The 72,089-nt window shown below is 33.9% G+C and overlaps 5 protein-coding genes and 1 long non-coding RNA gene across 6 annotated transcripts; 5 read left to right on the forward strand and 1 right to left on the reverse strand.

Annotated features, from left to right (window-relative positions):
• Positions 1-4,375: 4,375 nt before the first annotated feature.
• On the forward strand, positions 4,376-5,751 carry LOC145162489 (uncharacterized). Its single transcript, XM_079081620.1, has one exon. The coding sequence runs from the start codon at positions 4,733-4,735 to the stop codon at positions 5,627-5,629; it is 897 nt and encodes a 298-aa protein (XP_078937746.1). The 5' UTR covers positions 4,376-4,732; the 3' UTR covers positions 5,630-5,751.
• A 3,566-nt stretch (positions 5,752-9,317) lies between these two features.
• Positions 9,318-12,479, forward strand: XK-1 (xylulose kinase-1). Its single transcript, XM_079085131.1, has 10 exons — positions 9,318-9,436; positions 9,520-9,615; positions 9,762-9,940; positions 10,041-10,180; positions 10,253-10,511; positions 10,602-10,734; positions 10,844-10,932; positions 11,152-11,429; positions 11,765-11,834; positions 12,061-12,479. Exons 1-10 carry the CDS (start codon positions 9,379-9,381, stop codon positions 12,250-12,252), a joined length of 1,494 nt encoding a protein of 497 aa, XP_078941257.1. The 5' UTR covers positions 9,318-9,378; the 3' UTR covers positions 12,253-12,479.
• Positions 12,480-27,413: 14,934 nt separating this feature from the next.
• LOC145166192 (MATE efflux family protein) lies at positions 27,414-31,252 on the forward strand. The gene is made up of 13 exons (XM_079085132.1): positions 27,414-28,084; positions 28,389-28,483; positions 28,625-28,733; positions 28,861-28,916; positions 29,033-29,088; positions 29,194-29,332; positions 29,439-29,645; positions 29,712-29,822; positions 29,905-30,033; positions 30,152-30,229; positions 30,346-30,417; positions 30,496-30,558; positions 30,685-31,252. The coding sequence occupies exons 1-13, from the start codon at positions 27,517-27,519 to the stop codon at positions 30,784-30,786; spliced, it is 1,785 nt and encodes a 594-aa protein (XP_078941258.1). The 5' UTR covers positions 27,414-27,516; the 3' UTR covers positions 30,787-31,252.
• Positions 31,253-33,749: 2,497 nt separating this feature from the next.
• On the forward strand, positions 33,750-36,210 carry LOC145166193 (small ribosomal subunit protein uS3z-like). Its single transcript, XM_079085133.1, has 6 exons — positions 33,750-33,885; positions 34,787-34,852; positions 34,950-35,097; positions 35,249-35,420; positions 35,505-35,691; positions 35,799-36,210. The coding sequence occupies exons 2-6, from the start codon at positions 34,823-34,825 to the stop codon at positions 36,000-36,002; spliced, it is 741 nt and encodes a 246-aa protein (XP_078941259.1). The 5' UTR covers positions 33,750-33,885; positions 34,787-34,822; the 3' UTR covers positions 36,003-36,210.
• A 1,847-nt stretch (positions 36,211-38,057) lies between these two features.
• Positions 38,058-40,431, forward strand: LOC145166195 (uncharacterized). The gene is made up of 3 exons (XR_013740423.1): positions 38,058-38,328; positions 38,597-38,885; positions 38,982-40,431. It is a non-coding gene; the product is annotated as an uncharacterized LOC145166195 (long non-coding RNA).
• Positions 40,432-50,687: 10,256 nt separating this feature from the next.
• On the reverse strand, positions 50,688-52,924 carry LOC145166196 (small ribosomal subunit protein uS3z-like). Its single transcript, XM_079085134.1, has 6 exons — positions 52,789-52,924; positions 52,046-52,111; positions 51,801-51,948; positions 51,478-51,649; positions 51,207-51,393; positions 50,688-51,099 (listed from the first exon to the last, which is right to left on the reverse strand). The coding sequence occupies exons 2-6, from the start codon at positions 52,073-52,075 to the stop codon at positions 50,896-50,898; spliced, it is 741 nt and encodes a 246-aa protein (XP_078941260.1). The 5' UTR covers positions 52,076-52,111; positions 52,789-52,924; the 3' UTR covers positions 50,688-50,895.
• Between the last annotated feature and the right edge of the window lie 19,165 nt (positions 52,925-72,089).

Here is a 72,089-nt window from a genome sequence, read left to right on the forward strand (position 1 = left end):
AAAGATGAGGGTTGTGGGGTGGGATGACGTTGGGTTTTGTTTATTTAATAATATAAATAAATAAAAAACAATAAATTTAATTAGCAAAAAATAACGAGGGCATAATAGTCTTTTTAGGTTAGATAGGGACCAACCGGGAAACAAAAACAAACAGTAGGGACGGTCCGAGTTAGAAAAATAAGTTAGGGACCAAGCACGCAAATCACCCCAAACCATAGGGACCATTCGTGTAATTTGTCCAAAACAAAATAAACTAAAAACAACTTAATCGACATTCTATTTGAATTTTTAAATGATTATTGTGTAATTTTGATTTTATATGATAATTTGTATGTTTTTATAATTATTCCGCAACTTCATCTATGATAGTATAGAGCAAGATAATATTATCATTTTTTTTATATAATTCAGCACACAGTCAATGAAAATGTATAATCGATTTTCTTTACCAATAAAACTTTCCCCCGCCCAACCAGAAATTAGTACAACGGATACGTTTTTCTAAAGCGAAGCGGTATGGGACCTTCATAGATTTTGGGAAAATGTTAGGGTGGCAAGTGTAGAAGAAAACGGACAACAGAAAAGCATGGAGTACCAAAATCCTCCGATGATCTGAGAACCATCCCTCCTCGCCCTCACATTCTTGATCCACCCCTTGGGGTTTCCACCAGATTTTCAATTGGTATGTTTGTTTATTCATAAGTAGTATACATCTTTTTATAATTCATGAAATTAAGAAGCTACATTTGAACGACTTACGTTCAATTCGTGAGTTTCAACTTAGGGTTTTTTATGCGTCTCTATTTCTGTTTTAAACTAATGGAATTTGGAATCGGCATGGAATTTAATCGTTTATTGCATATGATTGAGCATGTGATTTGTTGATTTCGTTTCTGTGGCTGATGAGTTTCGTTACGGAGCTGTTAGATCAACTTACTTAAGGCACCTATGTGAATAGGACTAGGGGTTATGTATGCATTGCAAAAGGATTTTACTTTTATAAACTATTGAATGGAACAGGTTTATGTTTCATGATCACATTAGTATACAGCTTTAATGGTTGCTTTAGGATATCAGAACTTGAGATCATTCACTTGCATTTCATTATCTGAATAGCTTGTAAGCTTACTTTTCAATTAGTGGTTTCTATAAATAGCAAAAAGATCAGCCAATGGAGAAAGAAACAACTTCTAAGCTATTCGTTAATGATGGTTCATTTATGGAAAGGTTCAAACAACTTCAGAAAGAAAAGGGAAAGGGTGATAAAGCTCTAGCAGAATCTGTGAACTTCTAAGCTATTTATTAATGATGGTTCATTTGCAGATTCCTGTTTGATGAAAGTTGTGCTGATTACAAATATTATGAATACCTACTTATTGAAGAGGAAAAAGCTCTAGCAGAATCTGTGGACTCCTAAATACAACATTCTGGTTTGTTTCATTGTTTGCATTGAATCTATGACAAAACAGATTGTACTGTGTATAGTTCTGTCATTGAAAATAACAGTGTATAGTTCTGTTATGCCATGTCATGTTATATGTCTTGTGTAACAAACACAGTTTGAAGAAAGTTTTATTGAGTAGATAGATGAATGTGATGTGATATTTTACTAATCTTGATGGTGATTTTTTTTTGGTAGGGTAATCCCCGGAAGGCGTATTATTGATTGATACCAAAGGATTTAAGTGCTTTTAAAAAAATGCATCCCGAAAGAAAAAAGAAATGGGGTTTGTTTATTATTTCTTTTGAATAAATTTGATGTGTGACAAAATAGGAACATGGTGTGTTTTGTTTTTCTTGATAATGTGTGTTTTGTTGGTATTCGACTTATGGTTCGGATGAAGCTTGAACACTGAACGCTTTCTTTCTTCATTGGTTTTTGAATCCTACTTGAGATTTGTCTCTGTTTGTTTATGTTTGTTGTTTTGGTTGATGTTTTAATTTTTATTACCATCGATACCGGAGTAATAACAAAATGAACAAGTTGAATTTAATTTGGACAAATAAGTATGAATTGTTGTCCAAAAATAAAGTCATACAAACAAATTTTAATAACTATATCGATTTCTTATCCCACAACAATGTTTGATGTTTAATTAGATTTGAGGGTGAATAGAATCATACTTAAGAGTTGAGATAAAGCATGTATGCACACATTTGGATTGTTTTTCCCTCAAAGTCAATGAAAAAGAATAACAAGGAAGAATTAGTTAGCCCCAAAAATTAAGAGTTAAGATAGCCAACAATCATGCAATGGGACAAAAGACAAAACTCTAAACAAGTCAAGCTACCTACCATTCTTCCATTGGCTTTTCATAGGTTATCTAACCTTCTCCCTAGTGAAACAAGATCTTGTCATCTTGTGGCCCTCAATTCCCTACCAAATCGTACAATTTAATCCATTTTCACACAAAACAGTTATATTGTTCTTCAATGGCTAACTTGAACATGAACATCCTATTGATAGCCATTTTTATATTTTCTTCAATTGCTAACTTGAGCATTCTAGTGATAGCAATTTTTTATTCTAGAGGTACATATACCTTATATGTATCTTTCTATCTAAAATAATAAAATTGGTGTTAGAAAACTTTGATCATGGTTGCTTTCGTTCTATATGCAAAATTGTCTCGGCTTTGACGATGGAAGATAAGAGGAAGACAATAAGAAGGAAGGAATGTTGCATGGTCTAGAGCTTGCAAATTAACTACTTGCTAAGTCTTCAGACCAGGCTTCATTCCTTTCAACTTTTGATTTCCTGTTATGAGAAAAGTGGAGATCCTATATGAGATTTCTTGAATGCTTCTATCTTTAACTTGTAAGTTCTTGTTAATTTACTAGCCTTATATTTAGCAAGAAAATCTTGATTTGATTTTTTTTTTTGTTAACAACAAACACAGACACACTCTTCATACCCTACTCTTTAACTACTCTTTTTGTCTCCAACAAGACTTAAACCTTCAACATATGGTTGAGGGACATACTTCCACCGACACCTGATATCATCGTTGGGCTACAAGCCCTTTTGTATATCTTGATTTAGTAATTCCGGTTACAACCAGGAAACAGATATGAAGGGGAAATTGTTGTTTTAATGAACTTAACGACGAGTCATTAAGTTTGATGATACCGAGACAAACAAGATGACAAATTCTAATTTTAAGGATATATAATTTTAAGGTAAGAAGTTTATATATATATATATATATATATATATATATATATATATATATATATATATATAAACTTCTTACCTTCCTAACAAAAATTTCCTTCTTATTTGATCTTGACTCTCTCTCTCTCTCTCTCTCTATATATATATATATATATATATATATATATATATATATATATATATATATATATATATATATATATATATATAGAGAGAGAGAGAGAGAGAGAGAGAGAGATTCAATAAAGAACTAAATTCCATGAGGGAAGTAGAGATTTTTTTTTCTTTTTGTATTTTTCAACAAAAACACTATTTCAGACATATACATGTAGCATTGCATCGTTCCAAAAAAAACGCCCAAAAAGAAACGAACAAAAACTATGTGAAGATACATCGTCCACACAATACATGTGCATCTACGTCGTTCAACCCTACACATGTATGTGCGTATGAATCATACTCATACGCACATAGCTTTTTTGTGCATTATTTTGAACGATGTATCTAATGGTTAGGTGCATATGTCATACATGGTGTTTTGATTAATTGTCCTTAAAATTAGAATTTATCATTTGTTTGTCTTGATATCATAAAACTTAATGACTCAACCGTTAAGTTCACTAAAATAACAATTTTACACTCATATTTATTTCCATCCCGCAACTGAGTTAGAAATGTGAAGTATGTACCAAATCAAAGAGTTTTCTCACCAAAGAAGCTGGAAGTTACAATTTTAATTTGTGTAGAATTGTTCGTCAAAAATAATTGTAAACTTTTGAAATGTATAAAATGATAAAATATAAAACCTCAAAGTTAAAAACTCTCAAAAGCTATTTCATGTAATTTTATTACGATTTTTTTGTTTAAATTGAAAGTTTTAAGTCGGTAATGGCAAAATAAAGTTTTTTCTTTATTTCAAATTTGTTTTTATAAACTAAAAGTCAAAAACTCATAACTTTACAAAGCCCATTACCGAACATACGTTTAAAATAAATAACGTTATTTTACATAGAAAATTGATTCCATGTTTTTTGCTCTAATTTTCTTGGTCCATTGAGAAATCCTGCCTCTTAACTACGTCTCCAAAATTATCTCCATTTTTTTGAATCATTAATTAACTAAATTTTAAATCAATTAATTATTTGATGTATTATTTTATCTTCTCTCTGAACACTCGTTTGTGCGGAGATTTATGTGCATGTTTCATGTCTCCCTCGTTTCTTGTACCTCAAGAAATATCACCCCTAAAACGTTTTCAATCATCTTCTTGCAAAATATAACTTCAATTATACATACGATATGTGTCTTCAAGCTCTATAACTCTTTTAAAGGCTTTGAAAAATTGGAACGCCTCGTCTTTTTATCAATTCGAATGATAAAGACAGAAGATCAACCGAAAATATTTTTTGATCAAGAGGAGCATTAATCTTTCCAAATATCTCAAGGGTTTCCTGATAAAGCTTTTGGTGCTTCATGTGTTTAAGCATCATAATTTGATTTGTGATATTCAGATCAAGAAAAATGAGATTTGAAGATAATTAACCCACATGATAAAAAATGCATCCTCATGTAACATCATCCATGTTTTTTTCGCAAGGCGAAGAAGCTACATCATCATCAAAAACCGCACAATGCACGGTGTCATGCATGTATCAAGCGCACATTGGCGGCTTTTGGCGGACGGTGACGGCCCATTGGACCAAAAACATCATGCACCACTCATTAAACATCTTGGTAGACAGCGTGGAATCTCCCGATCGCCGCCATCACTGCAAGGTAGACCTCAAGCCATGGCATTTTTGGGGCAAAAAGAGTTACAAGACCTTCGAGGTTGATAGTCTTCAAATTGATGTTTATTGGGACTTTCAGTCAGCCAGGTTTTCTGGCTCACCGGAGCCATCCTCAGATTTCTACGTCGCATTAATTTGCGATGAAGAAGTTGTGTTGTTGATTGGTGACTTGGAGAAGAAGGTATACAAGAGAACAAAATCACGGCCAGGGGTGGATACAATCTTGTTCTTCAAGAAAGAGCATGTTTTTGGAAAGAAAAGCTTTACAACAAAAGCAAGATTTTATAAAGAAAGAAAAGATTACGAAATTTTGGTGGAAAGTTCTACTTCTTCAGGGTCTAAAGACCCTGAAATGTGGATCAGTATCGATGGGGTCGTACTGATCCATATAAGAAACTTGCAGTGGAAGTTTCGTGGGAATGAAACCGTTTTGGTGAACAAGCAACCGATTGAGGTGTTGTGGGACGTGCATGCATGGCTGTTTTTGAACCCTGGTTCGAACCATGGGTCATTTATTTTCAAACCTGGTCAACCTAACTCAGAAAGTGATAAAGAGGATGATAGCCAAGATGGGACCGAAGAGGGTGATAACAATAGTGTAAACAAGGATTATTCTAATTCACCACAATGCTGCGTTTTTCTTTATGCATGGAAGATAGAGTAAGCAATGTACATATACATACACTAGTCGATACACATATACATATAGATACATATATATCTGTGCTTCTCTCTCTCCTGTTTTAAAAAGATATTGTTGTACAAAAGTTTTTAACACTTGCAAATAGCTCCTTATAAAGCAGCAAATCTAGTTAAATCTAGTTTAAAAAAATGGTATGTTGCATGCGTGGCAGAATGCATAATTGATTTTCATGGTTAAATGATATGTTCATTTATGGAAATAATTGAAACAAATAAGAATTACTGATTTTCCTAAACTATATACATTCACAAAATGTTAAACAATAACATGGTAGGAGAAGTTAAGATCTTGTGCCTATCAAAGAAAAGCTCACATTTTCTCCCCGGTATCAATAATCAATGTGGTCATCACTTGCAAGCTTTGTCATCAGGGACTGGATCGCCGATCAATCGACTGTCAATCGTCATCTTTTAAATCAACTATTTCCTTCTTCTCTAATTTTCGTCTAGAGAGTCCTCATCATCAACAACAACATTAGCAGTCTAGAGAGTCCTCATCATCAACAACAACATTAGCAAAGTGCTGTGACAAAGGAAGCAAAATCACCGATGTGTATATATGTTTGTGTAAGAAAGTGAAAAGAAACAAAAAAGAATAAAAGAATAAAATAGATTCTTAATGTGTTTATGCGAAGAGAAATAGAGGAAAAGGCAAAAAAGAACTACATAAAATTTTATGTATTGTACGTTTAAACTAAGGGCATCCACAATGCATTGAATTCATTAGAGTTTAATGGATTGATACATCATCGTTCTACTCTCCATACAACTCTACCAAAGTTTTCCTAGAATGCATTAAACTCTACAAAGTTCAACGAAACATATTTATAAAATCTAATTTAAGATATACTATTTAATAATTAAAAAGTTTTCTTTTTCTCGTTGACGAGTTCAATGACCATTGAACTTCATATTCATTGAATGCCAACATGACATCTCACAATAATAGAGTTTAATCCACTCAATGTCAATTAAACATGTCAGATGATTCAACTCTCCAATTTAACTATCCATTATGTGAAGCTCTAAATGGGTTAAAAATCATTTCCCCCATGTTTACAGTAATAGTCCCTACACCTTAGTCTTATTGACACTTTTAATCCTAAACTTATTTTAATGTCATATTTTATTACAATCTCCACCTTGGTATTCAAAGTAAGTTGCATTTATTATATCCTTCAAAGAATCCTTGTTTAAGGTTGTTTGCCAAACATGGCCTTAGTAGTCTTTTAGCATATGGGAACCGGCAAGTTAAGAGTTTCTTCATATAAGGGAAACTACAATCGAAAAAAAAAAAAACTCTCAATTCTCACCTTATTATTGTTAAGCCTCTAACACAAATCATTTGACATATCTAACATGTCAACTAATTTACGCCATGAAGGATAAATCTTTATAGTTCATAGTAGTATAAGGGTAGACTTTAACCTTGTATTTAATAGCCCCATGATGTATTCATCTTATGTCATCACATGAGAGGTATTTGTTGAACGCCAATAATCAAGTAATGTGTTCGGGGTTGATTCTTATACCACCATTATAGTATTTTACTCCATAATTGTTGGCATAGAGACAAGTAATAATAGTAGAGTGCATCAAATTCGAATCAGATTGAATTCGAAAACCATAAAATGATGGAATTAAACGTGTTCAATTTCAAATACACATTTAATGTCCAAATTAATATACTTAGATGCACTGTCCTCGCAAAAGGTTGTTTACGTTATATAGAAAATGTGGATATTTATATTGACAGTGTTTGGATATCCATATGTGTGAAACTATTTAATGGAAGGTTGCTGCATTTTTAGAATTTTTTTTATTAATAGATTATACTAAAGGCTCAACCATATATTATTATAATTTATAAGAGTGAAAACTATTTTGCATTTCAATGTCGAATTCAAATTATGTAGAATGTATAAAAAAAAAATAAAAAAAATAAAAAAAATAAAAAAACTATTATATTATAATTTATAAAGGCTCAACCATATTATATTATAATTTATAAGAGTGAAAACTATTTTGCATTTCAATGTCGAATTCAAATTATGTAGAATGTAAAAAAAAAAATTATCTTCAACTCTAATAAATAATTTTTTTATCACTTGTCATACTCTCATTCATTTTGTCACATGTCATTTTATGGTTTTTTTCTTCATTTTATTAAATTTCACGTAGTATTTAAATATAATGATTGTAATAAATGTAATACTAAATAAATATCAATTTAATTAATGCAACTTTCCTTTTAATTTTAAAATCCCTAAATTGAAGCCTAATTATTTTCTTTGTTTATTTATTTAAATTATTTGTTTAATTTTAAAAAAGAAATGAGGAATTCAATTTCAATAATTCAATATTTTTTTCATTTTCGTTATAAATTCAAACTTTCTAATTGTTAAGATCTTCATATTTTTTTTTAATAAATACGTATAGTACACGAGTCTCGTAAAATAATAAATGAAAATGAGATTATATAATACATTGAATTTAACATTCTAGATATTGCATCGGTTATGCCATAAAATAAAATAAATTAAAAAAATGTTTTCTTTTCGACAAAACTACAAAAACGGTCCATATGGTTAGTTGAAAATTGTTGCAAAAGGTTTGAAGTAACATCAATAGTCCAAACTTTTCTTTTTGTTGCGAATTTGGTCCAACTTGTTTTGAACTTTTTTATAATGACGATTTTTTCTTTATTTTTTTCTTTTTCGTTTTTTTATTAATTTTCTGATTAAAATAAATAAAAAAACAAAAGAGATGGTCTTTATCGGAAGGCACGACGGTGCTGAAAACCCTTCGTATCTGACTAGATCTAGCCCTAACTGTGGAGACTTTGATGTTGGAATAGAATCGATTTCTGGAATGTATGTGTGTATCGATTTATGGAGACCTTGTTAAATCTCGGTTTGTTACTTTGTGTGTTAGGTTTGATCTTCATATGTTCTAAAGAAACATGGATTGGTTGTAATATGATGTTTCTTTTATTGGATTTCTAGATTTTGTGTTAAATCTTCATGAGATAGATCAATGGTGGAAAATTAATTTGATGCTTATGAATGTATGTTGAATCTGGTCCAAATCTTCATCTGGTTTCGGATCTTCATAATGTTCATCTTAATATTTGTGTGTATGAATAAGGAAGCGAGAGATGGTGAGTGTTTACAAATATGACACTTCTTGAGTTTGAGTTGTATATCCGGATTTTTTTTAGTTAATCTGATGGTGGCGTTGGTGTTGGTGATGGCGGAGTTAACCAGTGGTGATGGCGGAGTTAACCGGTGGTGGTGTTGACCGGTGGAGGTGGTGTTTACCGGAGGGAAAGAAGGTGAAGAATTGGAAAATGTGGTCTAGTATGAGTGAATAGAAGGGGAAGGGGTTAGGGTGGGTTTATTTTTCTTTTTATTTTTTCTAATTGTTGTATTAAAAAAACAAAGAAAACAAAAACAAAAATAAAGATAAATTCGTCATTTAAAAAAATATCAAAACAAATTGGATCAAACTCGAAACAAAATTAAAATTTTTGACCGGTGAAGCTAATACAAACCTTTTTAAAACAAAATGACAATTTTGGAGATACCATATGGACTATTTTTAAAGATTTGTTTTTTTTTAATTAATTTTATTTTATGTTGATTCTCCTTCCCCTCCAACCGTCCAACGAACATATTTTATCCGTTTGTTTAAAACAATAGGAAGCAAAAGATGGCAGCTTCAATTCATCACTCAATTTGGTCTCTCCGGCCATCTTCAACTCAACGCAGTATATCTCTAACTTCAAACTTGTTAATTTTGTTTGAAACTTAAGATCTCTATTAGTTTCCACTGATATTTTCAACATTTCAGGTTGTTGTAGTTCGAAGAAATTAATTTCAACAACTGGGTGCTGGAACAACATCGTATTCAAATCAAATTCAAAAGGCGGAATGCAATCTAAGAGGAGTAAGTAATTGTGAACCCTTAGCTGATATCAAATTCATCTTGCTACATAACTGAAGCCCAGGGTTTCAACATTCGAATCTTTCTTGTATTTTATTCCCAATAATTTAGGTGTATATATTCCGAAAAAATCGATTTTAATGTTGCAGATAAATCCGAAATGAGACCTAAGAGGAGTAACGGTAAAGAAAATTCCAGCACTGATGTTGAAATTGGGGAAAGACTGTATTTGGGGATGGATTTTGGTACATCTGGAGCGAGGTATGCAATTATCGACAAGGAAGGGATCATACATTCGGAAGGAAAAAAGGATTATCCTCTATTTTTAGTAAGATTTCTATCATTTTCTTTCTTCTATGAAATAAATGGACCCATAACTCATATTTTTAGTAAGATTTACAAGATTATTATATATGTTGTCTAGGAAGAGTGATGGATCAGTCGATTGGGTGCAATCATGGAAAACAACGCTTTTTTCTCTGCTGGAAGCTATACCGATTACTATGCGTTCATTAATCACTTCCATCTCAATAGATGGGACTTCTGCAACTACACTCATTTTAAATAGGTATTCATTTATTAAATGTATGCCAATATTAATGGGTCTACATTTTTATACCAATTTTGTTGATATCTGCAGAGAAACAGGGGAAGCTTTAGCAAGACCTTTACTCTACAACGAGAGTTGTCCAGATGCTTTACCAATTGTAAAATCCATTGCCCCTTCAAACCATACAGTATGCTCAGGTTCTTCAACCTTATGCAAGCTCCTTTCATGGTGGACCTCAAACCCAAACCATTCCAATAAAGAGTCTGCAGTTCTAATGCATCAAGCCGATTGGCTTTTATGGCTTCTCCATGGTAAGATTGGAGTTTCCGACTACAATAACGCGTTAAAGGTATATATTTCTATTATTTACAATTTTGAATACTTGGTGTAAAAGTTAAATGTTTGACCTTGAAAGCATAAAGTCAATTTTGTTGTATAGGTCGGCTATGATCCTGAACTCGAGTCATATCCACCATGGCTCAAATCTCAGCCGTACTCATGTGTACTACCAACCGTCCAAGCACCAGGAACTGTAATCGATACCCTTAAAGAGGAAATAACAACAAAACTCGGTATTTTTTTTGTTAGTAAAAAATAAAACATATTATATTAAAAAATTGGCAATAACAATATTAGTTTTATTAATTAAATTATTTTATGTTGGCCTGAATTCTTCCACAGGTTTTCCTAAGGATTGTGTTGTGTGCACCGGAACCACCGATAGTATTGCTGCATTTCTTGCAGCCAGAGCTACTCAACCCGGGAAGGCGGTGAACTGCTTTTAAACTTTAGGCTCCATTTGTTTTCTTCTTTTTGTTCGTTGATATCAGTGTCGGTGTCATCATTTATGTCATGTCCTGTCCTGTCACAAAATCATAATAGGGTGTCATAAATTGGAATGGGGCCCGGCCTACTATTGAGAAGTGATTATATAAATATAATTTTTAATTTTATCTGGACTGATTTTGGAAGGTTTGTATATATAATAGGTGACATCACTGGGTTCAACACTTGCGATAAAACTAATGAGCACAACAAGGATTGATGATGCGCGCTTCGGGGTGTACAGTCATCGTCTTGATGACAAGTGGCTGGTCGGAGGTGCCTCAAACACTGGTGGAGCGGTTCTCCGGCAACTTTTCTCAGATGAGCAGCTGAAGGAGTTAAGTAAGCAGATAGACCCGATGGAAGCTTCATCTTTGGACTATTATCCATTACCCACACAAGGCGAGAGGTTTCCTATTGCGGATCCCAAGATGGAACCCAGGTAAACTAAAAAACACAATGTACTTTCACATTTTATCGATTTAACCACTGAAATGTATTTTTTAATTATATTCGATTATTGAGTTGTTATTATTGTTATCATTAAAAAGTAATAGTTCGGTGATCAAATCAATAAAATGGTGAAAGTGTGTTCTCTTTTTATGTATTTTGACCTTTTCCTAAAGTTGATAACCTGGAAAAGTGGCTTAAAAATCACTATTGCAAATAGTTAAGTGGTTAAATCGATGAAACTATATTGTGTTTTTTTTTCTGTATTTTCCCTTTTTGGAAATTGGAGAAAGAAAATTAAAAAAAGAATCTTTTCCCGCGTTACAGGTTAAGTCCTCGCCCAAAAAGTGATGTAGCTTACTTGCATGGCATTTTGGAATCAATAGCACGCATCGAGGTAAAAACCTTTTGTCAAATGTAAATATAATTGTTGATCAACTGTTTCTACAATGATGAGGAGGGCATTTACGTCTTTTCCTGTCCCACTTTTTGGTGAATTCAAAACTTGCAATTTTCCCATTGACATCATTATCGGTCGTATCCTAGTACACGTCAAACACAGACAAAACAGTCATGTTCTATCATGTCATGTCATGTCATGAGTTGTCTTGTGTTTTGCTTAGGCAAAAGGGTATGCATTGTTGAAGGATTTAGGAGCCACCGAAGTTGAACAAGTGTTTACGGCGGGTGGTGGATCCAAAAATGATAAGTGGACACGGATTCGAGAAAGGGTACTTGGTTTGCCCGTGAGTCAAGCACTTCATACAGAAGCAGCTTACGGGGCCGCTCTATTGGCATTGCGGGCAACCCTTTAGCAATAAAGCGATTTTTGCTACATTGGTCCGTCTTTGATTAAAAAAATCATTGTATCATTTTAACTAGAAATTATATGTGATTCAAGTGATATGCACCTCTTATATTAAAAGTAATTAAGTATGGCATGGTTAATGACTTGTAAGGGTAACGAACTTTGCTCCATGTACACATTTCGTCACTAATTTTTTTTGTCTTATAATTAAACTCTTTTACATTGTTCACAAAATACCATTATAATAGGTTATTATAGGTGAACACATTTAGTCACAATCTTTTTTTGTGTACTTTCACTCACTAATCTTATTTTTTGTATGTATTTAGTCACTATTTTTTTCATACGTTTTACCACCAGTCTTACATAATATAAATATGTATTATTACGCACTAATATGTATTTATACAAAACACATATTACATGTACATAAAATATTTTTACAAATAAATGTGTTTTCCACGTATAAATATATATTTTAATGTATACATCTGTATTATGGGTCTTTGTTAATGGGTTATTGTCACTATAGCCCAACAATGTTCAGTATATTGGTTTAAATGGTCCATCGTGACTATTTTTTGCATTTGAAGGGCACGAACTTGTGTTTTACCGGTTAACTTGGCACCTTTACCCATTTTTGAATGTTATAGTGCCTTGTCAACTGCCAGTTAGGCAGGTGAGTCAACAATGACTCAGTGGTGAGTTGACTCATCGTTGCCACGTAAGCCAAAACCTAATTGCCACGAAGATTGAACTAATCCATCAGTTTACATCGGGACGTGAGGGCTTACGAATAGTAACAATGGAGTTTATTATTCGTTATTAACGCCATGTACTTCTCCTATGTTCTAATTCCAAAACCAGAATCTTGGAAAGTGTAGGTGAGATTTTCGATGTGGTGGTGGGTGTAAACAGAGAGAAGGGGGTGGCGGAGAAGACAACGGTGGAGCCAACTTCAGGGGCACCACCCTCGATTTCGGTATTCATAGACTTTGTTCTTCTTCCCTTCAAGCATATTGTAACATCCATAAAATCCGAGCCAATTTAAAACTTTTTAAATCATTTAAAACCATTCAGTTATTACAATTTGTTTTCAAAATAGTTTAAACATCAGAGTTCTCAGAAATCATAATCATCAATCGAAGAAGTGTACGGTCACGTCTTCGCCTTCCCGCGACCATCCGTTGAACCTGAAACAATAAACTGAAACTGTAATTCCGAAAGCTTAGTGAGTTACCCCCAAAATACCAACCTCATATAACCATAATCATATCATATCAACAAATACAAAACAGCCATGCATCTCGAGTCTACAGTGTGACTGGTCCGCCCGCACCAGGCCTTCAGTCCACCTGGTCCACTCTCTGAGTCTACAGTATGACTGGACTGCCAGCACCGGGCCTTCAGTCTATCTGGCCCACTCTCCGAGCCTCGGCACGTCTAGACCGCCCTCTCGGGGCCTTCAGCCTATCCGGACCGCTTGTTGGGCCTTCGGCCTGACTATGTGCCCTCCTGGGCCTGCAGTCTATCCGGTCCGGCCGGGGTATGTTGGCCTACAGCACGAAGCAGGACCCGCCTCAACCCAACCCCCATACTAATCAAACAATCATGTACACATAAATATCATACGATAGCATGTATATAACATATATCATACCGATCGAACAGATCACTAACACAACAACCATCCTATAACCAGGATACCGACCTAACCGATCACTAGCATAACATCATCCTATATACCAGGATACCGACCTAAACCAGGCCACTAACATAATATCATCCTAACTACCAGGATGCAGATCTAGCAGATCAATAAACATATCCAGCAAATTCCCGGATACAAATCCGATAAGGGCCGGCCTTGGTGCCTTAGACCCTGTTGATATAGTGAGGATAACTCACCTCGTAACTGTCGACTCGAAAGATAAGCACAAACCCTCATATCACCGCCACAAACTCCACCACCTATATTCACCACAGAACCATATTCGTAAGTTTCCAATTTTCTCAAAATGCCCCCAGAAGTCAACTAGTCAACCCCTGGTCAAATTCAAAGTCAATGGTCAATGTCAACAGTCCATGTTGACCGGACTCGTCGAGTACAACCGGACACTCGTCGAGTTCCTTGCATAACTCGCCGAGTCACTTGAGTGACTCGTCGAGTTCCTAATGTTTGCGGCCGTAAACTCCTTGGCCAGCTCGTCGAGTTTCCCTTGCAACTCGCCAAGTTCATGCGTGCCAAAAGCCGGGAAAACCCTAACTGACTCGCCGAGTCACCCTGCTGACTCGCCGAGTCCACGACAATCTTCATCGGACTCGCCGAGTTAACCATCCAACTCGTCGAGTCCCTTCAGTCCATATCCAAACAGATGCTTATTAAGCCATCTTAAGGTTCCATATTGCAGATGCAGCTTCCCAAGGCATGTTTATCACGTAAAGTTGCAAACTTTACGTGCATGCAAGGCTCTAAAGTCTTATAATGACAAAACCAAGCTTGCAATGGAGTTTTACACATAAGGAGGGGTTCATACTTGCCAAAGCTGAGAGCTTTATGAACTTAGAGACCAAAGAGAGTTCAGATCTGAAGTTACAACTTCAGATCTGAGCTCATACCCAAGAGTAGCTTCATAATATGCTAGAAAAGCCCTAATATTTAACCAAATGAGATTTAGAACGAAATGATGTCAAGGTAACGACTTGATACCTTCCAAAAGATGCCAACTGAGGTAGATATCAGATCCCCCACACGTTCCTTGCTTCTAGCCACTTGCTCTCTAAGCTCATCTTACAAAGAATCCTCTTCCAAAGCTTAAAATACACAAATGGAGCACACTCACACGAATTAGGGTTTATGGACTATCAAGAGGTTGTAAGGGGAGGCTGAGGAGGCCAATGATCCTTTAAATAGAGTGCAAAACCCCGGAAATTAGGGTTTCATCCTCCAGCTCCTACTCGTCGAGTCCCTTCTTGGACTCGACGAGTAGGTCACTTAAACACGTGGACCAACCTGTTGCTACTCGACGAGTCAGGCAACCAACTCGTCGAGTAGACCTTGAAATCATGAGAATTTATAACCATAAATTGATACTCTAGAATCGGGGCGTTACACATATTACTTGCAGATTGATTAAGTAAAGGAAGTTTGTATAATGCGATTGATGGTTGAAGAAATGCCATGGCTCGATCTTCGAGCTCGATATCACCATGGATTTGAGCAGAATTCATCAATGATTCCCATATTTCAAATGTAGGTTCAAAAGGATTGTTTTCTATGAACTCAAAAGCTTCGTTTAGATGCCCATATTTCCACAAAACATCAATAACCCCTAAATAATGATCAATTTATGGATCTAGATTGTAGTCGTTATTCATTGATTTGAAGTGTTTGAAGCATTCTTTAATTGAATTAACACTGGCACATGCTGAAAAAAGTAATCGGAAAGTCTCATTGTTTGGAGTTAACCCCAACTCTTTCATCTGGTCGTATAACAACAAACCTGCATCCGGTTCCCCGTTATCTGTGTAGTCCTTTATCATCGAATGTCATAAGCTTAAGTCGTCTTGTTCACGTATTCTGTCGAACACCCTGCGTGCATCCCTCACTGGCACATGCTGAACCTTCTTCCCTAGTTCAAGATCGTCACACAAATCCAAAACAAGCTCGAAAACATCGGATCATGCCTGCAGGAACACCTGGAGACATTAACTCAATCGTTTCTTTAATCGCCCTTTTTTGCATAACACCATTAAATCCACATCCGGTGGCGGAGATGGGTTAGTGAGTTTTCTTGTTTTGGGAAGAGTTGGTGGTTTTGTGGATGTGTTGAGTCGGCGATTGGTGTTCGATTCTACCGGAGTCAACATCAGGGCCACCACCGGAGTCGAAGAAGACAACGGTGGAGTCGGAGAAGACAGCATCGGAGCGGGTGAAGATGAAAGACGGTAAGGGATTTGATCGGATTCGGGTTCTACAGAAAGCATTACATTAGGTGTTATACGTGGCAATTGAGTTGACATCTAAACCTGCTGATTAGGATGAGTGTCACCGGGTGACCCATTCAAATGTTCCAAAAGGACCTTTTAAAACCTAAAAATACAAGTCTGTGCCCTTCAAATGCAAATAATAGTCACGATGGATCATTTAAACCAATATACTAAAGTTTGTTGCTACAATGACAATAACCTTTTGTTAATTTTGCACAATCTTACCAAGTAACTCTATTGTCTTTTTCACGTTTTAGAATGTATTATGGAGTCTTAACGGTCATATTTCTAGTATAATGATTGAAAATTCAATGCCATAAAGGTTGAGTTAAAACAATATTAACTCTATGTAACTTCGAAATATATGACTAAGTACGATAATTATTTAATAGTGAGATACAATTTTTGTAGAACGACAACACATACTTCTTACCTTACTCTCAAAATAATCATTTAGTCTCAAACAAGACATGTAAAGTGTGTGAGTTAGTCATGCTAAAAAAAACTTGTGTCTGACAATAACCTTACTCGTTTTATTTTTGTGTTGTGGTATGTCAACCCATTTATTTTTGTGTCGAGCTTGTGTTGAGTTAACGTGTTTAGGGACTTATGGTTTAGACCTTGCAAATGTGTTGGTGGCGTGCCCGGTTGAAACACTAAACGGTTTAAAAAAGTAAGAGTTGGAAGTCGGAGGGGCGAAATTCACAGTAAAGAGGGCAAAGTGGAAGGAGCATGAGTTGGGGAGACGGAGGGGCAAGGTCGTTAGGAAAATGGAGTGGCTAAGGGAGACTATAGAATATTGAAGGGAAATGAAAAGGTAAAAATTGAAAATGATGTTTTGACCTATGCAACTAAATTACTTCCTCGTTTCAACATGGCCCAACCCAAAGTTCCTCTTTTACATGTGGTTTTGGTTTGATCTAATTTACCGGAAGAATAAAAAAGCGCATATAAATCAACGGGTGTTTTTCGAGTTGAATTTTTTGACAATAATTTTACCTGTTAAATTTTCAGGTCGTGTCATGTTAACTCGTTTAATTAAATAAATTGAAATCTCTTACTCAAACCCATTTATTTACTTCATTGCCAAACTCGTTTAGGATTAACATACAATGTCAGCTTTTGCCAGCATTAGAAGTGACATATACTTAACCCTGCAAAAGTTCAAAACTACTCTTTCAAAAAGGTCCGTCTTTATTTAAATGATTTCTAGTTCGTCCATTGATGGAGTGTCGTGTATATGCACGTGATGCCACTAACTGCATTTTGTTGTTATGCAAAAGTTTCAATTTGCTTTTTGGTCTACTTTTCTTTGATTGCAACTGCAATCAGTAGCGAGAGCAAAATCTAATGAATGAAGGAGAATAATAATATATACATAAATTATAAATTATTATGTTGTATAATTTATGTTTTATGTATAGCTTTATACTAACCTATTTATAGATTTTTATGAGAATTAAACCGATTACCATTAAAAAATAAATAAATAAATAAATATCTACACTCATGTTACTTTCAATGTATGATTTATAATCATCCATTGATATAGTGTTTTCTTTCCTTATGTCAATTTCATTTTGTTGTTATGCAAAAGTTCCAAGCTTTTTGGCCCACCTTTCGTAATTTGTTATGCAAAAGTTCCAAGTTTTTCTTTCCTTTATATTTTAAAAGATAAACATTTGCTTGCTTCATGTTTAGGGCTCTGTGGTTTTTGACTTTTTGTGCATGTCGGGTTTCCGCCAAAAAGAGACACCTGTAAATTTCTTGACTAATCCGACAGAAAGAAGGTCAACCCTTAGACCGGCTACGTTTTGGTTTTTGGATGGGTCGGAGGGAAACACACATGTGTGGACCTTACAGGGGTATCCCCTCTCGTGGGCTTGAGGGTTGGGGGTTTCACGGCAGAACAGACTGTTTTAAAAGCTGCTACATGAAAAGTCACAAAACATGAGAAATCGTGCCTGAAAATCAACACGTGTACATAACATTGGCGTTTGATAGTTTGGTTTTCTCACACCGGATGTGGTGGAGCTTCTCAATAAAATACAACGGATCATGCATAACATTGTTATATCCCTTAGATCTATGGATGTAGTATTCAAAAGAATTGGCTTTACCATACAAAAAGGTTTAGCGGTTGCACATTTGTCTTCTCACTCGTTCTATTGTGATCACTAAGTTGTTTCTTCTGATGTCATTTTATTTGAATCTAATGAAGAGTCAAATATTCATGGCAAAAAAAATTGATGATTTAGTGTAACATCCCAAAATTCAAGACCAAAAATTTCATTTTTAATTTAATAATTCATAAAACAGATTATTGAAAACATCATTAAGTTATCTCATATCATAAAAACCCATAACTCATATGTCTCGAAACATGTCATAAGTTAATAATGTCAGAGTACAAATCCCAAGAACATCATAGTGCGGAAAATCATGGTGTGACGCGCTGCTATCGTGTCGGCTCCTTTCCCTTCGAAGAAGAAGGACCTGAAACAAAAACTGAAAACCGTAAGCACAAAGCTTAGTGAGTTCCCCCATCATACCACATACCATACAATAAACATATTTTCTAACATGTCCGGGTACCGGCCTACCCCTTAGGTCTCTTTCAACCGGTAACTTGCCTAGCATATCAGGGTGCTGGCCTACCCCTTCGGTCTCTTTCAACCGGTAACTTGCCTAGCATATCAGGATGCTGGCCTACCCCTTCGGTCCTTTCGACCGGTATCGGGGACTATTTCACCCCCTACTTCTACCATATAATATCCTAGTACATAAACACATAAGTCACATACTGCCTAGCATATCAGGGTGCTGGCCTACCCCTTCGGTCCTTTCGACCGGTAATGGGGCCTATCCTGCCCCTCTTACCACTATCACATAATATCATAGCATACTAGCACATAAAGCATAACAGACAGTGGCATACCAGATAATTATCACAAAGACAATCATCTCTACTATAACACTTACTAGTGGGTCGGCATTGGTGCCTTCAACCCACTTCTACTAGAAGGTAACTCACCTCAAATGTCGTGAAGTAGTTGAACTGTCCTCGGCTCTGAAATCAACTCCACTTAATCTCCTACACACAAAAGATCTTCTTTAACTACCCTTTCATGCCCATAATCCCTTACGGGTCAACTTTGGTCAGATTCAAAGTCACAGTCAACACCCTGGTCAAAGTCAGTCTTCTGGTCAAAGTCAACATCCTGAGTTGACTCAACTCGCCGAGTTGGTCCATCAACTCGTCGAGTTCCATGAATCATAAACCCTGAAATCACGATCCAACTCGTCAAGTTCTTTCATGAACTCGTCGAGTTCCTCCCTATAATAGAGTCAGGACTTCACAACACTCGTCGAGTTCCTCCTTGAACTCGTCGAGTTCTTCAGTCTTCAAAACCCAAAACCATGGCCAACTCGCTGAGTCATATCCTAGACTCGCCGAGTTTGCTCAATAACATAAAGGGTTGGGGACTACGATCCAACTCGTCGAGTTGGATGAACAACTCGTCGAGTTCTCCTTGTCTAAATCCATTCAGTCACTTCCAATCGAGTTCAATGCTTCCAAACCATAGATCTAGTCCCCTAGGGCTGTTATATCACGTAAAGTTGCTAACTTTACGTCCATGCATGGTGTCATGAAGCTAGAAACACCAAAACTAAGCTATATGAGAGATCTAGGGCATGGAGAAGAGCCAAGGCTTGATAAAGTTGGCAACTTTAAGCATAATAAGCTCGTGAGTGCCTGGATCTGAAGTCACAACTTCATAATATACTCAAATCCCGAAAATGACTTCAATATGGCCTAAAAGTGACAACATACTACCCTAAATGAAGATCTAAGTAATAGAAAGCCAAGCTATCAACTTTATACCTCAAATGAGTCAGAAATGAAGCTCAAAATCTGGATCTACTAGCTTCCTCTTGAATTCCCAAGCTTCTCCTTCCTTCACAAGCTTCAAAATAACAAAAAATGCACAAAATGGCTCTAAACTCTCCAAAAGTGGATTAGGGTTTCTTGGCTAGGGTTTGGGACGATAGAGGTTGTAAGTGAGGCCAGCCTTTGGAGGTTAAGGTGATTAAATAGGGTGCAAAAACCTTAAAGCTACGGTTTCATTCTGTCAGGCCTACTCGTCGAGTTGAGGCTCTCAACTCGTCGAGTAGACTTCATAATCTGCATCCAAATCCATCTCTACTCGACGAGTTTGGGGCCTCCAACTCGTCGAGTTCTTGTACAAAAGTGAATAACTTCTAACTTTAAATACATACCGGGAGTTGGGTGTTACATTTAGGATATGGAATCATAGTTTGGGATTCTCATTCAAGTTAAGATTTCAATTTATGAAGCCTCCAATTTCATTAATTGGTGATTATGATTTTTGAGCTTATATTGAAGCTTTAATGGAGTTTTAGCTTGTGTTTTCTTTGAATTGGTTTCTAAACTATTTAACTTCAATTATTAATATTAATAAAGTTTATATCGTCAATTATGTTCATATGTTATGGTGTTGAATCATCAATAAAGTTTACATCATGTTTGGAAGCTAATTGGAACTCTTGTAGATGTTAATCAAGCTTTAAAACCTAAAACCATTAGATCTTCAATTATAGATTGTTAATCCATTATCTAATACTTTTAGGGTGTTTATTGGTGTTAAAACCATGTACTGCATGGAACAGACTTATAGTCTAGCGGTATTTAGTGTTGACATGGTTCCCCTCGGTCCAAGTAGTTAAAGATTCAAGTCTCGTCATAGACAATAGTGTAACTTAAGAGTAGATTAAGGAGCGTGTTTGTGTTTCATAGTTCTAAGAAATGTATTGGATGTTAAATAATTATCCTAGTTCAATAAAAGTGGAGTTGAAGTGATTAGAGGTGATTTGGACATGCTTTGAAGCATAATTGTAACACCCGTGTTCAAGATTGGTTAAGCTTACTTTTATCAAGGACTGATGATGGAGTTTTGGAGGAAACTATGTGCCACGACGTGGGGAAAGGATGCCCACGACGTGGAAATAATTAAAATGATCGTGTGATTTATTAGACCGCCACGGCGTAGCCAAGGAAGGCCACGACGTGACAGCTATTTTGGCCAGAGCCCATGATTCTTTTAGGGTTCCCTTCATATCTAAACCCATCTAAGTCATTTTTAGGGTTCCTTATCAGCCTCTATCACCCTCAAGTTTCAGAAACCTTAACCCTAGTTCCATATTGTGAGTTGTGAGCCCATTTTGGTGACTTTGGTGGCTTGTGAAGAAAGAAGAGGCATTGGAAAGGATTATGATGCTTTTTGGCTGAAGTAAAGATATATTTTGGGCATCTCTTGACCTTTGTAATTGTCCAAGTTCCTTGCTTTATGGTTTAAAGTGGTTAGATCTTGAATATTGTCCCATGTTCTTCATGTTTGGGCAAGTTTGGAAGGAAGGAGCTTATAAAGTTGGCAACTTTATGACTCTCCCGAGTCTTAAGAGCATAATATGTTGTAGATCTAGTTTTTGGTTGAAGTTCTTGTCATTGCATGAGTTTTTGGACATTTTTAGCTTATTATGACCTAAAATGGATTCTAGACATGTTTTGGATATGCATGTCTATAAATCTTCCACCTTTATGATAGATTTGGTATTAGAAATCCTTTTGGAGTGGTTAGGTTAAGGATTTTTTCAGATTAAGGGTTTAATGGTTAAGACATTGTGGTATTTGGCTTTATTTTGGACTTGGGTTGGAGATCTTTATATCCTTGGGTGTCTTAATGGATAAAGTTGGAAACTTTATCCATTTATACCATAGAATGGACCAGATTTGAGCTTTGGAGCTCTTGAAATCGAGGAAAGCAACTTAATCCATTAAGCTGCTGGAAACCAGTGCCCACGGGGTGGCCATAGGTCGCCACGACGTGGCGACTGGGAATTAAACACAACAAAAACCGAGTACCGTTTACACTATAATATGAAAGATTTTTGTTACGAGGTGGCGTGAAATATTTTAAAAAAATACCCTTCTTTTTTAGAATATAAGTACTTTTTTTAGTTTTTGTATGCCGTTTGTAGTATGGTTTTTTAGTTATTTCGTTTGTCGTTTTAAGATTTAACTTGTTAGAACAAATTACTAAAATAGTCCCTGTGGTTTGGCTAAAGTTGCGTGTTTGGTCCCTATCTTTTGTTTTGCACTCGGACCATCCTCATGTTTTGTTTTTATTACACGCCTGGTCCCTGGGTCCGTTGGTCGTCAATTCCAAACGTTAAGTCCCCCCACGTGCTTCGCACATGACGGGTATTTTCGTCATTTTATACATGGCGCCTAAATGCAATGCCAATCGTTTCTTCATTCCGATCATTTTACGATCACCTCCCTCTCACTCTCTCTCTCTCTCACTTAATCTGTAACTCATCAAAATCGAGTAGAAACCCTAACTCCTCAAAATTCTGCAAGAATCATCGAAGCAACAATTGTGGGTTGGAGGATTAGAGCAAACATGGAAGAAATAGACGTTGAAAAACATTACGGTAACCCCTTATTTTCAAAAGTTAAATTTATCACTTACAAATTTCAAGCTAATAAGTTGAAGCTTTCTCTTTTACAGCTGGTCATCCAACTATCTTCTCCATCAGATTATTCTATGGTGGAGAGTTTACGAAGTTTCCTGGAAGGAGGTACGTCAAGGGCAAAGAAAGATACGTTGATCTATTGGACATTGATGAGTTTTGTGTGCACGATATTGATGATATGATGGAGACCCTAGGTTGTGTTGAGGAGGGTAAGTTGCTTTATTACCACTTCAAAATACCCTTTTCAGATTTGGACTTTGGGTTGTTTGTATTGGCTAGTGACAGTGACATTAACCATTTGGGTACATACGTGGGTAAACATAAACTTATTGAAGTTTATGTTGAACAAGGTAAAACAATGTTGCATACATATACAATGTCATCTACCCCTAGTAAAGTTAGGATAGAAGAAATCATTGATCAACCTTCGTGTAGTAGAATGCTATTTTTGGAATGGAAGGAAACTGAAACAGGGGATTGTATTGGATCAAGTAAACCAGATGTTGTGCCAACAAAAGAAACTGAAAGTGACCAAATTGATGCCCAATGTGAAACACAAGGTATATTTGATGAATTTGATGAAATTCTAAATGAAGAACCTGGAGGGATTACTCATGAAAGTGACAATAGAGATGATGCCGATGATAGTGGTGATAGTAGTGATAGTGATGATAGTGAGTTCTTAGTAGACTTAGATAACCTCCTAGATGAACCTGAGATAGACATGAATGAGTTTTTGTTAAATATTAATGAAGATATAAAGTGGGTGGGTGATCTTGGAGGGTCAAATGTCAAGGAAACAGAAACAAGGGAAATCGATGATATTGAGGTTGTAAGCAATGAAGTATTCTTATATTGAGGTTATATACATTACATCTAATGTTGTTTACTTTTTGTACAGGGCTTGTTGCAAGCAATTGGTACATTGTATCCATATGCAGAACACAGGTTTTGTCTGCGACACATTCATGAAAACATGAAGAAAATATGGACGGGAAAGGTGTTTCAGGACATGGTGTGGAATTGTGCAAGTACAACAACAATACAATAATTCAACCATGCTATGGAAGAGTTAAGAAAGCTAAACAATGACTGCTACGAATTGGTCAAAGTTATTCCACCTCAACATTGGTCTAGGGCACACTTCACAGGTTTGTTTTATTTTGTTGGGTTAATTGTTACCAAATGATTCACTTTCTCACATAACTTTTTATTTATATTGTAGGGAGGGATCATTGTGATGGGCTTCTAACTTGTGTGAGACCATAAATAATCAAATTAAGAAAGCACGCGACCAACCAATTAGCATATGCCTTGAGTTCATTAGAGAGTACCTTATGTTAAGGATTATGAGTGTCCAAAAGGTAATTGATAAGGCTGTTAGACCATTAACTCCAACTGCAACAAGTGTGCTTGAAAAAAACAAATCTGATGCAGCTCAATGTGTGGGTAAGCTCTGTGGGAATGGAAAATATCAGGTGAGTGGTCCATGGATGGACCAATGTGTGGTAGACATGGTTCTACACACATGTTCTTGTAAAAGATGGGAACTCATTGGTATACCCTGTAAACATGCCCTTGTTGCTATATGGGACATGCAAAAAAATAAGCAGAATGTTGGCGTACCTGAAGAATGGGTTCATTCTACTTACTAGTTAAAAACTTGGAACGAAATGTATTCTTTCAAGATTGAACCAATTAATGGAAGAAGAATGTGGGAAAAGTTTCCATGTCCAACCACTTTGCTTCCTCCCAATCATCATGTCCCCATTCGAAGACCAAGGAAGAAAAGAAGGAAGTCAGTTGTTGAATTAGAAGATATGGTGAAGGGTGGTAGGGCATCAAGGAAGGACAAGAGTGTGACATGTTCAAAATGCAAAAAGCTTGGTCATAATAAAAGAAGCTGCAAAGGTCAAAGTGCATGTGATGATAGTTCAAGCAAGAAAGGGAAGGCTGGGAAGAAAGCTAAAAGTGTAGGTGGTGGTAGTTCAATCAAGAAAGGGAAGGATGGGAAGAAAGATCAAAGTGCAGGTGATGGTAGTTCAAGCAAGAAAGGGAATGTTGGGAAGAAAGCTCAAAGTGCAGGTAGTGGTAGGCAAAGTGGAACTCAAAGTGCATGTGATAGAATTTCAAGCAGGACAAGGAAGGCTGGGAAGAAAGGGAAGAGTATTGCTTAAGTTATGACTGTGTTTTCATATTTTGTGTCTGTGTTATGAACCAATTATGGTGTTATGATCTTTTGTGTCTGTTATATTTGTCATTATGTTTTGTGTCTGTGTTATGAACAATTATGGTATGACTTTTGGGACCTGTTGTCTATGTATGGTATGAATTTTAATGTATCTCTATTTTCAATTATGGTATGAACAATTAGTGCTATTAATATGTTGCTATGTTTTTGTTTTAATTCAATTCCATTTAATTCAATTTTATTCAATCATTCAATTCAATTCCATCAATCATTCAATTCAATTCCATTTAATTCAATACCATTCAATTCAATTCCATTCCAATATAAAACCAGTCAATTGCATTCCATTACAAACCACTCAATTCCATTCCATTATAAAACAGTCAATTCCATTCCATTCCATTATAAAACAGTCAATTGCATTCCAGTACAAACCACTCAATTTCATTCCATTACAAACCACTAAATTTCATTCCATTATAAAACAATCAATTCCATTCCAAAAGAAAATTGCATTCCAACAGACAATTCTATTCCAATAGCCAATGTCATTCATACATTGTCATTCTATTACATTACTGCCTTGATGAAACAAAATATAAGTACATTGATAACATAAATTAAAGCTTGTAAATTAAATTGACACAAAAAAACCCAACTGAACACTAATAACAACCTCAAGGCCCTATTCTCATGTTGAAGCTCGTCCAATGACTTCTGCAAATCAGGGGAGATACTTTTTTCAATTTTTTCACCATTAAAGTTGTCCTCATCAACCCAATCTATGAAACCACATTTTGCTCCCTGCATTTTGAGTAATTTATTGTGTGTTAAAGGTATGTGATATATAGATATACTTAAGAAGAAATTGCCCTTACCTTCCCAGTACAACAATAGAAAAGTCTTCCAGGGTTTTTCTTGGTAGTCGATCTTCGTATCACACCAACTTGACCACACTTGCAGCTTTTTTCCATTAGGGTTGATCGACACTTCACAGAAGAGGAAATGAAAGAGATGAAGAAAGGGCGTATTTGAAAATAGAGAGAATCAAGGTTTAGGGGTGTTCTAATAGATTTTTTTATATGAAATGATGAAAATACCCCTCATGTGCGAAGCACGTGGGGGGACTTAACGTTTGGAATTGACGACTAACGGACCCAGGGACCAGGCGGGTAATAAAAAGAAAACGTGATGATGGTCCGAGTGCAAAACAAAAGATAGGGACCAAACACGCAATTTTAGCCAAACCACATGGACTATTTCAGTAATTTGTTCTTTGTGTTATTGTAATGCGGTTTTAATTTATGTTATTGTAGTGTAGTTTATTAATTAAATGTTACTATTGCTCAATATATTTTTTTGGTTTAAAGTTAGTATAAGCTTATTTTAAAATTAAAAAAATTTAAAAAAAGTTTTATTTTATTTTAAGTTATATGAATAAATTAAATTAAGAACAATGATTTGGTAAGGGAATTAAGTGTGTTAGAAAATATATTATTTTCATTTGTTGTGAGTTGGAAAAGATGAAAGAAATAAAAAAATAAAAAAATAATGTGACATCGGATTAAATGGTTTTGGAGGATTCTATTCTACCACCCTTAATAATTATCGTGGTAGTATTTATTTCTATTTTTAGTATAATATTTGATTTTTACCTGATTTTATTTAGGTTGATAATATTATTCTAAAAAGTAATTTTTTATAATTTTTTTTATATTTAATAAATACTAAAGTATCAATATCATTAGGGGTGAACAAAACCAAATAAAACGTATAAACCGAAATCGAAACTAAAACCAACGATGCGTTTTCTAATATTGCAAAAACCGAAAGTTTTTGGTGCAAAGTGGTTTCTAGTTTTGTAAAAATCGTAAAAAAATCAAACCGTATCTATATGTACAAATTTTGTTATGAATATATTTAATATACATATGAAGAGATCTCTTATATGAATCTCCATAATTTCAACACAAATCATCTTTTATGTAATTAGACAAAGTCATTTTCATTTAACTCTATTCTACGAGGAGTTCCACATCGTCTATTGCAAGAAACGCCCATTAATTTCATTTTCTATATTAATGATTTCCCAACTCTTTCTTTGATAGCATCCAAGCTTTTAGTTCGGCAGTGCACCAAAGTATATTGTTAAAAACCGAACCACAAAGGGCTTAAAACCAAACCGCATCAAGATACTGAGTATTAAAAAGTTGTACCGTTCAGTTTTATAATGGAGAAAACCGTAGTTAGGGTTTGTGGTTTGGTTTTGACCAAAAACGACACTATGTTAGTCAGTAAATAAATATTATATAACAAATAACACATGAGGTTAACACAATATATTAAAACGATAATAAAAGTATTAAAAACATGTTGTGGGGTTTTTTTTTTTTTTTTTTTTTGGGAAAGTTTGATTGGGAAAGAAGAAAAAACGAGTTTGAATTGGTTGTTTTGAGTCTGAACATTCTTACCGGGAGAAAACAAAAACATCAACGTGCTGAAATCACGTCCAGATATTTCACCACCACGTCCATGTCGTACAACTCCTTCTCCACCAATTCATCTTCTTCTCAGTTCATTTCGTCCAGAGCAAACCAGATCAATACTCGATTCATGGATCCCAAAACCCTAATTCGGCACAACGAATACCTCAAAACAATCCCAATAAACCCTAAATTCAACCCATTACCGACATTTTTGTCACCTACGCAATGCCGCTACAGCTCGCGCATTCAGTTGGGTCTTAGATCGTCTCATTATCCATTATTTGGAAAAACTCGGTACGCGAACCGGTTTCTTACTCATGCTAACGCTAGCAGACGCGTTTCGGATGAAGGAGATGAGTCAGGGTATAGGAACGGCCGGAGTTTTGCCGCAGTTTCGTCTTTTGGTGATAGTGGAGAAGACGAAGAAGAAATTTCGAGTAAGACGTCGGTGATAGAGAAGGATTTGGCGGTGAATGAGAGTATTTGGGATCAATTGGTGGAGATTCTCAAGTTTTCGGGGCCAGCTGCAGGGCTCTGGTTGTGTGGACCGTTGATGAGTCTGATTGATACTGCTGTGATCGGTCAGTCGAGTTCCGTTGAACTCGCTGCTTTAGGTACATTAATTTCTTCGTTTTTCTTACACTCTGTTCTCGAGTTTAAAAATATGGGGTTGAACTCACTGCGTGTTGGTTATCATTTTCCAAGTGTAATGGGAAATGTTATACATATACCAGCAGATCGCTGTAGATAATGTGTAATGACAGTGGTGAATCATTGTATTATTTCTAGTTTTGGTGTGAAAACTAAAGATAGTAATTGTTTAGGGACATTGTTTCATGATCTGCAAGCGAACATCTAGACTTTAGGGACATTGGGGTAGAAATTTGGGGCTGATTAGTCTTAATTTGATTTCCACAGGGCCAGGTACAGTGCTCTGTGATTATATGAGTTACGGATTCATGTTTCTTTCTGTAGCCACCTCAAATATGGTGGCCACTTCACTTGCTAAACAGGTTTCTTTCATATCTTTAAATTGAACATTCATTGATATTATCCAAACTCTATAATTCCCCCCTCATCCTTAATTTCATGTTTCTGCAACATCTACCTCTTATCTTTTTCTCTTGACTTATCTAACTAGTGAAGTTATGCAGGATAAATCGGAAGTGCAGCATCAGATATCAACTTTGCTTTTTGTTGGATTGACATGTGGTATACTGATGCTTTTCTTTACAAGATTCCGTGGAGAATGGGCACTTAGTGGTAATAAAAACTTGTTCCCTGATTCTTTTTTTATATATACTAGTACAAGCCACAACAAGGTTCTTGATCTTTGAAGCACAATGAAACCATATCAATAATTGATTAATTCATAATGCAACATTTTCAGCTTTTTCTGGAGCCAAGAACGCACATATGTTATCAGCAGCAAACACATACGTACAGGTTCTTCAGATTCTACAAACCCTTTTGCACAACTATTATTCATCAAATCCTACAAAACCATTCAATACTTGTATTTTTGTCTAATCGGTTCGTTCTATTTTATTTTATGTTAGTAGATTCGAGGCTTAGCATGGCCTGCAGTTCTTGTTGGGTGGGTTGCTCAGAGTGCAAGGTGATCATATAATCTTTATTTGTTCCACTAATTGTTGATTTTTCTGGTAGAATCTAGTGCACACCATTTCATGTTAACTAACATGTTCTCCTTTTTTTTAATCAGTCTTGGCATGAAAGATTCATGGGGACCTTTAAAAGCTCTAGCAGTTGCAAGTGTCATCAATGGTGTTGGTGATGTAATCCTCTGCTTATACTTAGGCTATGGTATTGCTGGAGCAGCATGGGCAACAATGGTCTCACAGGTATATATATACTCTATGAAAAATATCACAACATGCATTCATTTACTTGTTTTATTTTTATATGTTTATTTTAGTTGTGTCACACTTTACTTTACACATATTGCAGGTTGTTGCAGGATTTATGATGATTGAAGCTCTGAAAGACAAAGGGTTTAATGGGTATGCCATTACTGTCCCTTCATCTACTGAACTCCTACAAATATTCAAACTTGCTGCTCCTGTTTTTATAATGATGATGTCAAAGGTCGCATTTTATTCTTTACTTGTCTACTTTGCTACATCAATGGGAACACAAACTGTTGCTGCACATCAGGTTGGTTTGACTTTGACTTTGACTTTGACTCTCTGGTAAGGTCCAATTCTAACAAATTACTTTTAGGTCCTTGTCCAAGTTTACTGCATGTTTGCAGTAGGGGGTGAGCCTCTTTCACAAACTGCACAATCGTTTATGCCAGAGCTTATTTATGGCGCTAAAAGAAGTCTCTCAAAGGTTAGTGATATTTACTCATTTTAACTTAGTTTGTGTGTTTTTATAATGGTGATACAATATTACGATTTTGCCCTTGCCCCAGGCACGAATGCTGTTGAAGTCATTGGTGATTATTGGTGCATCATGTGGATTAATATTAGGTGCTGCTGGAACAATTGTTCCCTGGTTATTCCCCCAGATTTTTTCACCTGATCCTCATGTCATAAAGGAGGTCAGTTTTTTCATTTTCTTATGTTTTATAAAGGGGTATTTTAGAATAGCCAAAAGTTGTTTTTTTTTTTTTTTTTTTTAATGGTTTAATGCTTGACTTGTTTGAACTTTGAATGCAGATGCACAAAGTTCTACTTCCATACTTCATTGCTTTGTCTGTGACAACAAGTACTCATAGCCTTGAAGGAACATTGTTGGTATGCTTATTTTTAAGTTGAAAATTGAACTCCTGAATTTTTTATTTTTGTTTACTGAATATTAAAGAAACAAGCAATGTGTGTTAAATTTAGTGTTGTTTATATTTGTTATGCAGGCTGGACGCGATTTGAGATTTATTAGTTTTTCAATGAGCACTATATTTTGTCTGGGTGCTCTTCTTCTCATGGTAATGAATGTTTGGATTTTTACAGTTGAGTAAAAATGGTGATTGTTTATTTAATTATACTTTTTTTGTTGGTATCAGTTTTTAAGCAATTCAGGATATGGTTTGCCTGGATGCTGGTGGACATTAGCATTGTTCCAATGGGTAAACCTTAACAGTTTAACTTGCAACTACATATAATTACATAGTTGTTTTAAAAAAAAAAAAAAAAAAAAAAAAAAAAAAAAAAAAAAAAAAACTAATGTGTTGTTTATGCATTGTGATTTACAGTCTCGATTCACTATTGCTCTCCTACGACTTGTCTCCCCAAATGGGATTCTATACTCTGAGGACATGAGTCGTTATGAACTTGGGAATGTTAGCACCACCTAGGAATAGGATGATTGAAGCATGATCGGTATACAAATAGTTTATGTACATGGTTTATAGTGTATATCATCATCATCATCATCATCATCTGCTTAAATCAAAGTCAAACAATCAAGTAGTTGTCATTCTTTGAAACCCCAACCAAGTTAGGATATCATTGGACACATTTGAAGACTTTTGTCATGTCGAAGGAAATATCTTTTGATAGAGAAAATTTCTTGACTATGTGGGTAGGCATAGACCAGTAAGGTCTTTGTTGTTTTTGGAGAGAACATGTTGTATTACTGCTGCATTTGCATCTCACTGAGATCGAACAATGTCAATGTCAATGCGACAAAAATTACAAGTTGTTTTCCACTAAAAAAGGTGGATATGAACTTGTTCTTGGTACATCGTGTAAACTGCGGGCGCAAATACTTATGTAAAAGGTATTTTGATACTTGAAAATTGAAATAAGGCTGCTTTGCTAGATTTGCATCACTAATTATATATATATATATATATATATATATATATATATATATATATATTGAGAAATGAATAGTATATTTTTTAAGTTTAAGACTTTGGCCTCAAAAGTTTCATATATGTTAAGAAAAATAATATAAACTGTTTTTGTAATTTATAGAAAATGTCTCTATGCAGAATTTGGTTATAAAATGAACCACGTGTTTAAGACTTTCGTATATTAGCATGTCTGGTCATTGTGTGGAAAGAAAATTATAAAAATTGTCTGGTAATTTACAAAAAAAAGTCCTAAGCAGATTTTTTTTATAGAAATGATCTGTATGTTTAAAAAATTACAAAACTGGTCCATGTCTAATAGAAAATTTACAAATTACATCCCCAACAAAACGGGGGTAATATCACGAAGGTTTCCTGAAGGCTGTTATTCTCAAATAGAGTTTTATTAGACACACTATGTAGCTTAGAAATGTGCTCATAACAATAACTCAACAAAAATCCTAAAGTTGTATAGGATATAGATGATATCTTTATGAATATAGTTATAATATCTATCAAAGAGAAAATCACAAAAGATATATACATGCTCATTATCTTGAATTTTTTAATAAATAAATATTAGTTTTTTTTTTAAATAAAAGAGATATAGATGATATCTTTATTTTGAGATTCTTAATAATAAAGACGAGTTTTTTACAAATTAATTTAGTATATATATATATATATATATATATATATATATATATATATATATGAGATACAGATGGTATCTTTATTTTGAGCTTCTTAATAATAAAGATTCTTAAGAATAAAGATTGAGTTTTTTACAAATTAACATTAGAATGTGTTTTACGACAAAAAAATATACTTTGAAAATGTTTGACCACCTTGTCGAGCGTAATATGGTTGTGCCGTATCATGTGTTGAGTTAATTACTTATCAAACAATTAACCAAAATGCTTAGACTTTTTTATACAAGCAACTACAACTAATGTTGCACATTTGTTTATTCATTAACCAAATATATTTAATGTGCTCAAAATTAGGAGTGCAAACGAGCCAAGTTACTTGGGATCGGCTCGTTGAAAGCTCGACTCGAAACTGATTTTAAACGAGCCCGAGCCGAGCTCGAGCTTAATGATAAGCTCGTTTATTAAACGATCTCGAGCTCGAGCCTATGTCACTAAGCTAGATTAGGCCCGCGAGCCTAAACGAACCTATATATAATATAATTTATTATTATTATTATTATTATTATTATATATTAAAATAAAAAATATTTGGGTAATTAGGGATTTAGAGTAGTAGTAAACGAGTTTTTTAACGAGTTCGAACCGAGCTTAAGCTTATTTAGGCACGTTAGATAAAAAAACAAATCGAGCTCGAGCTCGAGCCGAGCTTGTATACTTATTTACGAGCTCAAGCACAGCTCAGTACAAGAAAGTTCGAGCTTGAGCCTCATTTAACTTAAACACGCTCGAGCCGAGCTTGGTCAAGCTTGGGCTCGACTCGACTCATTTGCACCCCTACTCAAAATTAATCGAATAAATTTTTTTTCCGTGAAATGATAAAACAATGAAACTAAATTTGTGAAGTATTTTAGAGGGGTTGGGCCCAACTATATATTAAAATAATAATATATATTTAGTTATATCATATAACAAAAAAGTTTATATACTTATAAGAAAATTCATTTTACATGTGCCATGAACCAAAACTGCAAGAAAAATATTTCTATAAAGACATCCGTGTAAGAAATCCAAAACTTGAACTAAACATGTTATTTTAATATTTTCTATAGCGTATGGACATTTTTGTAATTTACTCTAAAATATATAATGGATTATTGTTGTGATACAGGACCTTGGTTCCTAGTTTTTGTATTCCCCGCCGAAAATAGCATCTGAAAAGCTTCACAAGGTCTCTAACATTTAAATAACATATTAGACTACATTTACACTGCATTTATATTTAACCTAAGACAAAACTTCAAAAATGGTCCTTGTGGTTTCCAAAAATCTGAAGTTTAGTACTTAATTTTTAAAAACATCACAGATAGTCCCTATGGTTTCAAAACTTTTAACAAATGGTCCTTTTCGCTAACTCCGTTAGCTTTTGGGTGTTAAGTGAAGGACATTTTTGTCTTTTCACTACCACAGGGATCATTTATGAAGTTTTGCCCTTATTTTTTATATATATATATATATATATATATATATATATTTTGTATCTTTATATTACAGAGCTTGGAAAAGTTATAATATGATATGATATTAGTCATTTTTGGTATGAAAATGATAAAATAATGAACAATAACTAACACTCACAAAATCATATTTACAAATTATTAATATATATTAAATATAAATATATAGCAATAAAAAAAATAAGTTTTATACATTTAAAACTTGTTGCAAGATATTTGCATTTTTTTATATATATATTAAATATAACTAGATCACTGACGGAGTTAGGGACACGAAATTGGGCTCAAGGTTATCCACTTCATTTCAGTTTGGGCTTTCTTCAACATCTTCAGCGCCGTGATTTGTGGATTTATGAATACAACAATAAACCCTACCAATTCTTCTTCAGCGCCGAGTCTTCCTTCAACATCTTCAGGTTTATTTCTTTGAGGTTAGTGCTTCAATTTCCATTTCCCTCATTCAAAATTTTCCTTAATTTTATTCTATACACCGCTGATTATTTAGCATTGCGTGAAATTTTCTGTACTTTTTTTGATGAATCTGTGCTGTTGTGACGGTTAAACTGCTTTTTATCCGCTTCCTTTTTGATTTACTGTATGATAGACAAGCTTCGTTAATTCTTAGGTTTTCTTTTGATTTTTGTATGTTGATAAATTATGGAGGTTCAACCTGTTTTTTATCAGACTTCTTGATAATTTCTCTTGCTGGTGAAAGCGTTAATGATATGTGTTTTTATGAATACCTTCTAGATGATGATATTTTCCAATCATCCGAACATGTTTGCAATCCCTGAACAGCACACACTTGGATGCTAATTATATAATATAACGTGTATTTGAAACTCGATTGACAACATGCTGGATCTCCCTTTCATGACGATAAGCTATCTGCCTATGATGCATAGCTGTAATCTGTTGGTAGTGATGCAGTGATGTTTCGACAATATCTTGTTATTTTAATGCGCACCAACCGTTTGATAAAATTTCCCAATTGACAACATGCTGGATCTGTTGTTTGGTCATTGAACACGCATGCAATACATTCATATAAAAGTTATTTCATATTTATTTTAATCTGGAATATATAATGGATGTTCGATTGAATATAAACTTGATAGACAAATATTATTTTTACTCAATTGGAAAATTACTACTTGGAAATGTGATCGTATTCTGGGGTAGTTTTGCTTATAATTTGTCAGAGACTTTAATGAGATAGATATACAAAGGTGTGAAAGCACTGATTACAAGTTACTGAATACCTATTTTCTTGTTTGACCATGAAACGAATGTGAAATTTGATTCTAAATTCCCTGTTGTCTCAAATTTCAGAGTTAGTGTTCATCACCCAATACACAGCTTGCAAACATGGCAACTCAATTGAGCAAAAAACGAAAGGTTAGTCTCATCATCATTCATCAATCACTATCACAAGTTAATGTGAATCTGTTTTTTCTTCTTATAGCTTGTAACCTAAATTCTTTTTGGGCATTAGTTTGTAGCAGATGGTGTGTTCTTTGCTGAGCTGAATGAGGTCCTTACAAGGGAACTTGCAGAGGATGGTTACTCAGGTGTTGAAGTTAGGGTTACACCAATGCGCACAGAGATCATCATCAGGGCCACCCGTACCCAAAATGTTCTTGGTAAAACCCTAAAAGCACATTATCATTAATGTAATCATATATGACATTAGAAAAACAAATTGTTACTTCACATAATAATAATAATAATAATAATAATAATAATAATAATAATAATAATAATAATAATGTGATTATATGGTTATTGAATCAGGTGAGAAGGGAAGGAGAATAAGGGAGCTGACATCTCTTGTTCAGAAAAGATTCAAGTTTCCTGAAAACAGTGTTGAGCTTTATGCTGAAAGAGTCAACAACAGAGGTCTCTGTGCCATTGCTCAGGCTGAATCTTTGCGTTACAAGCTTCTTGGAGGCCTTGCTGTTCGCAGGTTTTTTTTTCTTCTTTACATATTTTTGTCATTCTAATTCAGCCAATCTTTGTGTAATTGATGATAAAACTGTTTATTATATAGGGCTTGCTATGGTGTTCTAAGATTTGTAATGGAGAATGGAGCAAAAGGGTGTGAAGTGATTGTCAGTGGAAAGCTAAGGGCTCAACGTGCCAAATCCATGAAGTTCAAGGACGGGTACATGGTGTCATCCGGTCAACCGGTCAAGGAGTACATCGACTCTGCTGTCAGACACGTGCTTCTTAGACAGGTAAGTAAATGTTGTTTATACTTATTTTCAAACATATATTAAAATAAGATGCAAATGAAAAGTTTCTATAAATAATAAATTGTGTTTGCATATGTGTATGTGTACAGGGTGTTCTTGGGATTAAGGTAAAGATCATGCTTGACTGGGATCCTACAGGGAAGCTTGGGCCCAAAACTCCATTGCCTGATAATGTTATAATTCATATGCCAAAAGATGATGTAATTGTTCATCCACCAAAAGAGGTTGAGGAATACAGGCCACCACTTGTTGCTGATGAGCCATTGCCCATGCCCATTCCTGTACCTGTCTAAAACCAAGTCATTAACATGATTAGAAATCTATTTGATTCCAAGACTTTTAAGTTATAGAAGATAATTTTGTTTTTGTCCTTTGAGTTTTGCTTTGATGAAAGACCTTTTTTGCACTTATGTTCCCTTGATGTAAGTTTATTTCTACAGATAGTCTCGTTGAATTTTCTTAATTTGGATTGCTATATTCTAATGTAGGCTGGATTTTGTATGACTTTTGTGCCATGTTTAATGCATATATTTAGTTCATCTTACTACTTACAATATCTGTATAACTATTTTAAATATAGGAGTAAAATGGGTAAAAAGATTTATTGTACTTGATTGGTCAGTATTGTTTTCATTGAACACGTTAGATAATCTAAAACCTTTTCTCACTGAGTACAAAATAAAATGGTAAAAAATGTACGTTTCAATCTGTAATTTTGACATTAAGGATATATTTGTACAGAAAAAGGTAATAATGACATTTTTTAATCATTAGTATGGTCTTTTTAGGGTAATTATTTTTAAGCAAAACGTGTCATGAGAATTGACAAACACATCAACGATGAAGTTAACATATGTGATAGATCAATCATGTGTCAGGGTCTGAATTCAAACCCTGGACGTAATGATATGATATCTAATATTAAAGGCAAAAGGCTTAAATAGCAACGTTGCTAGTAAAAACTGACATCCATGTGTATTAATTATATCCTCTCATTCTCTATTGCAAATACAATGTTGATGACTATTATAAATTGCAAATACAATGTTGATTAGATTATCTAACATTCCTGTACCTGTCTAAAACATGATTAGAATTCTAAGACTTCCAAAGTTATGGTTGATAAAGTTTTGATTTGGTGTCTTTTGATGAGTTTTTTCTTGTTTCATTGGTGTAAGTTTACTTATTTTTACAGCTAGTGCTATCAATTTTTGTTATTTTGGAATATGATAATATAACGTTAAAAACCTTAAAATCTAATAGGCGTTTTCTTTCTTATAGTCTAATCCTTTAATATTCGACTTATTTGAAACTAAGAAAATCTTCATAAAAATCCACTTACCCAGGTTCATCAATAATGAAACGATGGTAATCCACGTCAATAACCCGAGGTAATAAGAAAAACCGGGTAGAAGGTCCTGAAGAGGAAATGAGAACAAAATTGAAAGTTCAATAACTTAATTAACATGATTTGAACTTGCATGGCTGAATTATAATCTTTTTTGTAACTTCATTCGTAATTTAAGTAATAAGTCATTTATTATATTTTGTTAAAACAATTAAACTGGTTATAGTAATACTGAGACGATCATAACTAATAAAGACTTCAAATAATAGAGGGTTTTTTTGACAACACATACATACTAAAACCAACTCTAACCTCTATCTTATATCATTGTGTAAAACATACATTAATTTTTTTTTTCAACTTCAATCACATACTAAAACATTTCCAAAATATCATATTTTAATATTATAATAATAATATAATAATAAAATCATGCGAATTATTATTATATTATTAAAATATAAATAAAGATTATAAATAATACACTATTACAATAATGATTTACCAATATAAAAATACGCTCTTTTGAAGGTCGATGGTCTATCATCCACCGATTACCACCGAATCCAATATAATATTAATTAATAAAGATTTACGTTTCACTAATTGAATATAAAATCCGTTCTTTAACCTTTATTTTTATGCTTTGAAGGTCGATGGTCTTATCATCCACCGATTACCACCAAATCCAATATAATATTAATTAATAAAGATTTACCATTCATTAGCTGAATACAAAATACGTTCTTTAACCTTTATTTTTATGCTTTTAGAGGTCGATGGTCTTTCATCCACCGACTACCACCAAATCTAATCTAATCTAATCTTAATATTAATATTAATAAATAAAGTATACAGAATGGGATCTGCCACCTATCATGGATCGTGACTCATCAAAGAAAAAAAAAAGGCATCTTGCTGAACGTGGCTTTTGTCAGCACCACAATTAAATTTCCTAACTTTCTAGCTTTAAATACGTCACAATATGGAAGAACGATGGACAGAAAAAAAAAAAAATACAAAGATGGAAAGCTCAGTTGGGGAAAAATACCCAAATCCATCACCTATTTGTGCCCTAAATTTTATTACATTCAACTCGAAGCTTAGTGGTAGGGACAACTATGGCCTGTGGAAAACACAGATGCTAGTATGTCTCCTAGATAGTCACCATATCAATGGAAAACCAGTAACCCCTCAAACCAGTTTTACAGTCAAAAGATCAGATGCTCTTGTCAAAGTTTGGATTCTTGGTTCTCTCTCTGAACATACTGGTAAATTTTCTTCTTTTTTATTTAATAAACTGCCAAAATTACCTACTTTTATTCACACAAACAACATTCAAAACAACGTATATTGTAAATGCAACTCATAAAGATTATGTATTTATGTTTTAGTAACTTTTAATTTATTGTTTGTAATTGTACCGATGTACGAATTTATGTGATTATTATGCTTTACTCGATGAACCAAAAATAGCAGAGAAAAGGAGGTCTATTTCTTTTGTTTGAGATGCTTATTTGGGTCTATCTTATCTTGCAGTGTGGCCATTAAGGGATCCGATTATTGAAGCCACTAGCCAAAATGCAAACAATGTGGCTTTATTTCCAAATGCAATTTGGAGTACCAACAAAGATGGTCACAACATTATTCAATATGATGTTTCCAACCTACTATATCAAATTGTTGGTCAAAAGAGTACTTATAGAACAATCAAAGACTCTTTTGGAAATAACCTATTGCATTTGGCTCAACAATTGTCAATTATCAACAAATTGAATCTTATATCAGGGTAGCTTTACAAATACAACGTGAACTACAATGGTTTAAGGTATGAATCTTTATGAAATGGAGTTTGAATTTTATTCAAACTACATAATGTTTTCATCTAATTATGATACATGGCTAACATATCCTAATCTTGTAGGAAGTTGAAAGATTTGTATGTTCTCTGGAGATAACATACGAATACCTCAAATGGTATTTAACATACGAATACCTCAAATGGTATTTACAAGAGAACACAAAGACCTGGTGCTTGAAGGAGAAAAATGGATGAAATACCTCAAATGGTATTTACAAGAGAACACAAGGACCTGGTAATTGAAGGAGAAAAATGGACGAAATACCTCAAATTGCTTCAATTTTGTTGACGAAATTGATATTCCATGTTCGATGCATCGGGCGGGCTTGACACCATATGGGTAATCGTAGACAGATTGACCAAATCAGCACACTTCCTACCGATAAAAGAAACCGACAAGATGGAGAAGCTGACTAGAACGTACATCAGAGAGATTGTACGACTCCATGGTGTGCCGATATCCATTATCTCCGATAGAGATAGTAGATTTACCTCACGGTTTTGGCAGTCTCTACAAAAATCCTTGGGAACTAGGCTTGACATGAGTACGACCTACCACCCACAAACCGACGGACAGAGCGAACGAACCATTCAAACGTTGGAAGACATGTTAAGAGCTTGTGTGATAGACTTCGGTAAAGCATGGGATACCCATCTACCGCTTATCGAATTCTCCTACAATAACAGCTATCATACTAGCATCAAAGTCGCTCCATTCGAAGCTCTTTACGGTCGCAAATGCAGATCACCCCTGTGTTGGGCTGAGGTGGGGGATACACAACTAGCTAGAGGGCAAGTCTCTAATAGCACCCTCACTGGCCCTGAAATCATAAGGGAAATCACAGAAAAGATCGTTCAAATTCGAGAAAGACTGAAAGCGTCTCGCGATCGGCAAAAGAGTTACACAGACAAACGACGCAAACCCTTGGAATTCCAGGTGGGTGATCGTGTACTACTAAAAGTTTCCCCTTGGAAAGGAATGATACGATTCGGCAAACGCGGGAAACTAAATCCAAGGTACATCGGGCCATTCGAAATCCTTGCTAGGATTGGGCCAGTAGCATACAAACTTCGATTACCTTAGGAACTCGACAAAGTACATCCCACATTTTACGTGTCGAACCTAAAGAAGTGTTTGTCTGATGAGACACTCGTAATACCACTCGACGAAATCGAAGTTAACGAAAATCTCCACTTCGTGGAGGAACCAGTCGAAATCATGGATCGGGAAATCAAACGAACGAAACAAAGTCGTATTCCCATCGTGAAGGTCCGTTGGAACGCTAAACGAGGACCCGAATTCACCTGGGAACGCGAGGATCAGATGAAACAAAAGTATCCACATCTCTTCCCAAACTCTTGAAATCCCAGTCAAAATGAAAATTTCGGGACGAAATTCCTTCTAACGGGGGGATGATGTGACAACCGTCAAATTTCGGTCAAGTCAAAGTCAAACAAAGTCAACAAGTCAAACCGGTCAACTCCAATAACCCTTGTATGTTAGGGTTTACGTTATGTAATCACTATACAATTCGCTATTTTAATGAGAAATCATCATTTGGAAAGTTCATGTGTTTGATTTTCCTTAGCCTTAACAGTGCTAAACAACGAACCAAAGCGATAAAACACTATTGCACAATCATCGGGATTGTGTACGACACTAGAACACGGTTTAACGGGGTTTACGAACCTTGCATTGTGAAGCCGGACACTCAAATTAATCACAAACGAAACCTCTCTAAATCGTTTTCACTCTATCTCTTTCTATTTGAAATCTCTCTCAAATCTCTCTCAAAATTTACTTTAACTTTTTGTAATCATTTGGGTCATATCGACCCTTAACCGAGTCAAAAATCGCTTGAAACGGGGTAAAAACGGGTAAAATAGCCTTAAGGACCTGGAACTGAAGCTTCAGGACCGAAGCCTCTCATCCGAGGCCTCGGATCCGAAGCCTCTCATCAGGACCGAAGCTGAAGCCTCTCAGGAGACCGAATCCGAAGCCATCAGACAGCAGCCTCGCATGCGAGGGTCCGAATCCGGCCTCCATGCGAGGGGTCTCGCAGACGGCCCCTTTTTACCGGTTTTTCGATTACGACTTCGTTTTAACTCCGTTTTTCATTATTTTAACGTGGGATTTTCACCCAAAACTTTATTTTATAAACTAAGGCCCCAAAATATATAAATCTCCAGGGTTTTTATAAAAATATATTAAAAGAATTAGTGGTTGAACTAATTATTGAGGGAATATTTGCTTTTCCTTAATTTATGGCAAAAGCAAACCACCACCACCTCACTCTATGATCAACCACTCTTTCCCACTACCCCTTGTCTCCTTAGTGGACCTTTACACCCAATCTCCAGCTCTTCCCACGTTCTAAGAGCTGGAGGATTGATCCTCTCTCCTCATTCTCCATAAAGTTCTTTCATTCTACACTTAGCAACCAAAGGACACTCTCCAAAATTCTCTCATCTTTTCTCTCAACTTCAAGAACTTCAAGGCTTTCTTCAGCGATTTCTTTCTTCAATTAGTAAGTATCTTCATCATTCATATAATTATTACACTCCATTCTACTCAAATCATTGATATCTTACACAAATTCCATCTTATTCGGAGTTAGATTCTCGAATCATCAAGACATCTTCTTAGTGTTCTTGGGTTGAATACTTCCTCTCTCTCACTTTCATCTACTGAAACCACATAAGGTGAGTTCATACCCCTACATTTACATGTTTTTCTTAAGTTTTAAGGGGTGAATACAAGTAAAATCATCAAGAACACAATTAAACTTTTTCTATCAGATTACATCAGAAAAGATGAACTTCGATCACGGACTGTTTTGGTCAACTTAAATATTTTAGTTTTCAAAACTGTTCCAGGTGCAAGTAGTTCAAACTCTTAGCTTTAAAATGACTACTTGCACATCTCCAAATGATTTTTCTACAATTTATGGTGATTTTTACAAAACTGCCTGTCATTTCAGAGGCAAACCCGGACCAGTCTGTGATTATGAACATTTTCACCTCTGTTAGAGATCACTAAAAATCATGATAAAATTTACGAACAAACTAGACTCATATTCCAAACTCTCAGAATTTGCGGATTTGGATTTAGAGCTTTGATGATTTTTCTATAAATTTTCTAAGAACAGTAACAGAAACTGTATTCAACGAAAAGTTGCTGTCAATTTCATTTCACCTTGTAACATGTTGAGCAAGGTGTATATCTTTATGTGATTATATGTTATTGCAATATATGACATTTTATCTTAATATTTAGACACACATCAGTTTACAAATGGATTTGGACATATAAAATATAAAGAATAACAAGTGATTATAATCAAAGTACAACCGATACATTCAAACATTTAATAAACTATTTTGAATATAGTTTGCATACATTACTACGTACTACCCTTGGTTGATAAACTATAATAGGTATAGTTTATGATACATTACATAACACATACATTTAAAAAAGGTACATTTATACAAAGGATATTTTCATTAAGCAAGGTACGGCCATACGGTACCAAGTTTTCATAACACGTAATTCCGTTAATGACTTTGTGAGACATTTACTTCAAATTACCATTAAGTCCTGTATTGTAACCAGAGTCTCCTTGAGGGAGAGCGTGATAGTTGTGTATAGATCTATATTGGGTTTGACAAACCCACACCTAAACTGCATGCAACAGTTAGACCGATAGGTCTGGGGTGACAAATGTCATAACATTTCCGACGCCTGAAGAACGTCGTTTTAGGCAACCTTGGTCATAGTATGGTTATAATAAACTCACATAAAGTATTAATAAACATTGGAATTTACGGGAACTTCATTAAAATTTAACGAGTTTATGTCGATTTAAACTTGCATTGTTTTACTATAAATATGACAAATTACTTGTACATTTCGGTCTTTGGGTTTTAAGACTACATTTACACATTAAGGAAAATATTGGATTTTCTAACACAAATACTACTTTTACAAACGAAAGGCTTTTAATAATACCAAACAAAAGCTTATGAACTCACCAACCTTTGTGTTGACACTTTTTCAAACAACTTGTATTATCAGGAAATCATTAAACAGGTAACCAAGTTCTTTTGAGGATGGGGCGCTAAGGCGTCTACTATTTCATATTTTGTCAACATATTGTAATTGATTCGTAAACATGTAATTCATACAATGATGTCACTTTTTCAATTATATATATGTTGGTTGTGTTTGCTTCAATTACTATTACAATTGTTGTTATGATACTATACATGAAGTCCTCCACCCCCGGACGTTTCCGCCATCCTTGGTTTGGGGGTGTGACAGATTGGTATCAGAGCACAGTTTATAGTGAATTAAGTATATCAAACCACATAAGATATACAAACTATAAACACAATTGGGACTAATAGTCTCTGATTTGTGCATTTTTCAAATAAATATACTTTTAGAAAATAAATGATTTTCTTGATTAAAGTATACATACATACATAACATGCTCGCATGGTATCATAACTAGCGAAAACATAAATCAAAAGAAGAAGAGTTGAACATTTTGAGTATGCCTTAGTATATGTGGATTAAGTCTGGGAAGGATATAGCCTGATCAACTATATCTGTCCGGGAATTGACTTGCATATACCGGGAGATGGTCAGGATGGGCAACAAATCTAACAAACCTAATAACACACTACAAAGGATACTTTAAGAACTCAAAACTAAACATTTACAAATACTATAGGAGTATTTTGTGTTACTATAATAAATTATCTGAGAATTAAATAGGTCTTTATTTATAGATCAATAGCTGCTAAGTGGATGCGCTAAGGTCATATGTAACTAAGATGCTATAGACTTAGAATTTATGTATCTTTGTTTCACTTCCTGCCCTTGTTTGGTTGTGGTCTTGGAGTTAGGGTCATCTATTCGAAGGACTATTATATCTTAATCACATATGACTGGTATGCACTTTGCAACTAATGAAGTAACCGATAAAGATCTTTTTAAAACATAAATATATTAATTATGTCCCGACTAAATTAGTATGTGTGAAACTTTTACAAACGGTCATATACTTGGAAACAAGAAGCTGCTTTCCAAATGTTAAAACAAGCCCTATGCAGAGCACCGATCTTGTCTCTCCCAGAGGGAACCGAAGACTTCGTAGTGTACTGTGATGCTTCGAATCAAGGCCTCGGATGTGTGCTCATACAGAGAGGGAAGGTTATCGCGTATGCATCAAGACAGCTTAAGACGCACGAGGTTAATTATACTACGCACGACCTGGAATTAGGAGCAGTAGTATTCGCTTTGAAGATCTGGAGACACTACCTCTACGGCACGAAATGCACTATCTTCACTGATCACAAAAGTCTTCAACATATCCTCAATCAGAAAGAGCTCAACATGCGACAGAGGAGATGGGTAGAGTTGCTGAATGACTACGAGTGCGAAATTCGTTATCATCCGGGCAAGGCCAATGTAGTGGCCGATGCTCTAAGCAGGAAGGAGTACTCGGGCCACCGAGTAAAATCCTTAACAATGACAATCCATTCCCACCTGACCATACAAATCAAGGAAGCTCAACTGGAAGCTTTGAAACCAGAAAAGGTGGCAGGAGAGACATTAAGGGGAATGGATAAAAACTTAGAAGTCAAGGATGATGGAGCACGTTATATCATGAACCGGATTTGGACACCGAAGTTCGGTGGACTCCGAGACGTCGTCATGAATGAAGCACACAAGACTCGATACTCCTTCCATCCCGGGTCGGATAAGATGTATCTGGACCTCAAGAAATTATATTGGTGGCCGAACATGAAAGCTGAGATTGCTACCTATGTGAGCAAGTGCCTGACTTGCGCCAAGGTCAAAATCGAATACCAGAAACCATCCGGGCTATTACAACAGCCGGATATACCTGAGTGGAAGTGGGAACGAATAACCATGGACTTCATAACCAAGCTGCCTAAGACATCGGGCGGGCTTGTCTCTCCTAGAGGGAACCGAAGACTTCGTAGTGTACTGTGATGCTTCGAATCAAGGCCTCGGATGTGTGCTCATACAGAGAGGGAAGGTTATCGCGTATGCATCAAGACAGCTTAAGACGCACGAGGTTAATTATACTACGCACGACCTGGAATTAGGAGCAGTAGTATTCGCTTTGAAGATCTGGAGACACTACCTCTACGGCACGAAATGCACTATCTTCACTGATCACAAAAGTCTTCAACATATCCTCAATCAGAAAGAGCTCAACATGCGACAGAGGAGATGGGTAGAGTTGCTGAATGACTACGAGTGCGAAATTCGTTATCATCCGGGCAAGGCCAATGTAGTGGCCGATGCTCTAAGCAGGAAGGAGTACTCGGGCCACCGAGTAAAATCCTTAACAATGACAATCCATTCCCACCTGACCATACAAATCAAGGAAGCTCAACTGGAAGCTTTGAAACCAGAAAAGGTGGCAGGAGAGACATTAAGGGGAATGGATAAAAACTTAGAAGTCAAGGATGATGGAGCACGTTATATCATGAACCGGATTTGGACACCGAAGTTCGGTGGACTCCGAGACGTCGTCATGAATGAAGCACACAAGACTCGATACTCCTTCCATCCCGGGTCGGATAAGATGTATCTGGACCTCAAGAAATTATATTGGTGGCCGAACATGAAAGCTGAGATTGCTACCTATGTGAGCAAGTGCCTGACTTGCGCCAAGGTCAAAATCGAATACCAGAAACCATCCGGGCTATTACAACAGCCGGATATACCTGAGTGGAAGTGGGAACGAATAACCATGGACTTCATAACCAAGCTGCCTAAGACATCGGGCGGGCTTGTCTCTCCTAGAGGGAACCGAAGACTTCGTAGTGTACTGTGATGCTTCGAATCAAGGCCTCGGATGTGTGCTCATACAGAGAGGGAAGGTTATCGCGTATGCATCAAGACAGCTTAAGACGCACGAGGTTAATTATACTACGCACGACCTGGAATTAGGAGCAGTAGTATTCGCTTTGAAGATCTGGAGACACTACCTCTACGGCACGAAATGCACTATCTTCACTGATCACAAAAGTCTTCAGCATATCCTCAATCAGAAAGAGCTCAACATGCGACAGAGGAGATGGGTAGAGTTGCTGAATGACTACGAGTGCGAAATTCGTTATCATCCGGGCAAGGCCAATGTAGTGGCCGATGCTCTAAGCAGGAAGGAGTACTCGGGCCACCGAGTAAAATCCTTAACAATGACAATCCATTCCCACCTGACCATACAAATCAAGGAAGCTCAACTGGAAGCTTTGAAACCAGAAAAGGTGGCAGGAGAGACATTAAGGGGAATGGATACGATTACCCATATGGTGTCAAGCCCGCCCGATGTCTTAGGCAGCTTGGTTATGAAGTCCATGGTTATTCGTTCCCACTTCCACTCAGGTATATCCGGCTGTTGTAATAGCCCGGATGGTTTCTGGTATTCGATTTTGACCTTGGCGCAAGTCAGACACTTGCTCACATAGGTAGCAATCTCAGCTTTCATGTTCGGCCACCAGTATAATTTCTTGAGGTCCAGATACATCTTATCTGACCCGGGATGGATGGAATATCGAGTCTTGTGTGCTTCATTCATGATGACGTCTCGGAGTCCATCGAACTTCGGTGTCCAGATTCGATTCATGAGATAACATACTCCATCATCCTTGACTTCTAAGTTTTTATCCATTCCCCTTAATGTCTCTCCTGCCACCTTTTCTGGTTTCAAAGCTTCTAGTTGAGCTTCCTTGATTTGTATGGTCGTGTGGGAATGGATCGTCATTGTTAAGGATTTTACTCGGCGGCCCGAGTACTCCTTCCTGCTTAGAGCATCAGCCACTACATTGGCCTTGCCCGGATGATAACGAATTTCGCACTCGTAGTCATTCAACAACTCTACCCATCTCCTCTGTCGCATGTTGAGCTCTTTCTGATTGAGGATATGCTGAAGACTTTTGTGATCAGTGAAGATAGTGCATTTCGTGCCGTAGAGGTAGTGTCTCCAGATCTTCAAAGCGAATACCACTGCTCCTAATTCCAGGTCGTGCGTAGTATAATTAACCCCGTGCGTCTTAAGCTGTCTTGATGCATACGCGATAACCTTCCCTCTCTGCATGAACACACATCCGAGGCCTTGATTCGAAGCATCACAGTACACTACGAAGTCCTCGGTTCCCTCTGGGAGAGACAAGATCGGTGGGCTGCATAGGGCTTGTTTTAACGTTTGGAAAGCAGTTTCTTGTTTATTTTCCCACTTGAATATCACACCTTTCTGCGTCAAGGTGGTGAGTGGTTTCGCAATCTTGGAGAAGTTTTGTATAAATCTTCGGTAGTAGCCAACAAGCCCAAGGAATTGTCGAATTTCGGTTGGCGTCTTGGGTGCTGACCAATTATCGATTGCCTTGATCTTAGAGGGATCCACATGTATGCCTTTCTCACTTACCACATGGCCAAGGAAATCCACTTCTCTAATCTAGAATTCACACTTAGAGAACTTAGCATAAAGCTTCTCCGCTCTTAGTGTCTCTAGCACTTGGCGTAGATGTAGGCGATGCTCTTCTTCGCTTCGCGAGTAGATCAAGATATCGTCGATGAATACGATTACAAACTTGTCTAGGTAGGGTCGACACACTCTATTCATTAGGTCCATGAATACCGCAGGTGCGTTTGTTAAACCGAAGGACATCACCACAAACTCGTAGTGCCCATAGCGAGTTCTGAATGCAGTTTTGGGAATATCTTCTTCTTGAACTCGTAGCTGATGGTAACCTGACCTTAGGTCGATCTTTGAGAAGAAATTTTCTCCTTGGAGTTGGTCGAAAAGGTCGTCGATTCGGGGTATAGGATATCGGTTCTTGATGGTGAGTTTGTTTAGTTCCCGATAGTCGATGCACATGCGAAAGGATCTGTCCTTCTTCTTTACAAAAAGGATTGGTGCTCCCCAAGGTGAGAAGCTTGGTCTGATGAACCCTTTGCTCAAAAGCTCGTTCAACTGACTGGACAACTCTTGCATTTCTGTTGGTGCGAGGCGGTATGGAGCTCTGGCTACGGGGGTAGCTCCGGGTATTAAGTCAATTCTGAAATCGACTTGTCGTGCGAGTGGTACACCAGGAAGATCTTCTGGGAACACATCCAGGAAGTTACACACTTCGGGGATGTCTTTGATGTATTTCACGTCTTGTTTCTTGTCTACTACGTGGGCCAAGAAGGCGTGGTACTCCTTCCGGAGATACTTTTGGGCTTTGATGCATGAGATGATTTGTAAATTCGCACTAGGTTTGTCACCATAGATGAGAAGGGTTTCGTTATTTGGTAGATTGAGGCGAACGGCCCTTTCGTAACATAGAATGTCGGCACGGTGAGGAACTAACCAATCCATCCCGATGATTACGTCGAAGCTTTTTATGGTGACCGGCATCAGGTCAATTTTAAATGTATGGTTGTCTAGAGTGAGAGTACACTCTGAGTATATATCGCTAGTGCGTTCTACTTTCCCATTTGCCATTTCTACTACATAAGTATCCTTTAGTGATTGGGGATTTTGTTCAAGTAATTGTTTATATTGGTGGCTCACGAAACTCCTCTCCGCTCCACTATCGAATAGTACGCATGCATAAGAGTTATTGAGGAGAAACGTACCGGTAACCACCGCGGGATCCTCAACTGCTTCCCCATGTCCTATTGCCAGGATTCTTCCTACTCCACCAGCATTAGGGGCTTGTGCTTTGGGGCAGTTTCTTTTGAAGTGACCTGCGTCTCCACAGTTGTAGCAGGTTCGGGTTGCCCCCGTACTGGCGACTTGGTTGATTGGTCGAGCCGGCGCTTTACAGAAACGAGCAGTGTGCCCCTTCCTGTCGCAGTTGTTACAGTGCATCTCCCTACAAGCACCATTGTGGTGAAAGTTGCACTTGTTGCACTTGGGTAGGGTTCCAGCATATGGCTTCGGTGGTGCAGTAGTGGCAGCATTAGTGGCAGCATGGACAGCAACAGTTTGTTGCTTCTTAGCGGGGTCCTGTGCTGGTTGGCTCTTCTTTTGGTTCCAGAACTTCCTTTTGTTGTTTCCCCCTTTTGATTGATCGGTGGTGGTGGTTGTAGTATTATGACCGGCTCGGTGGTCAACAAGTTGTTGTGTCAACTCCCTGGCACTGTCAAAAGTAGTTGTATTAAGGAAAATATTGGATTTTCTAACACAAATACTACTTTTACAAATGAAATGATAGGCAGTTTTGTAAAAATCACCATAAATTGTAGAAAAATCATATGGAGATGTGCAAGTAGCCATTTTAAAGCTAAGAGTTTGAACTACTTGCACCTGGAACAGTTTTGAAAACTAAAATATTTAAGTTGACCAAAACAGTCTGTGATCGAAGTTCATCTTTTCTGATGTAATCTGATAGAAAAAGTTTAATTGTGTTCTTGATGATTTTACTTGTATTCCCCCCTTAAAACTTAAGAAAAACATGTAAATGTAGGGGTATGAACTCACCCTATGTGGTTTCAGTAGATGAAAGTAAGAGAGAGGAAGTGTTCAACCCAAGAACACTAAGAAGATGTCTTGATGATTCGAGAATCTAACACCGAATAAGATGGAATTTGTGTAAGTTATCAATGATTTGAGTAGAATGGAGTGTAATAATTATATGAATGATGAAGATACTTACTAATTGAAGAAAGAAATCCCTGGAGAAAGCCTTGAAGTTCTTGAAGTTGAGAGAAAAGATGAGAGAATTTTGGAGAGTGTTCTTTGGTTGCTAAGTGTAGAATGAAAGAAGTTAATGAGAATGAGGAGAGATGACCAATTCTCCAGCTCTTAGAACGTGGGAAGAGCTGGAGATTGGGTGTAAAGGTCCACTAAGATGACAAGGGGTAGTGGGAAAGAGTGGCTAATCATAGAGTGAGGTGGTGGTTTTAGTGGACCGTCTGCGAGACAGAGGCATACATAATTACTACTACACTAGTCAACAACATTGTATTTACAATATCTAGTACCAATTACTACTACACTAGTCAACAACATTGTATTTGCAATATCTAGTACCAATTACTACTACACATTGTATTTGCAATATCTAGTACCAATTACTACTACACTAGTCAACAACATTGTATTTATAGGATATTTCCAATTACTACTATACTAGTCAACAATATTGTATTTGCATATCTAGTACAATTACTATTTTACTAGTCATCAACATTGTATTTGCAATTTATAATAGTCATCAACATTGTATTTGCAATAGAGAATGAGAGGATATAATTAATACACATGGATGTCAGTTTTTACTAGCAACGTTGCTATTTAAGCCTTTTGCCTTTAATATTAGATATCATATCATTACGTCCAGGGTTTGAATTCAGACCCTGACACATGATTGATCTATCACATATGTTAACTTCATCGTTGATGTGTTTGTCAATTCTCATGACACGTTTTGCTTAAAAATAATTACCCTAAAAAGACCATACTAATGATTAAAAAATGTCATTATTACCTTTTTCTGTACAAATATATCCTTAATGTCAAAATTACAGATTGAAACGTACATTTTTTACCATTTTATTTTGTACTCAGTGAGAAAAGGTTTTAGATTATCTAACGTGTTCAATGAAAACAATACTGACCAATCAAGTACAATAAATCTTTTTACCCATTTTACTCCTATATTTAAAATAGTTATACAGATATTGTAAGTAGTAAGATGAACTAAATATATGCATTAAACATGGCACAAAAGTCATACAAAATCCAGCCTACATTAGAATATAGCAATCCAAATTAAGAAAATTCAACGAGACTATCTGTAGAAATAAACTTACATCAAGGGAACATAAGTGCAAAAAAGGTCTTTCATCAAAGCAAAACTCAAAGGACAAAAACAAAATTATCTTCTATAACTTAAAAGTCTTGGAATCAAATAGATTTCTAATCATGTTAATGACTTGGTTTTAGACAGGTACAGGAATGGGCATGGGCAATGGCTCATCAGCAACAAGTGGTGGCCTGTATTCCTCAACCTCTTTTGGTGGATGAACAATTACATCATCTTTTGGCATATGAATTATAACATTATCAGGCAATGGAGTTTTGGGCCCAAGCTTCCCTGTAGGATCCCAGTCAAGCATGATCTTTACCTTAATCCCAAGAACACCCTGTACACATACACATATGCAAACACAATTTATTATTTATAGAAACTTTTCATTTGCATCTTATTTTAATATATGTTTGAAAATAAGTATAAACAACATTTACTTACCTGTCTAAGAAGCACGTGTCTGACAGCAGAGTCGATGTACTCCTTGACCGGTTGACCGGATGACACCATGTACCCGTCCTTGAACTTCATGGATTTGGCACGTTGAGCCCTTAGCTTTCCACTGACAATCACTTCACACCCTTTTGCTCCATTCTCCATTACAAATCTTAGAACACCATAGCAAGCCCTATATAATAAACAGTTTTATCATCAATTACACAAAGATTGGCTGAATTAGAATGACAAAAATATGTAAAGAAGAAAAAAAAACCTGCGAACAGCAAGGCCTCCAAGAAGCTTGTAACGCAAAGATTCAGCCTGAGCAATGGCACAGAGACCTCTGTTGTTGACTCTTTCAGCATAAAGCTCAACACTGTTTTCAGGAAACTTGAATCTTTTCTGAACAAGAGATGTCAGCTCCCTTATTCTCCTTCCCTTCTCACCTGATTCAATAACCATATAATCACATTATTATTATTATTATTATTATTATTATTATTATTATTATTATTATTATTATTATGTGAAGTAACAATTTGTTTTTCTAATGTCATATATGATTACATTAATGATAATGTGCTTTTAGGGTTTTACCAAGAACATTTTGGGTACGGGTGGCCCTGATGATGATCTCTGTGCGCATTGGTGTAACCCTAACTTCAACACCTGAGTAACCATCCTCTGCAAGTTCCCTTGTAAGGACCTCATTCAGCTCAGCAAAGAACACACCATCTGCTACAAACTAATGCCCAAAAAGAATTTAGGTTACAAGCTATAAGAAGAAAAAACAGATTCACATTAACTTGTGATAGTGATTGATGAATGATGATGAGACTAACCTTTCGTTTTTTGCTCAATTGAGTTGCCATGTTTGCAAGCTGTGTATTGGGTGATGAACACTAACTCTGAAATTTGAGACAACAGGGAATTTAGAATCAAATTTCACATTCGTTTCATGGTCAAACAAGAAAATAGGTATTCAGTAACTTGTAATCAGTGCTTTCACACCTTTGTATATCTATCTCATTAAAGTCTCTGACAAATTATAAGCAAAACTACCCCAGAATACGATCACATTTCCAAGTAGTAATTTTCCAATTGAGTAAAAATAATATTTGTCTATCAAGTTTATATTCAATCGAACATCCATTATATATTCCAGATTAAAATAAATATGAAATAACTTTTATATGAATGTATTGCATGCGTGTTCAATGACCAAACAACAGATCCAGCATGTTGTCAATTGGGAAATTTTATCAAACGGTTGGTGCGCATTAAAATAACAAGATATTGTCGAAACATCACTGCATCACTACCAACAGATTACAGCTATGCATCATAGGCAGATAGCTTATCGTCATGAAAGGGAGGTCCGGGAAAAGGTAAAAAAGCAGACCGGGATTTACCCTAGCATCGAATAGATATAGCAGATAACACACAAAAACCGAGTCGTTTCACCATCACTAGTACCAGAAAATCATCAGAAATAAAACTATAAAAAGATAACATAGAATCCTAAATATTTACCAACTTGGATGAATTTACAGAAAAAGTTGCAGGAAAATAACGGAAATCGCACCTCAAAGCTCAGGGTATGGAAGCCGAAGATGTTGAAGGAAGATTCGGCGGGGGAAAGAAAAAGGGAGGTAAGAGAACAGGTAGGGTTTAGATGTATTCACCCGGATACGCTTGAAGCCCGAAGTGATGTGAACTGGACCAAGGTCGAGTTAAGGCCTTAACTTTTGGATTGCCATTCGAATCGGGTTTTCTAAACATTGTTTACCCGAATTCAGAGTTGCACAAAGCAAATCGTTTTGATGAGGAAAAATTATAAATATAACCATTTTTTCTAATCCTTTTGCAGAAAATAGCTAAAAAAACTCAAAATTACAAAAATAGCTACTAAAATCAAAGATAGATTAAAGTCATCTGCAATTTTGTCTTCTCATCTGCGAATATACAAGCACTTAAAGCATGCATTGACAGTTGTACGTTTGTAGACTTGTCCATCTGCGACCATTTGCGATTTTCGCTTTATTCATAATATAAATTCCTAATTTTTTTTGGAACCGTCATTTTTTTTTATTTTTCTTTGGGAAACTCTCACAAGTCTTTCAGAGGAAGCTATGGACAAGTATTTGAAATCTCCCGAAAACATGATAAGGTATTTACTCTTTTTGTGTTATAATCATCATTTATCATGTTTAGGTTATGTTTGCGTACGACTTATCCGGAAAATGTACGAAAAAAAACATAAACAAAGTGTTGCCCTTCCGATTTTCGTAGATGTGTAAGTTATATTCGATATTTAGAGCATTTCATAAGTAGCCTTGTGATTTTGATGCGTAAGTAGTCTTGGTATTGTTTGTTTATTGCAAATATGTGATTGTACAAGTATATGATGTATAAATCGTGCATTGTGAGGATGTACATTTGGTTTTCATACATTATATTTATGGTAAACAAATTTTTGATACATCTTCAAGTTGTACCTTTGCCATTTTTTAGGTTTTACATTTGGTTTTCATACTTTATATTTGTAGCTAAATGATTTTTGATGCAAGTGTAAGTATTATGTCAGTATGTTAGACAATTGTGATATAAATATGACTTATGTTATAAAAATTATTTCTGATGCATCTTCAGGTTGTATGCATTTCATAGTTTGTTATTGCAAGTGAATTGTCATATTTATATGTTTTTTTTTATAGTTTTGTGAATTTTTAGTATAGTTAGAAATATCATTAATGTGTTACTGAAAATAAAAATTATACCCTTTTAACATTTTTTTATATTTCAACACAAGTATGACGATGTTAAAGTTATGGTTAATCTGAAAGAATCGAGATGTAATATATGGGATGTCTTTCAACATTTGACGGCTACTTGGCGTGAATCATTTAGCAGGACCGTTTTTGGTTTTTTGTTGGACATCCCTTCATTACAAGGGGACGACTTGTTATTCCACAAAATGTTTCTTTATCAGATATGACCAGATGCAGCATTATCTCCATATGGCATAAACCGGTTGTATTTTAAAAGGTGAGATATGAAAATGGTTTATGGCCCTGAAGAGTTTTGTCTGATCACCAGATTTATTTTTGGCGTGTATTGAAAACAAATAGGAAAAAGGTGACTAAAAAAAAGAGCAAACTTTTGGTAAAAAAATGTGTTTATTGCGGGAACGTTTCTTTTTGAACAAAACAAATAGTTCGGTGACAATATCTTATTTGAAAAGTATCATATTAAACAATAACTTGTTAGTTGCTAACGGCGATAATGCTGTGAGAGCATGCGTGATATACATTTTGTGTCAATGGTTTTTGGGGAAAGAAATTAATGATCGTGTGCATGAAGAGCGTTTTTTTTTTTTTTTTTTTTTTGTTTTTTTTTGTTTTTTTTTTTTTTTTGCTGAGAAGTTGGATTACTGGAACATGTATAAATTGTGGAATTATAATTGTTAATCTTTTAGATAGTAAATTTTGTTCTAATTAAAAGTTGACAAAATTTCACAATTGGTCCCTGTGGTTTACAGAATATCGCACTTTGAGGACTTCCTAGCAAAAACTCACGCGACTGGTCCTGTGGTTTGTAAAATTACATGAAAGGTCCTCATGTCGTTAAATCTAACTTTTCAGCAGTCAGATTTTAATGAAAAAGACTATTTTGCCATGGTACCAATATTGCAATACACTACAAACCTCAAGGACCATTCGTGTAATTTTATAAATTTGAAATTTTTATGTATATATATAAATTATAAATTTCGCATTTTGGATTTATATAAATTATATATATATATATATATATATATATATATATATATATATATATATATATATATAATTTCAACAATCTGATAATTTTTTTTTTCTTTTTGACATTTTGTTTTCTATTTTTATTTTATAGTAATAGTTATTTATGATTTTTTGTTATATTTTTATTTATTTTGAATCAAGTAAATAAACTTAAATTCGATAAACCATGTCCAAATAATTTTTTTAAAATTTTTCTTATTTGTGAATTGAAGCGTTAATGTTTTTTTTATTTTTTTTAATTTTATGTCGTTACTGTTAATGTTTTTTTGGATGCTCCATAGTTAATATCGTTATCAACTTTAAGTTTGCATTTATCATTATCATTATTTGACATTTTGTTTTCTATTTTTGTTATAATTTTAATTATTTATTATTCTTCTATTGTTTTTATTTATTTTGATTCAAGTAATGAAAAATAGAAAAACAAAAAACAAAAACTCAAACACCAAATTCTAATATACTCTAATATATTAATACATTTTACATTTTCATATTTTTTTGGTTTTTTCGTATTTTTTTAAATTTTTTATTATTTTTTTTTTAATTTTTTTCATATTATTTTTTAATTATTTCCTATTTTTATTTTTATATATTTCCTATTTTTATTTTTTTCGTTGTTTCGTTTTATTTTTCATCAACGTGATAACTATTTTTTGACCTTTTCCAAAAAATGTAAAATATATGAATATATTAGAGTATATTACAATTTTGGTGTTTGAGTTTTTTGTTTTTTTATAATTTTGGTTATTTATGGTTTTTGTAACTTTTTTTATTATTATTCGCGTAAATAAAATAGTTATATTTACAAATATAAATAAAGAAAATAAACATAAGTTTTTTATTTACACAAATCAAAATAAAAAAAAGTTACGAAAACCATTAATAACCAGAATTAATAAAAAAATGCGAAAAAACCAAAAAATATGAAAAATGTAAAATGTATTAATATATTAGAGTATTTTACAACTTTGGGGTTTGAGTTTTTGTTTTTTTGTTGTTCTATTTTGTGACAACCCGGAACTTCAATCTTGTACAATTAGTCAATTCAATCAATATTCAACTTGTTTTGTTGATTTCTGATGCTATTTAAGGGTTCATTTAAGTGTTCTAAGCTTGTATATAACCAATGTTGAGTTTAGGAATGAGTCAGAGTGTTGAATAGTGAGAAAATCGGGCCATACACACCTCTTGGAGGAGTGTACGGCCGTACACATAGGTGTGCGGCCGCACACCCAGGCATCACACACACTTTTGGGCAGCACCCTTACCCCTATATAAAGGGTAGCCCCCTTCCTTTCATTCCTTTAACACCTTGGCAGCACACAACACCATTTCTCTCAAGCTTCTTCAACCACAAACCCTCCCAAGGCTTCAAAAACGTGAGTAATCCATCCCTTAACTTGTTTTGCACGAAGAACCTCTTAATCTAGGCCTTGAATCATGAAAGTCCCGTCATGTTCTTCATCTCTTTGAAGGAGTGCGACCACACACTCATGTGTGCGGCAGCACACTCATGTGTGCGGCAGCACACTCCTGTGTACGGCCACACACTCATGTGTGCGGCAGCACACACATTTGTGCGACCATACACACACACACCATAGGACCGCAAACCCATTTCTAAGACCCTAAACTTGTACTACAACCAAGTATGGGCCTAGGACACTTCATGGATGCAAGTATGGACCTTGAAAACACCTCAAAGGCACCTTCCATCATGAGTGTACGGCCGCACACCCATGGCCGTACACACATTTAAGGTGGCCATACACCTCCCTCATGCAATCATTTGAGGTCCTAACACTTAGTGCAAGTAGTCCCAAGTTCTTAGAGTGGTTCTTCATCACGCCTAGTGGTGAAATACCATCATTTGACTCCTTTATGTGTCATTACTTGTTGATTAGGATCAAATCGTGTTCAAGGCTTCACTTGAACATCCCGCATTCCGTATCGATCCTTCATTCAAATTACTCGAGGTGAGTTCATACCCCTACATTTTCCGTATTTTTAATGTTTTCAGGGGGGGAATACAAGCTAAACATAAATGTTTTCAAAACTCATGAAATTCTCATACTTTAACCCTTTTGTACTGTGTTGAGCATAAGGGACGTTTTCACTAAACTTGCATGGTTTTCCGGACTCGCTATTCACTACGTTTTACATGCAAACTATAGTCGGTATAGTTTGGGATTTTCTAAACATAACAAGTATAGGAACTTTCACTACTAAACGTATGCACTAAGACAGAAGTAGTTTACAGTTTGCATCACTACTTTATCGCGTTTTCATAACTGTAATTATCACTACAAACGGTATACATTCGGATTTTCACTACGGTAGAACGCTACTACACTACATGTAAACTAGATTGTACGATACTGTGAGGCGCTACTTCACTACTGTACCCTTAGGTGTACAGGGATAAATCCTATCATAGTATAACCAGAGTCTCCTGGAGGGAGAGCGTGAGATTTGTGAATAGATCTATTCGGGACTGACAATCCCACACCCGAACTGCTAGCTACAGTTGGGCAGGCATGCCCAGGGTGACAAATGTCATTTAACTCGACGTCTGAAGAACGTTGGAAAGGTCTCTAGTCATATCAAGTATGGTTATACGACTCACATTATGTATAATTCACCCTTTAGTTTACAACCTGTCACCCTTCAACAGTTTTATTTATACTAAATAGAACTAACACACTACGTATAAAGGCTGAAGCCAGGGTTTTCAACCAAAATCGTTTATGCAAGGATTTCATATACAATATACTTATACTTCATGATTAGCCTTAGCTAGTCACATGAAGTAGTATTTTCACATATCTCTACAGTTTTCAGTAACGAACATTCATGGTTTATATGGAACGGATAACGCTACATTTTTCACTTAAAGAAAATATCGGATTTTCTTGACGCTATACAAAATACTTTTTACGAGTTCATCAACAAGTTTTCATTACAAACTACCGCTTATGAACTCACCAGCTTTATGCTGATATTTTCAAACTGCTTGTATTCTCAGGAAATCAGTAGAGAGGTACCTGCTGGATTTTTGAGAAGCTGGAGCAATAAGAGTCTTATGTTTATATTTTATATATACTCTCTGATGTAATTCAAACAAGTTTCAAATTGATGTAAACATCTTCATATATGTATACACTGTGATGGTTGTGTTGCTATGGTTGCTATTTTACATTGGTTGTGATGTTATACATGACGTCCTCCGCCCCGGAACGATTCCGTCATCACGGTTTCGGGGTGTGACATATTTTTCATTACTTGAATCAAAATAAATATATATATAAAAAACAACAAAAGGTGAAATAATGATAATGATAAATGCAAACATAAAGTTGCTAACGATATTAACTATAGAACATCAAAGTAAAAAAAATAAATAAATAAATAAATAAACCGTAACAACCAAAAATTAAAAAAAAGACATTAACGTTTCATTTCATAATTAAGAAAAAAAAGGTTTCGATATGGTTTATCGAACTTAAGTTTATTTACTTGAATCAAAATAAATAAAAACATAAAAAAACCATAAATAACTAAAATTATAAAATAAAAATAGAAAATAAAATGTCAAAAAGATAAAAAAAATTATCAAGTTGTTGAAAAAATATATATATTCATATATATAAAATTTATATTTATAATTTATATATATACGAAATTTATATTTATAATTTATATATACATAAAATTTCAAATTTATAAAATTACACGAATGGTCCTTGAGGTTTGTAGTGTATTGCAATATTGGTACAAGGGCAAAATAGTCTTTTTCATTAAAATCTAACAGCTGAAAAGTTAGATTTAACGGCAGGAGGACCTTTCATGTAATTTTACAAACCACAGGGACCAGTCGCGTGACTTTTTGCTAGGAAGTCCTCAAAGTGCGATATTCTGTAACCACATGGACCAATTGTGAAATTTTGTCTTAAAAGTTTTATATTGTAGGTTTCCATGGGGTAGTTACTTGTGGGAGTTCACATTCGATGATCGTCAGGAGACATGGAATAAAATAAATAACCATTTATCACTACCCGAGCATCGACGCCCGTTCAAATGCTCGGTGTCAGGATTTACAACACCATTTAGAAATGTATATGGGAAAATGACATAAAAGCCCTTAAGTTTTCATAAAAATGTCGGTTTTACCCTTGGACGTGTTTTATGTCCAGTAAAGCCCGAAGTTTTGTTTAATTTATTCATTTTTACCCTTGTAGCCGGTTTTCAGGTAACCTACCGGTTACCTAATGCCATTAAAGCCCTTGAATTTTCAAAAATGTTTGGATTTACCCTTAAGTTTTTCAAAAATGTTCGGATTTACCCTTACATTGATTGTTGTTGTTGTTGTTATTATTATTATTATTATTATTAATACATTTTTAATTGTATAAAAATCTTTTATACATACATTTTTAAATGTATAAAAATATTTTATGCATTTTAATACATTTTTAAATGTATAAAAATATTTTATACACACATTTTTAAATGTATAAAAATATTTTTACTAATATAAATATATTTTTAAAAATATATGTACTTGTATTTAGTATTTATATACATTTGAAAACCCTAAATCTTCATCTATAATTGTTGAATCGAACAGAAAAAGCTTGATAAAGTAAAAAATGTTGTCAATGACTGATTTCGCAAAAACAAATGCTTCAGATCAATATAAAAATTGATGCATTTCGTGATCTTTTTTGTGAACTTACAACAATCATAAATGAAGTTTACATTCGTATTTGACATTTCGTTATCAATTTTTGAGATAAAAACAGTTAATGAATGATTTTAAGTTGATAATACTTAATTTTTACAGTGATCAAGTGTTTTTGTCGAGGTTTTTTTGAATTATATTATGTATATTTTCCATTTACGAGTGTTATTTGTTGATCATTTATTGTTATCTACTAACTATTAACCTAATATAGTTGAATAATAGAGGTTTTTTCAAATTTTATACTAAATCTTATCTGTAATCGAGTGTTTTTATTGAGGTTTTCTAATTACGAGGGTTTTATAATTGTTACGTTATGTTTTTAATTAATGAATATTTATTTTGCTTATCTATTTAGTATGATGTTTGATAATAAATATATATTTATACTTGGTAATATTTACAAATACATATAATTATATCTTTTATATAATATAAACCATATAAATACATATTTTTATATTTATATGTATATAATATATTTTTATATGAAATATATATATATATATATACATATATATATATATACATATATATATATATATATATATATATATATATATATATATATACCTACTAAATACAAATACATACATTTTTAATATATAAATATATTTCTATAGGAATACACGGGCTTTCAAATGTATATATAAATATTAAATACAAGTATATATATTTTTAAAAATATATTTATATTAGTAAAAATATTTTTATACATTTAAAAATGTGTGTATAAAATATTTTTATACATTTAAAAATGTATTAAAAATAATAATAATAATAATAATAATAATAATAATAAAATAATAATAATAATAATAATAATAATAATAATAATATGTATAAAAATGTATTAAAAACGTATGAAATATTTTTATACATTTAAAAATGTATGTATAAAGTATTTTTATACAATTAAAAATGTAATAATAATAATAATAATAATAATAATAATAATAATAATAATAATAATAATAATAATAATAATAACAATCAATGTAAGGGTAAATTCGAACATTTTTGAAAAACTTAAGGGTAAATCCGAACATTTTTGAAAATTCAAGGGCTTTACTGGCATTAGGTAACCTAGGTAACCGGTAGGTTACCTGGAAACCGGCTACAAGGGTAAAAATGAACAAATTAAACAAAACTTCGGGCTTTACTGGACATAAAACACGTCCAAGGGTAAAACCGACATTTTTGTGAAAACTTAAGGGCTTTTATGTCATTTTCCCAATGTATATTTATATATTTATATGATTTAATAAGTTATCTTAGTTGGTTATGAAATATTATAGATATGGATTTACGGAACAAAATTTCCGATGTTACAAAGGTTTGTATATTTATTTATTTAGTAAAATATATTGTTGGAGTTTATACTAACGTTACACATATATAAAACTTTTTTTATGAGGGACGTAGACCTAGACATAAGATGATACCGAATGAAGAGGAGACAAGAAAAATCATATTATGTGTCTTGTCTAGAGTATGTGTTTGGTGAACCGGCTTTAGTTCCATCCCCGGTGCGGAAGCATTTTAGGAGGCAAGAATAATCATTATCTAGTCTATCTTCTAGTGGACGATCCGAAGCAAGAGCAAGACAAAGTGGCAAACCAAGTATACAAGATCTGGAAAATCGGGTAATTGCACTTGAGGAAATAGTGTTTTTGAACTGGCAACGCACCGAGGTGAACCAGCAACACACCAAGGTGAATGTGGAAGAAGTGAATGATGATGATTTATGGGAGCACATAAATTTCGATGAACCGGTAACCTTTCAAACAAATCATTTTTTTGACGACGGATTAAATAAGCAAGTGTTCATTGATAACGATGAAGAAAAAGGTTAGTGATATGCTAGAATTGTTCTATTAAGATGTAAATTGTTAATAATATATTATAAATTTTATTAATAAATTTAAGGTATTAATGTAGGTGTTAGATGAAGGGGGAACTTTTGAAAATGAGGCACCGACTACCGATCACTTTGATGACGCGACTTTGGATGATAATGAAGCTACCCCCCCCCCCCCCGGCGCGCGCGCTAGCCCTAGACTTCATAATCCATCATTGTATTATCGTAGACCTTACAAGCATGTATACAGTAATAGTTAATATACAAAGATATTCATATAATCCAAACATATTCATATAATCATTCATATAATCCAAACAATCCATCGTCAATCCATCACGACGCATCATTCAGGTATAATCATATCCTAATCTTTTTATTAATTCTGTCATGTCTTTCAATTTAGTATCAGAGCTACGCATTTACTTTTTAAATTTGGTATCAGAGCTAAGTGACGTTCTTATTATTATTTTGCATATTCAATCTTTCGTTCATAAGAATATATGCATATGCAGCATCATAAACATGATAATAAATATTCATCATTACTCATATTCAAAAGTCATCAAAAATCAGCTCATCAACAATTGAAATAATTGTCGTAAGAAGGTTTTAATATCATTATAGATGTTATTATATCATTTATTAAACTCATCTTTACTCGTCATATTATTATATGAATATTCATCGTTATATCTTATCATCATAATCATCATAAAATTAATAGTCATAATAAACTCTACTATCACTATCATTTTTAAAAAAAAGCTATAAATTTTAATCGTAACTTTAATCCAAAAAAACAAAATTAAATTATTGTTGTTATAAAGTTATAATCGTGAGTTTTTCAAGTCTAGATACAAATAAACAAGAATTAAATTTTTTTCGCAAAACATTAAAACAATCTAAAAAATTTCTTTTAAATTTAAAAATAGATTCTAACATATCAATAATTAATTGTATATCCAATATTGAAGCAATACATATAATAAATAATAGTATAAATTGGAAACAAGAACAAATAAAAAATCTTGAAGATAAGATAACAAAATTAATTTGTTAAATATGTTTCAAAAAATAGAAAAATCACTAATAATAACTACTTCACTAGTAAAAAGAAACTAAATATTTCATTTACAAAATACACACAATTTATTAATATGGAAACTTTACAAGAAAAAGTAGAAACACTAACTAAATTATTTGCAGCATTAGAAATTCCATCCGAAATTCAAGAAAATAATACAGAAATATAAAATAATTCAGATAATAATGACACAGAAGTAATATATGATTTTTCTTAAGATGACGAAAATCCTTATTCAAATCCATATAGAAATTCACAAAACAATTTTGGATTAAAACGAAAACAATCGTATGTGGAAGATGATTATCAAAGTCAATATATTTATGGACCACCTTCATTAGAAGAAAATTTTTTATATAGACAAGGAATGGTTAAAAATAAACAAAATAAATGGGAAAAATACCTCCTCAATACATACCTAAATTATTTACATTTCCAACGAATTCAGATATTCTTTTTATTGATTGTGATCAAAATCCTGAAGCAAAAATTCAAGAATGGAGTAATAAAATGGGAGTACAAATTCAATTAACTGAAGAATTAAGAAATTTACACCCAACACATTTTCTTAATTATATCATTCATAAAACACAAGGTAACGCATATCGTTTTCTCTCATCTCTCGATGAAACCGAAACAATGATGATAGCTACTACTAATGCTATGGAAACATTTAAAAATGTATTAAATCGACTTATTCAAGAATTCATAGGAAAACAAATAGAAGATAAAACATCTCAGCAAGCTTTTCAATTAGAATCATTATGGCATTTAACTAACCTACAAATTTGTAATATGTGTTATCTAGATCCATTTATATGTGAATATTCTGAACATTATTATAATTTAGATCCCACTAGAAAAAAGGTAGCATTAGATATGTTTTATCAAAAATTACCATCATTAGTAAGCCAAAGTGTAATAAAAGATTTCCAAGAAGCATTACAACAAAATAAAATTGCAGATACTTTAGGAGCACGAATAAGTATATTAAAAGCATGGATGCAGAAAAAATGTTTAGAACAAAAAACAACACAAGATGCAAAAATTGATTTATGTTGTGACATCCTTTCTAATAAAGTTAATCAATATGGTTGTAAAGATAATAAAGAACAACAATATAAAAAGAAAATTTGGAAAAAACAAACTTATAAACCTAAATATAAAGAATATTATAAACAAGGAGAAAGAAAATATTTTCGAAATAGAAAACAATATAAACAAAAATATGAATCTAAAACAAATTATTGTCCATCGAATTAAAAAGATTGTAAATGTTGGATATGTCAAGAGGACGGACACAAAACTTATGAATGCCCAAAAAAGACTAAAAAAGAAAAAGAAACAAACCTATTAAAAATTACATATGACCTTGGATATGAACCTATAGAAGATTCAGATATAGATTCAGACATAGATATTTATGCATATACAACTGATTCTGATTCAGATGCAGATACATGATCCTATGGAAAAAGTATTATTGGGATTAGAACTTGAGGGAAACCTCATATCTAACCCATCCGAAATATACATTGCTAAAGCATACAATGGTATGAAAATACCATCTGAAGTAAACAATGATAAAGTATACGGTGATATGAAAATATCACCAAAAGCATACAGTGATATGAATATATCACCAAAAGCATACATTGATATGAAAATTTTCATATCATCATTTAAAATATTAAAAGCAAACAAATATGAGCAATCATACAGGTACCCAAGAGACGCAAGTATTCAATCAACAGATATATTGAAATGGAAGCAATCATGAAGCAAATCAAACACCAGTTCAAACAAAAAGAGGAGCAAGAAGCATCATTAGTCAGACAACTTGAAGTAGTCAGACGTGAAAAAGAACAGCTACAACAAACAATACAAATTCTATCATCTCATTCAGTACCTAAAGAAGAAGCAGCTAGCAGTTCAACAACGAAATGGTACGTGATTTTCAACGGAGAAAACAAAGGAATTTATGACGATTGGGGAATTGCCAACTCATATATTCTCGGAAAAAATATCATTCACAAAAGTTACAAAACAAAAAATGAAGCAGAAGCCGCATACAACGAAGCATACAAAGCAGTCATAAAAGATAATGTCGAATGTTGAAAAACAGTTCTCCTTACACCACAAAAACCTGTATCCAGCTTTACCCCACAAAAACCTGTATCCATCCCAAAATCTCTTAACCAGTTAAACGCAAAAATTGCCCTTGAAGCCATTCTATCAACCAAAGAAAAAGAAGCTATGAAAAAACCATCTGCTCAAAAATTTGCTAAATTATGGGACAGCCTCCTTTCATACACCGAAGTCTATTCTTTGATGGGCTTTTACCCAGTAGCCAGGCGCCCAGGCCCTAAAGCAGTCTTCCTAGCCGACTTATCAGATCCTATGACTTTATGAGATTATTTTATTCACGGATTTATCGACACCATCTATCTAGAAGGCACCAATTTACACTGCATCAGTGAATTCCCATCTGCTGTGCAAACTGTCATCAGAAATTATAAAATACGCTTTGCAAAACAAGAGAGAAGATTATTCATTAAAATGCATTCCAGTTACCCAATTTTTGATGAAGACTCTCAACTGATTGTCCCAAGTATTACTTTTGCAAACATGAGAATAAGCAACGGCTCGAAACCAACAAAAGATGACCTACCCCATGAAATACCTAGACAAGACCATTTGATTTTCGCACTTGCCGGTGTCTATTTAGCATCATCTCGCGTAGGCAATGGTAGAGATCAAAAGTCAAGAATCAGAGTAAATTATGCCAGTAAAACCTTCGTTATCTATTCTCTAACAGACAGTGAAATAACCCCGAAAGCATTAAAAGCAATTGAAACTTTCGAACAGCCGTTCGAAAAATTTTCACATCACTTAGCTGAATTACCCGCTGATATAAAAAAACAACTTTGTAAACATATCATGCATGCACCACGACATAATTGCAGCCATTGTAAAGACAATACGGAAGAAACACCGTTCATGGAAGACTAACGATAGCAATGACCGAAGCACACATCATTCAAAAATATCTGTCCTTTCGGTGGCGGGAGGAATGACGAAAGCAATGACGTAAAAAACCATTATTATTGAAGACACGCGTCCTTTTATTATGGAAGGAATTGTAATTATTTGTGGTTTGTCGTTTATAATTATTATTGTCAAAAAGTAGTGTCTAGGATGTGAAATAAAGTGTATAACCCTCAATAGTCTAGGGGGCTATATTGTAAATATGTATGTCGTATTGCAATCAAACGATTGCAACTCAATTATATAACCGGCTCTCTTGAGCCTATAAATAGGGTCTTTGCCTATATGAAATAAACAAGTTATGTTTGAGTGTTTAAGACTTGAGTAGATGTCAAAGTTCTTCCTCTGTAGAAATAGTTGTTCTATTTCTTAATAGCAGAGCCATATCCAAACATATTCATATAATCATTCATACAATCCATCGCTAATCCATCCCGACGCATCATTCAGGTATAATCCTATCATAATGTTTTTATTAATTTCGTCATGTCTATCAATTTGGTATCAGAGCATGTTTATAAAATTTTGATAGGTGTATTATTTGATGTAACATAAAGTGTGTAAGTCCCTCAATAGTCTAGGGGGCTATAATGTAAATATGTTTGTCATATTGCAATCAAACGATTGCAATTCAATTATGTAAACGGCTCCTTTGAGCCTATAAATAGGGCCTTTGCCCATATGAAATAAACAAGTTAAGTTTAAGTGTTTAAGACTTGAGTTGATCTCAAAGTTCTTCCTCTATTGAAATAGTTGTTCTATTTCTGAATAGCAGAGCCTATCCAAACATACCCAAGATTATTCATATAATCTAAACAATCCATCGTCAATCCATCTCGACGCATCACTCAGGTATAATCCTATCCTAATCTTTTTATTAATTCCGTCATGTCGTTAATTTTACATGTTTTTAAAAATTTGGTATCAGAGCATGTTTTTAAAAAATTGGTATCAGAGCTACGCACTTACTTTTTCAATTTGGTATCAGAGCTAAGTAACGTTCTTATTATTATTTTGAATATTCAATCTTTCGTTCATAAGAATATATGCATATGCAGCATCATAAACATGATAATGAATATTCATCGTTTTACATATCTGTTCATAAATACTCATATTCAAAAGTCATCGTTATTAAAAATCAATTCACCAACAATTGAAACAATTGTCGTAAGAAGGTTTTAATATCATTATAAATATGTCTCAAGAAATAGAAAATTCACCAATCATTATTAATAAAGAAGAAAATGAATCTGGATACATTTTTGATGCTTTAATTAACAAAAATAACATTAATAAAGATGCTATAAAAAATCAAATTTTACACTATCAGAAAAACATAATTTTTAAAAAAAGCTCATTAAAAAATTTCTTTTCTAAAAAAAATATTATGTATTATGGAAAAATTATAGGAGAAGAAGCAATACCTATAGAATCAACTCAAGGAAATATTATTATACCCATAATAAATAAACAACAAATTAGAAATAGATTATCTAATATTAAAGAAGTAGATAGAATAAAAATTGTTTATATTCATATATCAACTATTCAAGTAATTTTAAAAAGTACTTTTACTGACTTAGATACACCAATAGAATTAGAAATCAGAGATGATCGTATAATTAATAACCAAGAAAGTATTATTGCAAAAGGAAAAGGTAATTTAATTGAAGGAGAAATAAAATTTGATATTAATATTCAACTAGGATTAAGTCTTAAAGATAAAAATTTAAGTAATAGTATTACTGTACGATATAAATTATTAAGACAAAATTTTATGTTAAAAGGTAATCATCCATTTACTATTATATATCAAATAAATTATGCATTAACAAATTTTCATCATAGTATTACGTTTAAAACAGAAGATAGAATTTATATAGATAAATTATTTACTCCTTTATTATCACTTGAATCACCAAATATGACTAATAATAGAATATTCAATGAAGCAAATTTTCAACAAATAACAACTACTCCGTTAATAAAAAGAAGTCCAAATATAGAACCTCCATTTTCAACTATAATAGGTAGATCTTCTATCTCGGAATGTCAACCTACAACATCTAATGAAAATAACGATGAAAAATTAGAAGATATTAAAGAAATGATTAGATCATTAAGCTTAAGAATATGACAGAATCATCTAGTAATTCCTTAAAATATTTTAAAACACTTGAAGGATCATATCAAAATACAAAACCATGTATACCAGATAAAGAAATGATTATAGAAATACCGCAAAATTTACCACAAGGAACAATATATAGTATTGGTCTTAATTCTGAAGAAGATAAATCAATAGGAGATATATTAAATATAATTAGTCAAAAATTAAATAATATTATAAAAGTAGAAAGTTTACTTGTATTAAAACAAATTCCTGAACTATTACAAAGTTTAGCTCAACAGAAAATATTACTTGAAAAATATTTAAAAATAAAAACTATTAAAGAAGAACCACTTAATGAAAAACCATTACTTAAAGAAAAACCACTTACTATTAAACGACCTTTCACATGGTAAAATAAAAATTATGAGTAATAAAACCCAAGTATATTGTATTTACGATAATAAATATAAAGTTGATCTAGTTAAAAAGTTATGGAAAGATTTAGAAAATTCCACAAAACATTTAAAAGAAAAAAGGTCTGAAGTACACGAACTAATTTCTAAAAACAAAAATTATACTGCATATCAATTAGTTCAAATTGGAAGACTAAAAATTGAAATTAATCATTTGAAAATAGTAATAAAAAATATTAACAATTCAATTAATTTTCTTTCAGACGCTTTAATAATTTGTTAAAATGAATTCAAAAGTACAAATTAATTCGTCAAAAGATAACATGTTTTGGACTAAATATATTAAAAAACCATTGGAAAATAAATTATAATATCTCTAATATCATTCAACATTTAGAAAATGCTTTATCATATGAAGAAAATTATTTATTAAAATTACAATCAGTAAATGAAGAATATAATAAACAACTAAAAAAGATATCTCGATTAAAAGAAGGAATTAAGAAATATAAAAAATCACAAAATCGTAATTTAGAAACAATACACAATGTTTCAACTATACTAACAAACACAACCTGTTAATATAAAAACTTTGCAAGAAAAAACATTAATTAATAGAAATTTATAAACTAATTCTAATGGGTAAAAGAAAAACAAATATTAACCCAAACAATACCTTTATTACAACTAAAATACAAGATAAATAACTAGTTTCGTATATAGATACATGAGCTACTTTATGTTTTGGAAGAAAAAAGATATTAAAAAATTGGGAAAAATTAGAAAAACCATTAAAAATTACAATTGCTGATAAATCAATTCACAAAATTTGGTTCGTAGGAAGAAATATAGATATAGTAATTGAAAATGCACCATTTAAAACTCCAACTATATATCAACATGATTCAGGAATAGATTTAGTAATATGAAATAATTTCCTTAAATTATATCAACCATTTATACAAACAAATGATCATATAAGTCTCGATCATCCGACAAAAGGTATCATAAAAACGGCAATTATTAAACATTATGATCTTATTAAAATAATCAAACAAGAAGTTGGTTTTCAACTACGCATATTACTAACATTTGCTAAAGAAATTGCTGAAAAACAACTTGAAGAAGCATGTAGTGAAAACCCGCTAGATCATTTAAAAAATAGAAATAATCAAGAAATAATAATATTATTAAAAAACCCTAATGATGAAGTTAATGTTCCGAATAAAATTCCATATAGTATAAAAGATGTTTCTGAATTCAAACAGGAATGCACTGAACTATTAGAAAAAGGAATCATTCGACCGAGCACGAGTCCTCATTCTGCACCTGCATTCTATGTAGAAAATAATATTGAAATAAAACGAGGCAAACGAAGAATGGTGATTAATTATAAAAAAATGAACGATGCTACTATAGGAGACTCATATAAATTACCACGAAAAGAATATATTTTAGAAAAAATAAAAGGAAATACATATTTTAGTACATTTGATGCAAAATCCGGATATTGGCAACTACGCTTACATGAAAATACGAAACCACTAACCGCTTTTTCATGTCCTCCTCAGAAGCATTATGAATGGAATGTCCTTCCATTCGGTTTAAAGCAGGCACCAGAAATATATCAGCGATTCATGGATGAAACTTTAAATGGTTTAGATCATATTTGTCTTGCATATATTGATGATATAATTGTTTTTACAAAAGGAAATGAACAAACACACATTGATGCAGTCATCAAGGTTTTACAAAGAATTAAAGAAAAGGGTTTAGTTTTATCAAAAAAGAAATCAAAACTTTTTCAATCTACAGTTGAATATCTCGGTTTAAAAATTGGAGAAAATGGCCAATTATCGTTAACAGACAATATACGAGAAAAATTAAATATGTTTCCTGATAAACTTGAAAATAGAAAATAAATACAACGATTTCTTGGTTGTTTAAATTATATTGCAGAGCAAAGATTTTTGAAAAACTTAGCAAAAGAAAATATCAGAAAAAATAACTTGGTCTTGGACCAATACAGATACTGTTTTGGTACAAAATATAAAACAAAAAATTTAAGTTCTCCCTACTTTATATAATGCAAAAATCGACGATTTTCTAATTGTGGAGACAGATGCATCACAAGACACTTGGGCAGGATGCCTAAAAGCAATTATACATGGAAAAGTATTATTGGGACTAGATGATGAGGGAAACCTCATATCTGATCCATCTGAAGTAAACAATGATAAAATATACAGTGATATGAAAATATCACCAAAAGAATACATTGATACAAATGTATCATCTGAAGTATTAAAAACAGATAAATATGAGCAAAAATTATGCAAGTATATATCGGGAATATTTTCCCAAACGGAGCAAAATTATAGCACACATGAACGAGAAACACTAGCTTGTTTAAGAACATTGAAGAAATGGAAGGTCGAGCTTCTACAAACAAGATTCGAGTTACGAACATATTCCAAGTATCTACTTGGATTTTGGCGCTATAAATTACAAGAAGATTATTGTCGTGGACGATTGATTCGTTGACAATTACAATTACATCAATTTCATCCTTATCTCAGATACATCAAAAGCGCAAACAATCATATAGCAGACACTTTGACAAGAGAATGGAAGCCATCATGAAGCAAGAACAACAACAGTTCAAAAAATCCATTCATGAAAGAAACATTGTGAACACCATTCATGGAGGATTAACATCAGCCATGACATAAGCAAACATTTTCAAAAATATCTGTCCTTTCGAAGGCGGGAGGAATGGCGTAAGCAATGACGTATAAAGCCATTATTTATTGAAGACATTATTGAAGACACGTGTCCTTTCGTTGTGGAAGGATGTATTTTATAATTTGTATATTATTTGTATTTGTTGGTATTTGTCATTGTCAGTAGATTTAGTGTTATATGTCGATAGGTTATATGTCACTATCGAATATGATGTCTAGTTTGTAGGATATGATTTAAAGTGTGTAACCCTCAATAGTCTAGGGGGCTATATTGTAAATATGTTTGTCGTATTGCAATCATACGATTGCAATTCAATTATGTAACCGGCTCCTTTGAGCCTATAAATAGGGCCTTTGTCCATATGAAATAAACAAGTTAAGTTTGAGTGTTTAAGACTTGAGTAGATCTCAAAGTTCTCCTCTGTTGAAATAGTTGTTCTATTTCTGAATAGCAGAGCCCTATCCAAACATATTCATATAATCATTCATATAATCCAAACAATCCATCGTCAATCCATCACGACGCATCATTCGGGTATAATCATATCCTAATCTTTTTATTAATTCCGTCATGTCCTTAATTTTGGTATCAGAGCATGTTTTTAAAAATTTGGTATCAGAGCATGTTTTTAAAAAATTGGTATCAGATCTACGCACTTATTTTTCAATTTGTTTGAAAAAGTAAATGCGTAGCTCTGATACAAAATTTTTAAAAACATGCTCTGATACCAAATTTGTAAAAACATGCTCTGATACCAAATTGAAAGACATGACGGAATTAATAAAAAGATTAGGATAGGATTATACCTGAATGATGCGTCGGGATGGATTGACGATAGATTGTTTAGATCGTATGGATGATTATATGAATATGTTTGGATAGGGCACTGCTATTCAGAAATAGAACGACTATTTCAACAGAGGAAGAACTTTGAGATCAACTCAAGTCTTAAACACTCAAACTTAACTTGTTTATTTCATATGGGCTAAGGCCCTATTTATAAGCTCAAATGAGCCGTTTACATAATTGAATTGCAATCATTGCAATATGA

The sequence above is a fragment of the Lactuca virosa genome, chromosome 3 (genome assembly GCF_052849685.1).
Source record: "Lactuca virosa cultivar CGN04683 chromosome 3, Lactuca_virosa_CGN04683_v6, whole genome shotgun sequence".
NCBI classification, from domain to species: domain Eukaryota; kingdom Viridiplantae; phylum Streptophyta; class Magnoliopsida; order Asterales; family Asteraceae; genus Lactuca; species Lactuca virosa.

What these genes read in the sequence shown, in the direction of transcription:
- LOC145162489 (XM_079081620.1), top strand. Translation starts at nt 4,733, where the DNA reads ATGCATCCTCATGTAACATCATCCATGTTTTTTTCGCAAGGCGAAGAA.
- XK-1 (XM_079085131.1), top strand. Translation starts at nt 9,379, where the DNA reads ATGGCAGCTTCAATTCATCACTCAATTTGGTCTCTCCGGCCATCTTCA. An exon ending in GCCATCTTCAACTCAACGCA is followed by an intron (nt 9,437 to 9,519) that starts GTATATCTCTAA and finishes TCAACATTTCAG; the next exon opens with GTTGTTGTAGTTCGAAGAAA. An exon ending in GATCCCAAGATGGAACCCAG is followed by an intron (nt 11,430 to 11,764) that starts GTAAACTAAAAA and finishes CCCGCGTTACAG; the next exon opens with GTTAAGTCCTCGCCCAAAAA.
- LOC145166192 (XM_079085132.1), top strand. Translation starts at nt 27,517, where the DNA reads ATGTCGTACAACTCCTTCTCCACCAATTCATCTTCTTCTCAGTTCATT. An exon ending in GCCTTGAAGGAACATTGTTG is followed by an intron (nt 30,230 to 30,345) that starts GTATGCTTATTT and finishes TTTGTTATGCAG; the next exon opens with GCTGGACGCGATTTGAGATT. An exon ending in CATTAGCATTGTTCCAATGG is followed by an intron (nt 30,559 to 30,684) that starts GTAAACCTTAAC and finishes TGTGATTTACAG; the next exon opens with TCTCGATTCACTATTGCTCT.
- LOC145166193 (XM_079085133.1), top strand. Translation starts at nt 34,823, where the DNA reads ATGGCAACTCAATTGAGCAAAAAACGAAAG. An exon ending in GGAGGCCTTGCTGTTCGCAG is followed by an intron (nt 35,421 to 35,504) that starts GTTTTTTTTTCT and finishes TTTATTATATAG; the next exon opens with GGCTTGCTATGGTGTTCTAA. An exon ending in GACACGTGCTTCTTAGACAG is followed by an intron (nt 35,692 to 35,798) that starts GTAAGTAAATGT and finishes GTATGTGTACAG; the next exon opens with GGTGTTCTTGGGATTAAGGT.
- LOC145166196 (XM_079085134.1), bottom strand. Translation starts at nt 52,075, where the DNA reads ATGGCAACTCAATTGAGCAAAAAACGAAAG. An exon ending in CCGTACCCAAAATGTTCTTG is followed by an intron (nt 51,650 to 51,800) that starts GTAAAACCCTAA and finishes TTATTGAATCAG; the next exon opens with GTGAGAAGGGAAGGAGAATA. An exon ending in GGAGGCCTTGCTGTTCGCAG is followed by an intron (nt 51,394 to 51,477) that starts GTTTTTTTTTCT and finishes TTTATTATATAG; the next exon opens with GGCTTGCTATGGTGTTCTAA.